General features: G+C 37.0%; 3 protein-coding genes, 1 long non-coding RNA gene and 1 pseudogene across 7 annotated transcripts; 1 reads left to right on the plus strand and 4 right to left on the minus strand.

Moving 5' to 3' along the window:
* Positions 1 to 13,677: 13,677 nt before the first annotated feature.
* On the minus strand, positions 13,678 to 14,565 carry LOC105032227 (uncharacterized). The gene has a single exon (XM_010906611.3). The coding sequence runs from the start codon at positions 14,563 to 14,565 to the stop codon at positions 13,678 to 13,680; it is 888 nt and encodes a 295-aa protein (XP_010904913.1).
* A 10,263-nt stretch (positions 14,566 to 24,828) lies between these two features.
* Positions 24,829 to 35,567, minus strand: LOC105032182 (protein MEI2-like 2). 3 transcript variants are annotated; one of them, XM_010906556.4, is made up of 13 exons: positions 35,333 to 35,567; positions 34,326 to 34,472; positions 34,091 to 34,234; positions 33,543 to 33,979; positions 29,879 to 30,037; positions 29,684 to 29,800; positions 29,424 to 29,575; positions 27,786 to 27,877; positions 26,701 to 27,670; positions 26,525 to 26,609; positions 26,364 to 26,432; positions 25,932 to 26,111; positions 24,829 to 25,455 (listed from the first exon to the last, which is right to left on the minus strand). In XM_010906556.4, exons 2-13 carry the CDS (start codon positions 34,357 to 34,359, stop codon positions 25,303 to 25,305), a joined length of 2,592 nt encoding a protein of 863 aa, XP_010904858.1. In that variant the 5' UTR covers positions 34,360 to 34,472; positions 35,333 to 35,567; the 3' UTR covers positions 24,829 to 25,302. The 3 variants fall into 3 exon arrangements, with proteins under 3 accessions (XP_010904858.1, XP_073116326.1, XP_073116327.1); XM_073260225.1 differs by having other exon boundaries at positions 25,255 to 25,455; positions 34,326 to 34,369; positions 35,333 to 35,500; XM_073260226.1 differs by lacking the exon at positions 25,932 to 26,111 and having other exon boundaries at positions 25,255 to 25,455.
* Positions 35,568 to 59,227: 23,660 nt separating this feature from the next.
* LOC140859366 (uncharacterized) lies at positions 59,228 to 60,677 on the plus strand (annotated as a pseudogene).
* A 3,131-nt stretch (positions 60,678 to 63,808) lies between these two features.
* LOC105032183 (glycerol-3-phosphate acyltransferase 1-like) lies at positions 63,809 to 66,423 on the minus strand. Its single transcript, XM_010906560.4, has 2 exons — positions 65,675 to 66,423; positions 63,809 to 64,889 (listed from the first exon to the last, which is right to left on the minus strand). The coding sequence occupies exons 1-2, from the start codon at positions 66,407 to 66,409 to the stop codon at positions 64,011 to 64,013; spliced, it is 1,614 nt and encodes a 537-aa protein (XP_010904862.2). The 5' UTR covers positions 66,410 to 66,423; the 3' UTR covers positions 63,809 to 64,010.
* A 2,417-nt stretch (positions 66,424 to 68,840) lies between these two features.
* On the minus strand, positions 68,841 to 70,829 carry LOC105032184 (uncharacterized). 2 transcript variants are annotated; one of them, XR_012142647.1, is made up of 5 exons: positions 70,519 to 70,829; positions 70,121 to 70,275; positions 69,369 to 69,774; positions 69,212 to 69,280; positions 68,841 to 69,111 (listed from the first exon to the last, which is right to left on the minus strand). It is a non-coding gene; the product is annotated as an uncharacterized lncRNA (long non-coding RNA). The 2 variants fall into 2 exon arrangements; XR_829757.4 differs by having other exon boundaries at positions 70,121 to 70,826.
* Between the last annotated feature and the right edge of the window lie 1,260 nt (positions 70,830 to 72,089).

The raw sequence follows: 72,089 nt of genomic DNA on the forward strand, positions 1-72,089 counted from the left end.
TCACCACATTTTGGGCAACAATCTAAGTATTGATGCTCTTTATAAAATAATGCACGATCATTTTTGCATGCATGTATTAGTGTATAACCCAGTCCAAGTTCATGCATATACTTTTTTACCTCTGAATATGATTTTGAAAGTTTTTCACCATTCAGTAATACTTCTTTGATTAAGTTCAATATATATTTAAAGGACTTTTGACTCCAACCAAACATGATTTTACCATGGAAAAGCTTTATTAAGTACTCAAGCTTCGAGAACTTCTTACAATTTGGATACAATGGCTCTTTGGCATCACTCATGAGTTTTTCAAAATATCCATCATTTGTATTATCCGTACTGTCAGGAGAATTATCATGAGTGTTTTCATTGGGTATAAAATTATTCCCATGTTGGATAGCATATGTCCCTTCATATAAATCATCTAACATATCATTGATGCCAATTAATCCAGACAATTAATCCACATGTTGGTCTCTTATGTTAGTAGGTCTACATTCCCTATGCAAATTCTAAATACTATATTTTGGATCCATATCTCAATTCAACAAGTGTTCCAATGCTGCATCTGTAGACTGAAAGTAGTTGTTATGGTATCTCCGACAAGGTATTTTATTCTATTGGGATCATCAACTCTCTCTCATGCAAATCTTATAAAATTTCTAACACCTTGTCGGTATTCAGGTAAGATGATAAAGCGAACATTCATCCAACTCTTATCGATATTTTTTATCTATCCATGAAAAATGTTCATCATTAAAGTACGTATTATAAAAAAGATTTTAAAAATGCATGATCCTATCCATTTCAACTCATTACTAATGGGTGTGGCCCTATCCCTTTCAAAAAAGTAATAATTTTATTATTGTTATTACTCGATATTTTATCTTATTATTGTAGAAATTTCGACAGCATCTCCTCATGATTCTCCAAGTATACAATATAAATACGGTGCCTATGCACCCAATCCAATATATATTCAGGGAATAAAAGAGAGAGAACTATTGAATACCACATAACGAAATAAAACATCAACTATTAACAATAATAAGATTAAAACTTTTCTAAACTGTCCAAAATTGGGGCATCCAAGAGTCGTTCAATATATGAATGACTCTTGAATGAAAATCTAAGGTTCAATGCAATTTAATTACCATCTCTGAATATACATATAGGGATGGATTCCTAATTTATCAAAAATGGATAACTCTACATTGAAATTTTTCTACAAAAATTTCGATAGAGTTTCTTCTAAAAATTAGATATTTTTTATATTAAATTATAACAAACAAAAGCATGCAAAACAGCACACAAAATATTTAAATTATAATAAGCAAAAGTAATATACATTGTGCCAGTGGAACAATTAAATTAAATATTTTGAAAGATTATAATCAAATTATAAACTTAAACAGGGACTAAACAGTAACATAAAAAATTTTATGTAATAAATTTCACAATAGAGGCTAAACTGTAAATAATTGAGGATTGAGATCAAATATTATAATCTACAGGACCTAAAATATAAAAGTACCACGTAACCTAAAATCTGAACCCAAAACTGGCATCCTCCTTTCCAAAATCAGGTTTGACGGTCGGTGGGAGACCGACCGCCATCCTCCCTACGGCCATTTGGTTCGGCTGCCATCCCCGATCCGCCACCCATAGAAGAGGGCACACAGGCATGGAGGAGCCCGCTGCCTCTTTTTTTTTTGTTGGTTCTTGTTCGGAGAAAAGGGAAGATAAGGGGGGAAGCCGTGGATCGCCGCCTCTTGTCCGGATCACCGTTGCCTTTTGGATGGTGGCCGAAAAAAATTTGCAAGGGAGGAGGAGGGGGGAGGAGAATATGGTGGTGGGAAGGACCGTCAATCCCAGGTCAACGTCTTCCATCTATGGAGCCAAAAAAAAAAGAGAGAGAAGACTCTCTCATCCACCACCGCCCCCCCTCCCGGCATCCACCATCCATGATCGTGTTCCCCACGATTGCCCCCACTAGTTCAATCTATGTGGAAAAAGATCTTACCTTTGAAGCAGAGCAGAGCGGGGAGTCGGTGGCGGCGAGCGTGCGGTGTGGAGGTGGAGCAGAGCAAAGGAGTCAGCGATGGGGGCGGTGATGGCAGCGACGACGGCGGTGATGATTGACGGCAAGAGAGGGAGAGAGGGAGTGAGAGAGCTAAGGGAGAGGGAGAGAGAGAGAGAGAAATCGATCGGTGGGAGATGGGTTCGATGGGGAAAGGAGGAAGTAATAGGAGGGAAGGATTTGACGGGAGTGCATTCGACGGGAGAAAAAAATGGAGGGAAAGGATTTTGATGGGGAAAAGGGTTTTGATGATGCTGATATAGCATTGCTTTTTTTTTCAAACTATTTATCGATACAAAATTTGCATAGGTAAAGAGGATAATTATCTGTGCAAACGCTGTGCATCGGCAAATGACCTCTTTACCTATGCAACATTTGCGTAGGTAAATAATTTTTTTTTTATTTTTTTGTAAATGATTTGCCAACACTAAATTTGTGTAGATAAATGATCTCTTTACCTATGCAAATTTAGCATCGGCAAATATTAAACTATTTACCGATGCTAACATGCGTAAGTAAATATGACATTTACATATCTAAGTATAGAGCATCGGTACTTCGGCTCTTTACCTATGCAAAATATTTGATTTCTCCAACCCAACACAGTAGTTGGGGGATACAGAGACTATCTCAAGCAAGCTGAATGGGAGAGAGGTGGCACGTGGTGTAGAGCTAGGTCGAGCAAAGTAGAGAGAGAGCAACGATGGCAGCAGTGGGGATGCAAAGATTGTCTAAAGCGGACTAAATTTTTTTTCTTATTTTTTTAAATATGATATAATTTTAAAATTTAAAGTCTATCTTCATCATTCATTATCTAAATAATTATCGTTAGAATATCATCACAAAAGATCACCTCGATTTGATAGCCCTAACTATGTCGATCAATAAAATTTAATTTCGACGGTCACAAACGACTGCATAATGATCTAATAGACAGAGACCATCGATGGATACAAAAACTTACAATGATGATCTCGGTGATATTTGTAGTATACTATCAAAATTTTACTTCAATCAAACATCATTATCATGATCAATTTAGTACTAGATAATTTTGACTGTTAAATAAAAAATGAGTGATCAAAAGATCAAACATTGTCTAATTAAGATGAATTTTTAGATAAATAATCTTTGCTACTACTTTAATCATTTATATGGTGATAATCATAAAATTCAAATCGCACATATGAAATATTTATGTTAAGTAGATCTTATAAAAGTACAAGTATAATTATTAAGGATTTTAAGAATGAGTATCAAGAGACATATAGTCTTAGATCATTCATATATGTATGGTTTAAATTTTATGATCACCACCGTACAGATGATCAAAATAGTAGTAAAGATTATTATCTAAAAAATCATCTTAATTGGATACCGTTTAGCTTTTTGATCACTCATTTTTTATTTAAGTATCGAAATTATTTCATGCTAAATTAACCATGATTTTGATGTCTGATTAAAGCAAAATTTTGATAGTGAGCTACAAATATCATCGAGATCATTGTTGTAAGTTTTTAGATCCATCGATGATCTCTATCTATTAGATCTTCACATGATCATTTATGATCATCGAAATTAAATTTTATTGATCAACATAGCTAGGGCTACTGAATCGAGATGGTCTTTCGTGATGATATCCTAACGATAATTATTTAGATAATAAATACTAAAAATAAATTTTAAATTTTAAAATTATATCGATAAATTATTTAGACAATGATAAATTATTTGTAAAAAATAAAAAATTAATTTAAAAAAATATTTATCGATGCTAAATTAGTATAGACAATGAGGTTAATTACCTACGCAAGATGGAAGTGTAGATATTTTGGCTTATTGCCTATGCAAACTTAGCATCGATAATTTATCAAAATAAAAAAAATAATAAAAAAAACTATTTATTGACGCTAAATTTGCATAGGCAATAAGCCTAATTGCCTACGCTTCAATCTTGCTAGATAATTAACCTTATTGCCTATGCTAATTTAATATCGATAAATTATTTATAAAAATAAAAAATTTAATAAAAAAATAAATCATTTATCGATGCTAAATTTGCATAGATAATAAATCTAATTGCCTATGTTTCAATCTTGCATAGATAATTAACCTCATTATCTATGCTAATTTAATGTTGATAAATTATTTATGAAAATAAAAAAATTAATAAAAAAATAAACCATTTGCTGACACTAAATTTGCGTAAGTAATAAATCTAATAAAAAAACTATCTACCGATGCTAAATTAGCATAGGCAATGAATTAATTACCTACACAAGGTTGAAGTGTAAGCAATTAGACTTATTGCCTATGAAATTTTAGCATCAGTAAATGATTTATCAAAATTAAAAAATTAATAAAAAATTATTTGTCGATGTTAAATTTATGTAGGCAATAAGTCTGATTGTCTATATTTCAATCTTCCGTAAATAATTAGCCTCATTGCCTATGCTAATTTAGCATCGGTAAATTATTTACAAAAAAAATTAATAAAAAAATAAACTATTTGTCCATGCTAAGTTAGCGTAGGCAATGAGGCTAATTACCTACACAAAAAAGAAGCATAGGCAATTAGACTTATTGCCTACAAAAGTTTACCATCGACAAATGGTTTACTAAAATAAAAAAATTAATAAAAAAATATTTACTAATGCTAAATTTGCATAGGCAATAACCCTAATTGCCTACGCTTCATTCTTACAGAGATAATTAACCTCGTTACCTATGCTAATTTAACATCGACAAATTATGTACAAAAATAAAAATTTAATAAAAATGCAAACCATTTGTCGATGCTAAATTAGCGTAGGCAATGAGATTAAATTACCTACATAAGATGGAAGCCTAGGCAATTAAGCTTATTGCCTATGCAAATATTTAGCATCAGCAAATAATTTATCAAAATTAAAAAATTAATTAAAAAAATTATTTGCCGATGCTAAATTTGTGTAGGCAATAAGCTTATTTGCTTAGATTTTTATCTTACATAGGTAATTAACCACATTTTCTATACTAATTTAGCATCGGTAAATTATTTACGAAAATAAAAAATTAACAAAAAAAATATTTGAAGATATTAATTTAGCGTAGGCAATGAGGTCAGTTACCTACGTAAGTTAGAAGCGTAGGAAATTTGGCTTATTGCCTACGCAAATTTAACATCGACAAATAGTTTGTTAAAATTAAAAAATTAAGACCACTCATTATCGATGTTTTAGTTTAATTGCTGACATTAATTTTATATCGATAATTATATTTTACAATGGTTTTTGAAAGCGAAACTAATTATGCTTATTTTATCGATGTTTATTTTTTTACTTAGCTAATTATTCTTTTTATCTATGCAAAATTTTGTATAGATAAATATTGTATTGACAAAAACTCTATTTTTTGTTTATGTTTGACAGTTCATCTCTCGGGGGTTGACTTGCTGGGACGAACTAGCTTCTCCTACTGCAATCCCCACCAAAGTTTGAAATATTATATACAGAGTCTGTTATGAGTCTGTACAGAACTCCCTCATTAATAAAATCGGATGGTTAAACTCAACCTCCCGACACTTACCTAAAAAAAAACCATATATATATATATATATATATATATATATATATATATATATATATATATATATATATATATATATATATATATTGTTAGGATTTGATGTCTCAAGATTCAATCCACATTGAGCCCACAGCGAGGTTCGCGGCGAAAAATGAAGTCCAACGAGACCAAGATCACCCGAAACGGAGCTCGGATGGAGGAGATACGAGCTTTTGAAGTCGGCACGAGACTCGAGACAGCGGAGGACCGCCGACGGCCGGCGGCGGGCAGCAGCGGCGCGGCCGCAGGCGGTCGCGCATGGGACGTGCGGCCCAGCCGGGCGCGTGGCCCAGCCCCGCGCGAGCCCACGCGCAGGCGCGGCCCAGGCCCGCGCGCGTGGGCCGGCCCAGGCCCAGGCCTAGGCGACCTGCCTAGCCCTGTTCTCCGGTCCATCGTGGATCGGGCGGTCCATGGCTGGGCCTGTGGACCGCGTGGGCATTTCCCATGCATTTTTTACGGTCCACGATACTATTCTGTGGACCGGAGCACGATTGGAGGGCCCAGGTGACTCCCGATCTTGATCCGACGGTCTGGGACGTGATTTGAGTTGATTAAGGACTTCTAAACCTAATCTAAACCATGTTTGAGCCCTTTAAAAGCCCTGTGAGGCAACAGAGAAGGCGTGGGGTTTGGTTTTGCACTGTGGACGCCGCACGAAACTGAGGAAGAAGCGCGCGTTGCTGTGAGAGAAGGGGTAGGGCTCTTGGATAGCGGTCTCCAGGCACTTCAGGGGTTCAGGGGGTCTTCCAAAAGAGAGAGAGCTTTTATGAGGGAAACTTCTAGTGAGAGAGAATTGAGTGTACAAGGATTGAGGGTGAGGTCTCCTCTTGTAAAATTTCTTTTTCATAGTAAAGTTTGAATGCCCCGTGGAGGCGAGCCCTTTTGTGGCTGATCCACGTATTTTGATTATTTTTTCTTTTTATTTTGTTTCTTCTTTCTTCCTGCTGCATCGCGTGGTACTGAAAGGATCTTGGGAGGTGGTGTCCTGATCAGACATCCACCCAACAAGTGGTATCAGAGCAAGACGGTACAAGGACGCAGATTGCAGCGGTGGTGAGCAAGACTGAAGATAGAGAAGACAAGAACAATCAAGATGGAGATCAACAAGTTCGATGGTAAGAGCAATTTCTCCTTGTGGCAGGCAAGGGTGAAGGACGTGCTCATCCAACATGGGTTGATCGATGCTCTCTTGTGCGATGAGAAGCCGACCACCATGGAGGTGCGGGATTGGAAACAGCTACAGATGCAGGCGGTGAGTACCATCCGTATGTACCTGACGGATGAGGTGGTGATCTATGTGCTGAGCGAGACTTCCCCGATGGTGTTGTGGTCGAAGTTCGAGGAGTTGTACATAGCAAAATCTCTTACCAACACACTTTTCCTCTGGAGGCAGTTTTACCAACTGCGGATGACTGAGGGACAGAGCGTGCAGGAGCATTTGAGCCACTTCCAGAAGATCCTCACCGACCTCCTCAGCATTGGCGAAAATGTTGAGGAGAAGACCAGGGTGCTGATTTTGCTGACGTCGCTTCCCCCTTCGTACGAGTCTTTGGTGACTGCTCTTCTAGTGGGGAAGAGCACTATCAAGATGGACGAGGTCACCATGGCGATACTCCAGAATGAGGTTCTCAGGAGGGAGAATCCAGCTTCGAGCTCAAGTGACGGTAGCTCAGCTTTGGTGGCTTCTGGAGGAGCAGGAGGCGGTAGATGGAGCGACAGGAGATCACAACGAGGGCGGTCCAAGTCTAGGAGGGACTTGACCAAAATCAGGTGTTACCGGTGTGAGGAGTTGAGGCATCTAGCCAGAGATTGCTCTCAACTTAAAAATCAGACGGTGGCTGCTGTAGCGACGGCCAGCAGTGATTCAGATGGAGATGTCCTGGAGATATCTGACGAGGTATCTACTTCTTTCCAGCAGTAGATATTAGATTTTGCATTGTCCTATCATGTATGTTGCAGAGAGGAGCAGTTTGACTCCCTTGAGAACAGTGAGGGCACTGTATATCTGTCGGATGGATCGAGCTGTGCGATCAGAGGCATTGGGACGGTCAGCTGGAGGACACATGACGGTGCAGTGAGGAGATTGGGGGAGATCCGATACATATCCGATTTCAGACAGAATCTTATCTCACTTAGCAGACTGGATTCGAGAGGCTACAGGACGGTAGCTGGTGGAGGAATCCTGAGGGTGCTACGCAGCAATAGGATTTTGCTGGAGGGGAAGAAGGAGAGCAGAGGACATTATTACCTGGCGGGGAGCCCAGTGCGAGGTGGAGCTTCGGGAGTCAGGTGGAGCCCAGAGCGAGATGGAGCTCTGGGAGGCGGATCGGGTATGAGACAGGAGACTCGGAAGGATGAGAGGTGACGTCGTAAGGTGAGATTCCTATTGCCGCAGGATGATGCCCCGAGCAGGTCTCAGGTCAGGAGGAGCACAGCATACGACAGAGATGGGATCGAGCAGCCTGGCTTGACTCCCATGTTTGTCCATCCATGATCAGCAGGCGATTGTCCCAGGACATGGGGGCGAGGAGATCCAGAAGCTCTTGGAGTTTGGAGGAGGCCGAATATCGAGTCGAGATGGAGATTATGAGGATTTGACATCTCAAGATTCAACCCACATTGAGCCCACAGTGAGGTTCGCGGTGAAAAATGGAGTCCAACGAGACCAAGATCACCTGAAACGGAGCTCGGATGGAGGAGATATGAGCTTTTAAAGTCGGCACGAGACAAGAAGCGGTGGAGGACCGCCGGCGACCGGCGGCGGGTAGCAGCGACGCGGCTGCAGGCAGCGGTGCACGGGACGCATGATCCAGGCGGGCGGACGGCCCAGCCGGGCGCACAGCCCAGCCCCGCGCGGGCTCGCACGCAGGTGTGGCCCAGGCCTGCGCACGCGGGCCGGCCCAGGCCCAAGCGGCCTGCCTGGCCCTGTTCTCCGGTCCATCGTGGATCGGGCGGTCCACGGGTGGGCCTGTGGATCGCGTGGGCATTTTCCATGCGTTTCTCATAGTTCACGGTACTATTCCGTAGACCAGAGTGCGATCGGAGGGCCTAAGTGACTCCCGATCTTGATCTGACGGTTTGGAACGTGATTTGGGTTGATTAAGGACTTCTAAACCTAATCTAAACCATGTTTAAGCCCTTTAAAAGCCCTGTGAGGCAACAGAGAAGGCGTGGGGTTTGGTTTTGCACTGTGGATGCCGCACGGAACCGAGGAAGAAGCACGCGTTGCTGTGAGAGAAGGAGCAGGGCTTTTGGACAGCGGTCGCCAGGCACTTCAGGGGTTCAGGGGGTCTTCCAAGAGAGAGAGAGCTTTTGTGAGGGAAACTTCTAGTGAGAGAGAATTGGGTGTACAATGATTGAGGGTAAGATCTCCTCTTGTAAAATTTTCTTTTCATAGTGAAGTTTGCATGCCCGTGGAGGCGAGCCCTTTTGTGGCTGATCCACGTATTTTGATTGTTTTTTCTTTTTGTTTTGTTTCTTCTTTCTTCTTGCTGCATCGCGTGGTACTGAAAGGATTTTGGAAGATGGTGTCCTGACCAGACATCCATCCAACATATATATATATATATATATATATATATATATATATATATATATATATATATATATATATATATAAAGAATCATGCGATTAAGAAATATTTGAAAGTGGTTTGAAATCCCCCGCAACCATGAAGAGCTAGCAAGACACAGGTCTACGTACTTCTTTGACCAAGTAGAACAGTGAGATTTCGTTAGCCATGAATGCCACCTATCTCGCCTCCAAATGCATTAGATGCATGCTAAATGCATTAATTTAGGATGTGTGTATATGTTGAACTCAGTTTTGCGCAATCTCGGGACAGCATTGAGTCATTGACGATATCTGTATGCAGTAAAAACTGTGAAAATTTTAATATTCTACTTAAGCAATGAAACGAATAAATTTTGAAGTAATCCACTATCGACTTGTCAAGGCACATCTGAGGCACACCTACATGGCTACATGTGTCACTCTCCATGATCTAACTTGATACTATAAGTTGCTGCTAATAGATTTTGAATTATTTATCGAATTCAACCGGCAAACCCTAATAAGAAGGCGCACAATTTATGTAGTGAGAATTCTTTAAACATGGTATCTTTGTTCACATAAGAAAATAAATGCATTTCAAAAAAAATAATGAAAAATGAAATACATTTGCAAGTTTAATAGATCATATAAGAGTATATATTTACATTTTCATACATTTATATAAGATGACACTTTTTAGACATGCATAAATTTCTCAAAATGCACCCTTAATCCCATGAAAATGATCTAGATAATTGGACACAATTAGATTTCTTTTATTTATTTATTTTTCAGGACTATAATAAATAGGGCAATATCATAATTTTTGTTTATGAACAAAGTCTCCGTAGAATTATTATTTTCATATATGTGATTACTCTATTTAACTCTATTACCTACTAAGAATTTTGAGGAAACCGGAAACATTACCAGCATAAAGACTTTAAATGCCAAATTTAGTGAACATTCCTATAATATTAGATATTAAAATTTTAGTGCAATGCTCTCCTCATTAGCAATATTTCTAGCTAGTGTTGTTTCATGAGATTATCAACCAAGTATATATCACCTAAATATAATATATATATAATACTTAATTTTCCACGTCAGTTTTATTTTTTAATATTAATGATATTGGGATAGATCCTCATCGCTTAGCCGACTACCTTTCTTTCTCTGAGGATCTCGTCATAAGGCCGACCTCATCGAAAAGTTGATCTTATCAGAAAGTCGAGATCATCAGAAGGCTGATCTCATCAAGAAATCGAACTCATCAAAAGACCGACCTCATCATAAGGCCGACCTCATCAGAAGTCCGATCTCAACGTCACTTGGATACATGACAGCAGATTATTGTTATCTGAATCAAATGTTACATCGGTCAACGACCGACCTACCTCTCTAGTTATATCAACCTATAACCAACCCTTTTCTCCAGTGTTATCTACTAATCAACTATCCAAAACTGCTAGTAAGCAGAATACTTACCTCGGTTTACTTCCGATCTCCTTCATCTCACCTTGATTTGTAGCCGATCTGAATCGACGATGGTTGTTCGACATGAGCATTAACTATATGCGAACATGGAGCACAATAGTCATCCACGAGCGGCTCATTACTTGGCTTTAATGTCAGTTAATGAGGCAACTTTCTACTAAATGTCATAACTTTCATGTTTCGAGTATTTAGGGATGGAGGTTGCATAGTAACGACTTTTCTATTCCTATAAATATCGATAAATAATGGAGGATTAGGTACACACGAAATCAAGCTAGACTATACTGCTATTTTGAGCTCTCATTTTGGCTCTTTGGCTATGCTCTTTTCTCCGATTAACTTAAGCATCAAAGGATCTTCCATCGGACAACTTCTGGTAAGTAGACTTTTTTTTCAAGTTTCTTGCCGTTCATCACTCGGGAGTACAACTTGGTAGCTCCCAGCTAACCTCCTCACTGGAGACAGGCGGCAACAAATAGCACCCATGCTAAAAACACATATCAAATGCCAGTCCCCTATAGAACATCATTAGGTGCATAGTTCATCATAAACATAGCCGATTTCCTAATATCAGGGATTAGCATTCTTTTAATTTATTTTAGTTTTCCTTTCATTATATATTGGTGGTTTTTATCCGATATCCTTGAGAGTGAAGTTTTTTTTTAATTCTTTTTTCAGTAAAAAGTGCTTGAACCTTTTTTATCTTTTGATTTAATCTTCATGCATGTCCCTAATTCTATTTGCATGTTTTCTCTTTATTATATATTTATGTGTATAATAAGGGAGTCCAAACCAAGCCCCACCTTCTGAAAAGATGAAAAGAACAAAGAAAGATATAAGACAGGTGTTGGTTTACTTTAGAGGTGTAAATGAATTGGATTGGATTAGATTATACCTAAATCCAACTTCAATCCAAAATATTTTGAACTTGAAAATTTGGCTCCAAAACTGAACCAAATACTCTACTAATCCAATCCAATCCAGTCCAAAAAGTTTCGATTAGATTGGACTGGATTTTTGGACTTTTATATACATTAGACTGTAATTTGGATCATAATTCAAAAAAAAAGTTATATGAATTCAAAACATATATTATTTATAGGTACTCTACAATATCGCCCTACATCTAACAACCAATATTATAATAGCGATAGATAAGAAATAAAAAATATAAATTTTAATATCAAGTATCTCAACAAGTCACGTTATAATAGTATCATGTCAAAAACATAACGTTCTAAATTTTAAAAAAAAACTACATTGTCAAATATAATAAGTCCTATAACATTTAAAAGAAACCAAATTTGAAACACACACGCATATATGTGTGTGTAAAATCCAAACTAGAAAAATGGATTGGATTTGATTTGGATCCATAGTTTGAATTTTGGATTGTTATAAAATTCAAATCTAAAATCTAAAATTTTTAAAAATTGACTCTAAATTCAAAATTAAAATCTAAAATTTCGATCCAACTCTTTAGTTCGATTTCGATCGATTTGAATTTTAGATTTTTTTCACCCCACTTATACCCCTAGTTTACTTCACCATAAATGAAGCAAAAGAAAACAAAATTAAAGCATTGATGAGGTCCCTAAGCAAGTTTGGTTACATAAAGCATCTCTCATGAATCTCATGTCCGTCCGTAAAAGGAAATAAATATAGTACATTACTTTTAATTTATGATGCGGTGTAATCATGCCCATTCAGTTAAGATGGGTTAGCTGAAGTAACTCATTGTGCAGATAAATCACCAGATTTGATATTTGATATGAATCATTATCAATATAGATATTCAAAAAAATCAATTGACTTAAAATGGATCATCATCATTATAAATATTTAAAAAAAATTATTAAATTCGATATGAATTACTTAATTTGATCACTATAAATATTTAAGAGAATCCTCTAACTCGATGCGGACTATTTTAATCACTATGAATAGAACTGAACAAGATGCAAAAGTAAAATCTATTATACTAGGATGTCGAATCACATGTCAAATTTCAGAAGATTATAATTTGGTTATATGATATCCGTTTGAAGTGATTATTTTTTTTTAAATTTAGATATTTTTTTGAGATTTACAACTTTGAGCCAATCTCTAAGGGGGCCAAATCGGACTAAATTTTCATTATTTGGATTTCAAAATAGATAGATCAAATTGAAATGTTTATTTTCAAAAGAGATTTTGATGGAAAGTTATCTTGTAATCTATAAAGAATTGGATAAAGTGAAGAAGAAAAAATTATTGGAGAAATCGAGACCTATCTTTTTAAAAATTTTATTTTTTATAAATTTTTATATTAATTAATTTTTTTAAAAATTTAATTTTATTTAAATTAGAAAGAAAAATTTGATCCGAACTGTTCAAGAGAAGATGCTCTTATAAGAATTAGAGAATTTTTTTAGAAATTAGAAAGAAAAATTCCACTCAAATTATATAAAAAAATATTTTATTATTATAAATAAAAATTATATACCTCAATTTTTTTGAATGAATCAATGAAAAAAATTAAATTTTATTTTTATAATTTTTTTTTTATGAGATCTAAATTGAGTGGGTTGAAAAAAAAAAAATTCAGATCAATTGAATCATCCATCCCCCAGGTTGCAAGCATGGGGACCGTCGAAGAGAAAATAAACAGATGCAGGGTTTAATAGTCACGTCGTTTTGTTAGTACTGTACAAACAATCTATACAAGCGACGAGACGTACGCAAAGCGCGTGCAAACGGGGATACAAGCTATTAATGTAGCAATAAAATGTAACTCATAAGTTTAGGTCCCACTTCTCGTCTCATGTCGGCAGGCTCCATCTCTTTTTTTTTTTGGTTGGTGCACAAAGGCTCCATCTGTTTCAGCGTCAACATTATTGCAAGTCTGTAACTCTCGAATGGTGGAATTTGCCTGCCACTCTGGCCAAGTCCAGCTCACGCCTCACATGTCCTGGGTCAAGTCCAACGCTGATGCTGGACCAGATGGGTCTCCTTCATGGCGTAACAACAAGAGATAAGCCAAGCACAGCTCTCGAGATGGCGAGCCCAGTGCAGAGTCCACCATGTGCTCGTCCCATTGCCCCTGCATGGCCCGGTTCAAGCGTGCCATGAATCCGTGCCTCCGCTCCTCACAGTACTGCAAGAACCGCGCGACGTCGATGTAGCTGCCGTCATCCCAACATGACGCATTGGTTGTGATGGAGAGATCATTGTGTTTCAAATGCTGCCTTAGACGGGCCGCCATGGTAAGGTAGTCGGCCATGGAATCCAGGAGCGATCGAGGGGCCCCGCCCTGCCCGTTCCAGAGCCACACTTGGGCCATGCCCCGTTGCACCGCCGAGGCCACCGAGATGTGTACATTGGCCTCCGCCATGACACTGGGGCTTACAAGAATAACGAAGTCACCGGGGTGGCGACCGGGTCTCACCATGACGGATTCGGTGAAGTTTTGGACGGCCAACTGAAGGGTGACGCAGCTGACGGGCTTCCTGGGGTACAGCTCGCTGGGGTAGAGCACGCGCTCGATGAAGTCACTGGAGTTGAGGATGAGCCGAGCGGCCCGGCCGTTGGAGACGAACATGAGGTTGAAACGCCGGCCGGCAGCGGTGTGGCTGTCGGCGCTGAGGATGGTGATCTCGAAGCCTTTGGCTGCTTCGTAGTTTGCCCACATGGAGACGGCAGCGAGGCTGACAAAGGCCACAAGACGGATGAGGAGGGCGAGGGTGGAGGGTGAAGCGGCTGAGTTGTTAGTAGTGGAGTTGGTGACCGTGGGGGAAGGTTGGTTGGTGGGGGTATGGATGGCCATTGGGAGGAGGGCCTGATCATCCATTTGGAGAAAGAAAAGAACTTGGACGACTCCTAGTTGCAAGTGGGCTAGTATTTTACATAGACAGGATATATAGAAAGTGCAACCTAATCATCCCAATTAATTGCCATCATTCACTTTCCCTTCTTACCAAATGCTGCCACCATTTTTTTAATTTTTTCTTCTATTTTCTTTGAAGAAGTAGGTAGCTTAATCTGGGGCTTATCCTTTCACACCTGTGGCTGGCAATGAACTTTGAGATGGTTGCGGCTGTATCTGTCGTCACATTGTGAGAGAAAGAGAAAGTAAGCTAGCTTGTTACGTATCTTAGGACAAGGCAACAGTGAATGTGTAATAGATTGTGTAATGGATGGAAGAAGCCTGTTAGAGAAACGAATTAATTTCGAGTGAGGCCCATCCGACCGGTAAGCGAGCAGTGTCTCGTCCGCCTCTGGACGGACGGGAGGTCGACCCCGATAAAGAGTCCTTGTCCGAACCTAAAACTGGGGATGAGCTCGCGACATTGGGCCCTACAAAAGTAAAGAAATCTTCTGACGGTGAGAAGAGCCAGAAGCCACCCCGGACCTGAGTAATTTTTGATGGGGAGTCAAGCGGATGTTGGCAGGACAATCAGAACATCCAATGGGCGGTAGGAGGACGTACATCCTGCTTTGCAATGCATGTGATTTGGGGGGCCCACGTACGACACCTTGTTGGATAATCGAATAGTTCAGTTGGTGTCACATCTGCTTTATATAACTGTTTTTTCTTTTTTTTGGTAATAGCTTTATATAACTGTTTTTTCTTTTTTGTGGTAATAGCTTTATATAACTGTTTTTTGGGTATTGATCAAGCTAAAAGGACAGTGCCAAAGATTGTGCATGCATGCGGCATGTGTGTGAGTTTGTGTGGATTCATGCGTTCGCAAAGAAAATCTAAACAAATGTTAGCTTAGTTAGCGGGTGATCTAATATTCCATAATAAATTTTTTCTTTTAGTTGTGAATTATATTTGAAAGTTGTCTTTTGAGGAAAAAAATCAAACATCGGAAGATTTTATGATCTTCTAATTGTATTTTTATGATATCTGAGTTCCACTGATATCAATATATAATTATATAAGCTCTTGAACCCATATCCGCTAGCGCTTAAAGGCATGCAGGGCTGGCCCTGGGGCAGGTCGAATTGGGCGACCGCCCCAGGCCCAGGCCCAGGCCCAAGTCCTGTATTGATATTCCAATGGGATGCAAGAATGATTTTTTATAATATTATAATAAAAAAATAATTACATAGGTTAATGATGGATTTTATATGCGACTTAACGAATATATCTATAAAAAATTATTGCACGTAAATTAATTTTTTTAATTGTAATTAATGTTTAAAATATGTTAATTTTTAATAAAGAAAGTCTCATTTTTTTATTTAGCCCCAGGTCTAAAAAATATCAGGACCGGCCCTGAAGGCATGCCATGCATGGCTTCCAATACATTCCATTATTTTTGGAGTTCTTTTCGTTGAAAAATTATTAGTTGGATTAGGTCTACTAGCTTAGCACCGGACTAATCCAACCAAAAACCAGCATAGAAAAATATGGATAGCAGAGAGTGGAAGGACAGCCTCTTTGTCTTTGTATTGGTGGCAAACAATGCGTATGATTGTGTGTTAGAGCTCAGAAAGAAAGCATCTAATTAAGATAATTTTATCTAAATAATATTATTTTTTTTAAAAAATTATCAAAATAATATTCTTTCCAAAATACTATCCAAGTCAAGTTCATCCTACGACAGAGTGACTTTCTTTACTGGCTCATCTGAATTCACGCCATGTGAAAGGCTGACTCAATAACATATAGTCGCCTTATGATAAGGTGGCTTAGTAAGTCGTCCTATGGTAGAGCGACTATATGAGTCGTCCTACCATAAGATGACTCACTAAGTCACTTCCTCCTCTCACTTCGTGCTCTGTCACCATGACAGACCTAGGATTCCAGCCTCTTCCTCCTCTCGCTTCTTCCTCGTCTCACCTCATTCATGCTCTTTAGGGTTCCAGCCGCCTCCATCTCTCTCAACTCCTCTCTTTTGTGCCCCTTCCATCTCCCATCTGCGGGTGGACTCCCTCAACTCCTCTTGATTGGAGGAAGACCAGGGAAGACAATCGATTAAACAATGGAGAGGAAATAGGTAAGTCCTTGCTTTTCTTTACAAAAGATACTTGCAATTTTAATTTCCAAAACTTTATCTTTGCTTTTCTAATGATCAGGAAAGCGAGCTCCCGTAAGTTGATATATCATTTTAGCCATCATTATTTATTAAATTCCATACTTCTCTTACCCTTTCATCTATTCAAGAGCTTGTCTATTCACAATAAGGGATTGGTCTGCAGTAAAATTTACATAAGTGTTTATGATAACTGTGGCAAGATAATTCGAAACATTCTTTGCAAACCCTCTATAAAAACCATATCTATGATTTCCTACACAAAGATAAGATGCATGATTAGCCCTCATTTTCTTTTAAAGATATCAGGCTTTTTAGATGAAATTACCTTGAAACCCGTAAAATCTATAAAAGGAAACCTACAGGTGATAACCTAGATCTCAATCACCGAGAGATTTGAGGCCCTTCTGTAGAGTAAAAAGTATAAATTTGTAAAACTATGAAAGAGCTGTAGACCACAAAGTTGCAAAAGAAGATACTGCAAAACGTGTACCTAGAAGCTGTTGCTATCCCTCTAGCTATAGGATCATGCATGATTAGCTCATCTTTTTATTTTGTCTCAGACATAGCTAGTTCAAACTCTGACGTGTATCCAGAGTCGACTGATCCTACCGTACTGTATCTCCAGACCCAACACCATAATGACCATATATATTCTGGAGAGGACATGGGGCCCTTACGCTGCAGACATGGAGGCTCGACTGCAATGTGTGTCTGGCGGCCACATGAAAGGATCGTAGAGTATCTTTATGTGACTGATTTTTATTGAGTTTTTAGAATTTGTGACATACAGCTTGATTGGACACTCATCACGGTCATGACAGAGCAATGGCGTCAAGAGACTCACACTTTTCATCTCCGCATTGGGGAGACGACGATCACGTTATAAGATGTTATTGTTCTCCTTGAATTATAGGTGCATGGGCCTGCCATCATCGATACTGCGCAAATCATCTGGTCGGATATCTGTGAGGAGTTATTTGGAATTAGACCGCCAGAGACGATATTATTGGGATCTTCACTGAGAGTTCACTAGCTTCACGACCCATTCCACCACTTATCAGATGATATAGATGATGAGATCATGCAGAGACATGCTCGAGCATTCATTCTATGCCTTATCGATGGCCATCTATTTATCGATAAGTTCGATTTTCACATGCAGTTGTTGTACTTACCCCTCCTACGTGATCTTCTTGTATGTAGACAGATGAGTTGGGATAGCGCTACTTTGATCTTTTTGTATCACAAGCTCTATAGGGCCACCAGACCAGATGCATGTGAGATAGCTAGGCCATTAGTGTTGCTGCAGCTTTGGATATGGGAGCATTTACACATCGAACGATCAGATATGGTACTCCCCAGGATAGAAGTCCACCAGCCAGTGCCGGGAGATGATGCAGTAGGCCATGGCCCATTAGATGAGGATGATGCTGGTACTGAGGGCCCATTTGACGGGATACAGCACGATCAGATTGATCCACTTGAATGCAGGTATATAACCAATAACATTAATTTTTTATGATAAATGGTCAAACACTTTCACAGAATAACATATTGACTTTATTTTGGACAAGTAGAGGACTCGACTAACTAGTGCATGCAATCTGATGTTGCATACAATCATATACTATACGGATCAGTTTGACCAGCAATGCGATAATCAGATGGTGTGGATGCCTTACATATCGAAGATACTGGCCATATTGTTTGAGGTATATCGATCAGATCAGCATGTATGGAGGATACGCGCAACTCTCATTTGCTTCAGCATCATGGAGATCTACTGTTCGGAGCATGTGATGCGACAGTTTGACATACATCAGGATATCTTCCCATCTTGCGACACTTGAGATAGCCTCCACAGTATAGATCGATAAGGGCGGCATCATCATGATTGGGTTCGAAAGCACCAAAAATATATTGATGCATGGGAGCGGCAGGAGGATTTGATTGTGGCTGGTCCACCTATGTTCCCCACGATGGATTATTATGATCTATATCTACAGTGGTATTGGAGCATCACTAGGTGATTCATCTCGCCATTAATGAGGGACCAATCCAAGATGAGGTTCCGTCCATTGGACAGTATGATGGACATTATGGTAAGTACATTTTGCTTTTTGTCTTATTTTGTTATGTCGTTATTGTTATACCTATGAATAATATATGTTTTCTCTTTGATACTGACAGTTTCAGAGGATCACGTTACTATACCATCGGATAAGGAGCGGCTTCCATTCGGTCACCATTGGATGCAAGAACCAAGCATTTGTCGATGTCATGGACGGCCTTATCGACACTATGTGAGTCATCTCTGAGGAGAGACGACTTCATACTATACTGTTGATGGATAATCCAAGTACCTCATCATAGCCCAGCACACCTCATATCCTGGCTTCTTGGACTTGGACCTCCCCTTAGATGATGCATCTATATCACAAAGGATTAGTGAGCATGGAGACATGTCGCACCAATCCGATGAGCAGTACGTCGATCATGTGACGGGAGGGCCAAAGGTAGGGATAGACTGAGGGTTTCCTAAGGTAAAAGTCAAGCACCTTTCTCTCCATCGATCGATGCCATACCTGAGCTATTATCTGTACGGCTAGAAGTAACACGCATCTACGAAAGGCGAACATGGAGGAGACCTCAGTACCTTAGTATATACGTCTCTCGATAGTTATATTAGTTGTACATTTTTTTTTGCTAATAAATTTTATAATAATCAACCATTGGTTTACATTAATTTGAAATTAATGTTACAATTTTTTTCAATCTAAATGCACATGCTACAATTTTTGTTGGTTGCACAAAAAATCATTGTCGATCTTGATACAGGTTATTATGGTTGAAGTTTGGGATTGTCCCATAATTTTTGTCGTTAGCATGATTTTTGTTCTATTTGTTATCTTTCAAGTACTCAAATTCTAATACAATCTTATATGGGAAGAATGGGTCAAGGAAAGATCCAAAGCTAGAAATCTTCATGGAGAAATTTGTGCACTTAGCCTAACGAGATATAAATACTCCGATGTGAAGAAGATAATCTCTTCCTTCAGTTACAAAATAGGTCAAGGTATGTTGCAATGTATAAAAAGAAGCTTGATAATGGCCATTTAGTGGCAGTAAAGATCTCGAATAGTTCTGAAGAAAATGATAGGGAATTCTTCATCAAGGTTATCAACATTTATTGCACTTACCATGTCAACATTGTGAGCTTACTAGGCTTTTGTTTGAAAATATTTACAAAAATTCTCATATATGAGATCATGGTCCATGGATTATTTGAAAATTTCATTTACATAGAGCAAAAAACAATATCAAATCTTAAATGAGAGAAGCTATTGAAGATTGCAATTAGTAATGCACGGGGTTTAGAGTATCTCCACCATGACTGGAGTATCAAAGTCGTTCTATCATAAGACAACTCTATAAGTTACCTATCATAGGGTGACTTATAGAGTCACTCTACTATAGGGTGACTTATTAAACCGTCCTACAATGGGATGACTCTATATACGTTGCTGACTCCACCATCTACATGATATGAATTGTGGTGAGTCAGCACATAAAGTCGCTTTATAATAAGGTGACTTTGTTTTGATCAGTATTTTGATAAATATTTTGAAAAAAATATTATTTTGATAATTTTTTAAATTAATATTATTTAGATAAAATATTTAATTAAAAGATTACTTACTGGCTCACCTTGACCTGATCTCAGATGCCGGTCCCCCAATATTTCTGCAACTCAAATGTCTCTGGGCAACGTGGAAGGAGATAACCTATCGATGGCCCAAACACTTAGAAAATGTATGAAATGAACCCAGTTGAATACGAAATCTACAAACTACAAGGTGACAAGACCATACCTAGCTACTCGTGGGATCCATGGCTCCTGGAGTGGTCCAAGTTGTTTCTGCATCAAAACCTATTGCACTTTTTTTGTCAACCAGCCATCTGCTTGCAACCTTGGGTACCACGCTCTCGTCAACACAAGCTCAACTTTACCTAAGCACGGGGTGACGCATGGGACTGTTGTACTTCTCAGATTTGAATATCTCTGGTTACTGGAACAACATTTGCGCAGACGCAAGGTTATTGGAACTATCAGACTGCGACACTAATGTAGGTCCGAGTTGTTTTGCGTGAAAAAAAAATACATGTGGTTCCAGTTGGATCGTGTAATGCCTGCTTCAAGATCTGTGTAGATGGACGGAAGATAGAATTTTAAGGGCTTTGAAATCTAAGCAATATGCAATCCAACAATTGATGCCGTGTCAAAAAAAAAAAAAAAAAAAATCTATCATTCTTTCGCAGCAAAGATACAATAGGAACCCCATTTTGTGGTTTCTAGGTACGAAGCAAGGCGTTAAATAATTCATTATTCCATTATAAAGGACTCCCTCAGAACTGTTATTGACTGTTATAACGGTTATAACGATCGTTACTTATTTAATATTAAAATAATTATAGTAAAATAATGGCTATTATAACAGTGTTATAATGGATAACCAGGGCTAATAACGTGTTGTCTTTTTCTTTACTTTTATATTAGATAAAATAATATTATTTTTTGAACCATAAAATTATTATTGGAAAGGATTTAAACATTAAGTTCGGATTTTAAAAATATTGTTTTATTTAAGACAACATATAAATAGAAATAACAATCATTATTTATATTATAGTGCTATAATAGGAAAGAATGGAAAACAATGGCTGTTATAGTTTTCGTGTTATTTATCTTAATAACGTAATGGAGGTGGCCGAAGCAATTATGATGGCAGTTCTTGTGGTTATGACGCCACTATTTCAAACCATAGTATGAACTATGGAGGCATTGCAGCTTTTCCAGCTAGAAGTACATTGCTAGAAATATACACGTGGTTTTCTTATATATCTATTCCAGCAAGCTGATTTTAAATCACTAATTTTATGACCATTTTAATAGGCATTATAATGGTTATTATTTTCCATTATTTCTCATTATAACATATCATTATAATGCAAATGACTGCCTCTTTTTACTTGTACCTTCTTTTTTATTTAAAAAAATAAGTTTTTGTCACAAAGTTTGCTCCACAATGTAAGATCCAAAAAATAATATAATTTAATATAATAAATTAAATAAAAAATACAATGCCATTATTTTTCCATTGTTAGCTTTTCTTTCCTCGTTAAAGCAATTATTATTTCAGTAATTATTTGAACATTAAAAAATGAAATTAAATTTGCTTTTTGAGATAAATAATAGAGGGTATAGCCATTAAAATGGTTAGCAACATTTTGATAGCTAGGGTTCATTATATTATTTAAAACCTTGCAATCCAGAGAGAGAATGCAAGCAAAAGAGATTAGAGATGAGTCGCTAAAGTTGCTCATGGACAATTCTCCCCGAGCTAGATTTTCTCTAACTCATTTGCATCAAAAAAAAAAAAATGTTGCTCATGAAAAATTCATGCATTGCCTAGCAAGATGGTCTTTGGTAGGGATATCTTTTTTTTTCTTTTTTTAGCACAGTAAGATTAGATATTTTTATATCTTGAGCCCGCTTAGAAGCTACAGAGAATGACTTCGAAATATGATCCTCCGGATTCTTCGTTTCAAGCTTCGGAGTGCGTACACCCACGGAGCAAAGAGGCTTGTTGATATTTTCCAGTTGACAAGCCGAAAGCTCGAGTCCTAAACTACTCCATAGGTATCCTCCTTATCACTGTCCCTACTTTACCTGGCAGTTGGCACTTATCCGGCCTTCTGAAGAAATATAGCAGAAAACGAACAGTATAGATCTGATCAAAGACTTGAAAAAAGAAAAAAAAAGGAAAAAAAAACATGCCTAACCAATCTTAAAATAAAGATTTTTGTCCTTTGACGACTACTTGTTCATTGTTTTTAAAGAGAGCAAAGAATTCGATGCCAATATTTTCACTTGGGGCTCCAAGATTTTTCTCATAGATTCATTCAATTAAAGGTGTAGTTTGGCATCACTTTTACTTCCTATGATTTTTTCATAAATAAAAAATAAAAATTTATTTTTATGTTTAAATTAAAAATATAAATATATTTAGTATAGTCAATTATTTTAAGAAGTAAACGTAGTGATGGACACGATGATAGATGTAATAGAGGTAGTGAAGATGGTGATCGTATTGGATGCTAGTATGACAGCAATAAAAAATGATGTCATAAAGACAACAATTACAGTAGTCATGGTATGGTAAAAGGCTTGATAATAGTGATAATGATGATGAGTAGTAGTGATACAGGTATTAGAGATGAATGGAGATGGTGATGATGGTAGTTATGATATAGTAGCAGCGGTAATGACGACGATGACGGAAATGATATTAACGGTATAGTAAAAATATATTTTTTTATTTTTAAAAATTTTAAAAATAAGAATTTTTTAATTTTATTTTTTAAAAATATGAAAATAATTTAAATAATGTTATAAAACATTTTTACCTTGATTTCTATAATTTTTATTTTTTGAAAAAAAATATGAAATAAGAAAAGAAATGCCAAACAGCTATGCTGATTTGCTTTAGTATATGGAAAATATGATATATCACAAGATCAAGCACAAAATAGATTCATCACCTTAAGGAATCTGATAGGATGAAAGGTAAAGAGCAAGACAGAATTTGTTATTTTTCTATCAATTTTTTTTTTAAAAAAAAAAAAGCAAAGAATTTTCTGGTGAAGGAAAGGAACTCTTTCCATATAATTTAGCATTTTTGATATTACAAAGCATAACGTGTGGAACATGTTTCTTGCTATCCATGAACATGTCTAGAAAGGAAACAACTGCACGCATATAATAATTGAAGAAGAAATCCACCCCGTCTCAAGTGCCAATGGTCACAAACTACAACATTGCCGTCACGAAAAGTAGACCCGGTTTTGTCAAACATCTTCGCATCGAGGAAGATGGCCATCGGGCATCGTTTTCATTGTATGGGCATTTGGAGATGGATTTGTGGGCTGCCGTCATATTGAAGCTTAGCCCATGTTCCTCATGGGCCTATACGAGCATTTCGTTCGGTCCAATCCAGTAATGCCTACACGAGTACATGCGCGTGGTGACTCTCTTCCTCATGTAACTCTCACACTGCTGGATCAGCTCCTGTAGTTGGAGAATGATGGACAAATATCAGCAAGAAAGTTGATGCTGGGAATCCAAGCTAAGATCAAAGTTTTCCGGTTCTCTGAGCATACGAGTGGCTTGCACGCTTGATAAGATTAGATACAAGATCAGGGCATCAAGGAATTTTGAGATCAGTGTTGAATCTCGCTTCCTCATTCTGGTAAAAAGACTTCTCACATCAGCCTCCTGCACCATGATATAGAGGCACCCTAATCGCCCATTTCACATCATCGAACCTCATATAAAAATTATCTTTAAATTCTTAAACGTCAAATTTATATTAAACTTTCAAACACACATCAAACCTGACATCAAATTTTGAGAGGACAAAATAATAATTTATTAATAATTTTAAATAAAAATTTTATAATAAATAATAAAATAAAAATATATATCTCTAAAAATATTATAAAAATATCAAAAAATATTTAATTTTATATATAAATAAAAATAAATAAATAATATTATCTTATACTAACTGTAAAATAATTTTAATTGCGTAAAAAACTTAATAATCTGTTCCACATTAAAAATTAAAAAATAAATAAAAATTAAAAAATAAATAAAAAAATATTTTAAAAAAATATTATTTTAACAAAATTAATATATAAATTAATTATATATTTTTTTTTAAATTAATAGATTCGTATAAAATTAAAATATTGAAAGGACCATCACATGTCATGTCTGATTTAGCTACAAACAATCAGGAATTTGATATAGAACGAGAACAAGAGAGGATTATCAATTTATGCCACTATAATTTTTGTACCCTTGAACAACCACCAAGCACAGAAAACCTGTTAACAAGGACAGCAGAGGAGGATTACATTCTCATGCGATAGATATTCTTTATCACCAATGTTTATCATACGGCGACAACAAATATCAGCAAGAGCTCAGATGCTCAAGTGAGTCCTCACAAGTAGACAATTTCATTACTGCAACATAGTAAATAACTATATATAAGTTTGTAACAAAGCAAGTTATGTTTCTTTGTACAACTCAAGACCGACCAGAAGACTTTGAAACACCTTGCACTCCCCATATATTACCAAATAAACATGAGTTCAACCAAAAGAAAACAAGTTCAACCATGCTCAGCTATGAGCAACATGGTTGCCAAAAGACCAATCTAAAATGTCACCTGTACAATTTGACCTTATTTTCTTTACATGACCCTTAGATACCAATTTCTATCTATACAAAACATGGAGCGCCATTAAACCCCTCCATTCACAATGTAATATATGCATTGGCACATCCATCGCTTCAAAAGTGGACGCACCCTATCATACAATTGCACCTCCAATTTCCCCTCACGTTTTTATACACTTGAATACCTATAGAACAGTCAGCATTCACAACCACCTGTTTGCTGCGGCATTTACTACATTTCCAAGCCATTTTCCAGTTCGGTGCTCTTCTCTGGCTTCTCACTTGGGTTGTTCTTTGTTGGACTTTCCGCCAGGACCTCCGCTGAAACAGTCCCATCTTGTTGCCACACGTGAATGTTCATCATGCCATTTAATGGAAATGGTTCCTGAAAACCAATTTGCAGTTTAATGCAATCATCTCACTAACACCAGAAAGAAAAGCAAAACGTCTGCAAGACTTGTCATACTAAATACACTGGAAATGAGGTTGTATCTTAAATGTTGTATCTTTATGTAAAAAAAGTCCAATCATTATATATATACAACAAATGTTACTTAGTCTTAAGAAAATTATGAGCAAAAATAATATATTTCATTTCGTACCATTCCACATATGGTAAACTCTCACATCAAATGACCTAGAAGACTTCATAATTTATATACATAATGTTCAATGGAACATGCCAGGTCTTGGTGGATGGCATGAGAAAAACATCATAATAGTCATATCAGTTACAACATGGTCATATTAGACCTTGACATTGAAGGAAATCAACATGTACAATCGGCATTCTTGTGGAATTTTATATACCCTGAACATGATACTATGTCATAAATTTAGACAATGTTCTATTTGCTTTACCTGATCACCAGCTTCGGGCCCCTCAGAATGGAAAAGAATAGGGCGGCATCGCTTGTCTTCATTCATCAAGCTTGAGTTCTGGAAGTGGGCAACGAGTGCCGCTTTGCCCTGAATTCTGGCATATGCCAATGAGGCAACTTTTTCACTATTAAACTTCTCCCATTTTTTCCCATTGAATGCCTATACATGTATCAAAACACTTAGAAAAGTTTTTTTTTTAAATTTACAAGTTTCTATGAGTTAATTCTAGTTTATACTTCCAAATTAAGATGATAAATTCAGTTTAAAAGAAAATCCTATGCCTTGTTTTAGGTCTAGGTTGGTTAAACATTCTTGTTCGTCAAATATGCAATTCAATCATCTACTATCATCATTTCAAAAAGTGTAAAAATAAAAAAGCATTCTTATAAATGCAAGGACCGGAGGTATCACCTGATAAAAGGAGATGATATGAGAAGGAGATACCATGTTTATAAATGCATAACCAACATTGCACTTGTTCTGCACATTTGGAAGGACATTTGTAATGTCATCCAATTCAGCTCTAGAAGAAATGGTCAAGGCAATTTTTTTTTCAAATTCACTAAATTTACCTTAAAATCAATTGGCAAGTAGAGAAAATCATAGGTACCCTTATGATTTTCATCAATGGCTGCTAACAACATCTTGGAGGTGTACCTGGAAAGCAATTATCACGGATCAGTGTCTCCAACTAAAAGGAGAAGAAAATCTCACATATAAGTTCACCATAATATAAATGTGAGCTTACTTATTTGGAATGTTCTTTATCATTAATGTTGTCCGGATATCTTCCCCACTGACTATTTTTTCCAAGTCAAGCTGATACTGCTTCTTGCTATCTACTTGACTCCCACTGTTGTCAGCTCGTCGACTGCGACCTCGCTCAAGTAGACCCTCACTGTTGGAAGAAACTGGTCCAGTATATGGAGCATTCCCGAAAAATGTATGGCCCAGTCTCTGTGAGGAAATCATTCTGAAATTGGGTGAACTATTATCAGATGTGTTTCCAGCCAAAGCACTTCCAAGATTCATGGAGGCCCGAGCACTCATATTCATCATTAAACTTCCATCATTTCGACTAATACCCATATTTCCAAATGTGACCTGGTTCATGAAAGATGTATCTGGTGACTCAGGAAAAAAACCAAAGTGCCTTTCGAAAGGAAGACCAGAGGGAGCTGACCCCACATGATGGTGAGGAAGTGATGACCCAAGGACAGAACCATTGCGATTTGAATAAAGAAATCCATGCCCTTGCGCATGGCCATTGGATGTGAATGAATGTCCCATAGATGGTGACTGCCAAGCAGATGATTGGGAATGCTCTGAATAAGTAGTTGGACTGCCCCAAAGAAACTGGGGTCCACTCAGTGTTCCAATTCCAGATGCATTGGAGGCCGAAAGACCAAAAGAATTTAGAGTTCCCGGACTTGAGCTCACCACTCCATTATTATGCTCTGGAAAGGAATGAGAATGCTGAAACGCAACTCCATGTGATGAATTGCTATTAAAGAAAACCTGTTCTGCATGGTTACCCCGATTTTGGTCTTTCCCAATTGGAGGAATTTTCACAGAGTTTGATATCACAGGTGAAAGTACAGAAGCTAATCCAGGCAAATGGTTGCCCCCCATGGGGCTCATTGCTCCCCCGGTTGGGGACCTGCTGAGAGCTTGAAGTGGATTGTTATCACCTGGACTGCCATAGTGTGCCCATGTACCTGTCATCCAACTCAGCTTATGCAAATTAGCAAAATTACAGCAACGTATTGGTCATGAGCTCACACCAATTAATAGCCATCAGCTGACTGAGATAAGACACAGTAGCTAATTTACCTGGAGGAGAGTTGGTTATAGGTGATCCCACATAATGTCTATAAATTCTGCTTTCATCTTGTTCCAATTCATGAGTCAACTGCTGCATCAAGCTGAATTCGGAACGTAAACATTTTTAGGACGTTGACCACAAATTACTTGAGGGATTGTTAATTGAAATGTTGGTAATGGCATGGGCAGTAAACAAATCTTCCATATATCACAGCCAAAATCAATAAGGCATTTACACCATTTATATAGTGCAACACATATTTCAGCTACTACATATTTAGCTAAATTATTTGCAGTCATAGGACCTGCAAGACATGCTACAACATTCACAGACATGCGGTCACACTTACACTGTAATATGTGTGTGTGTGAGTGAGTGTGTGTGTGTGTGAGAGAGAGAGAGAGGACTTAAGACATTTCCACAATATTTTCAAGGAATAGGAAAAAGGGGTGTGATCAAAAACCACAAATCAGCATGATAAAATCCTCATGAAGAAACAAATCTAGGTTAAATGATGCCAGCAAGTGCAATCAGCTCAGAAAATTTTATTTAGAAAATTAAAAAAAGGGTGTAATCTTCAAAGTGTAATAATTGAACAACGCCTATAATCAATGAAAATTTTAAAACTCATAACCCTTTCCAGTCTGATCTTATGAAAGGCATATAATATCCAATTGGTTAAGCATATCAGATCGGTAGGCCCATGAGAGGCTTTCAATGTCTTCAGGCAGAGATTCCCTTCAAAGGCATTTTTTACATACTTGACTCTTGTAAACCTAAACATGCCCCCTATCCAGACCATTCTGTAAAGTCTTAAATTTCTTTTAGCATAATTAAGATTTCAAATCACCATGTATCATCATTTTCAAAGTGGGATTGTGTTAATAATTTACTCAAAAATGTAGGATTAAAAATGAAAAAATTTGATTAAAAATTGAAATGTCAAATAAAAGGCATGATTTTACAATGCCAAGATACAACAGTAAAAACATTGTATACTCTTAATCTGGCTATAAATCTCAGATGACAGACAGGAAATCAGAGAATCAACTTCAACTAAAACAAAGTGCAAGGCTAAGATCTCATACAGGTTCCAAAATTTTATCAAAAGTGAAAAGAATAGATACACTTTGATTTCACTTCTAGCAACAATCCCTTCATGCAACAAGCAACCATAATATCATCAAGGACATTCTGCCATCTCAGAAAGCATAACAGAAGTAAAACCCAGAATTATTGGCCACAGTTTTTGAATAACAGGAACTGGAACGCAATAATGTAATTATCCAGGAAGCTACAACTTCTGTCAGACTCAAAATAGAATAAGTATACATTTTGGAAGAAACAATATTTCAGAATTACAAAAAGTTTCTTCCCCTTGTTAAGAATAGAAAAGAGAACAGGAGTAAAAAACAAACATAGCCTGATTAGATCACCTTTTGATGAAAAAATAATCATAAAAGACCAGAGTTCTAAAGTAAATAATGCAAACCCAGATTAAGCCAAAAAACAGTAAACTTTACTAAGAATAGAACAATGTGATGGAACTAGCAAAGGAAAAATCAGAACCATGTAATACAAACCAAGAACACAATCGGAAAGAAAACAGGTAAGTGCAGATGCAGAAACTAAATTCATAGACATACCTTCTACGAGCTCCACCAGGACGGCTAGGTTCCAGCTTTATCCGTTTGCCAGCTATGTCACTCTTGTTCAATGCCCGTAGTGCAGCTTCTGCCGCTCTGACATCATAGAACTCAATAAATTTATGGTGCCGCTTGTGTGGAGTCTCCCTTATCTGTTTTATGCAACAAGGAGATGTGCAACACTTCACATAAACTAGTATGAAGCCAGAGAGAGAGAGAGAGAGAGATTGTGGGCAGGGTTGGAAAAACAAACTTCCCACCTCCTTTACTTCCCCATAAGCCCCAAATATTTGTCGAAGGTCATCATTTGAAACTGATGGATCCAAATTAAAAATTACAAGAGTTCCTTGGTTCATATCTTTGTCAGATGGATTGTCCTGGCAGGAAAAATATCTATCAGAAGTGACATAGGTTAAAGCAGATTGATGATAAATTGAGAACATCTTGTATCAGACCTTGGGAATTGAAAAATGAATATCGAGTTTTCTCCGTCGTAAGGGCTTATTTTGTAATGCACGCATAGCAGTTCGAGCAGCTCTGATATCATAGTAAGATATCATCACAAATCCCCTGTGCTTGCAAGCAGTGTAAAGAGTCCGGATGTCCCCATATTGCTAACAAAAGGCAAAATATCATGGTAGATGTCAAACAGAATAAATAATGTCTAGAAAAGTTATTCCATAATAATTTTACACAAAAAAAAAAAAAAGGAAGGGGCAAAATAAAGTTCGTAATTCAGAAGAACGTTCCACAAGAAGTCAAACTAACAGGATCAAAAGAACATAGCTTTCTGATTGGCATAATAAATGAATGCAGACACTAACTCCACATTCAAGATCACAGTTTTCTACTATTGATCACCCAGGGAAAACAACTATAAGTGCATAGCTGAATCCTTTTGAGCAAAATTGAACCCCCCCCAAAAAAAAAAAAGATAATTAGAGAGCAGTAGTTCTCCACTTGATTGATAAAACTAATATTCTATCTTCAATATAACACTTATCAGTGGTTGTCGGATTCTTATTTGCACTGACAGAGGGCCTAAATATCCAATATCATTACCAAGCAGACTTTACTATGGCTGGCACATACCAGAAGAAAAGGATACATGGTAATAGAAATAGATAGACCAAGGACACACCAAAATATACTAGGAGATACAGGTGTAAAGGGTTTCTAGTTGAAAATAGACATGTTTTAACAATCAAACAAGATTATTGACTAGAAATTTTGCAACCAAGACACAATAGAGTATACATGATGTTACATAATCAAGAAACACTTTATATAGGTAAACAATCATGAAATGAAATCAAGGAAAAGCAACAACAGTAACATGGCAAAGTACAGCTATATTGGTAGACTACTCACTGGAGAAAATAAATATGCCGTGTGACCCACATTGCATTGTGTACCCTATCAATGGTTTTGATCCATATATGGTAAAACTATCTTATAAGTGAAACGCACAAATAGTAACCAGTACAGAATATAAACTCCCATGTTGTGCCAGTGACTTAGCAGGATGAAACATATTGTACAGCAGAATACCATATGATTTAATACTTCAACAGTTGCATATAACTGCATAAGTTGGCATGCCATCCAGCATTAGCAAAGCAGGAAAAACAGGATCATCTCCAAGATTTTCTCTCTCCTGAATGAGATGTGTGATTAAGACTTTTATAAAGTGGCATATCAAGAAGCAATATGATGATTAAAAAGAATTTATCTATTATTTGAAAAAAAAAAAAAGGAACAAAAACCTTTTTAATGTTGCATGAATGGTTACCTTACTAGTAGCTTATGAAAAGTTGGCTGAAAACGAACTATAGCAACAAGCCCACAACAATCTTGCAATGTAAAATTTAACATTTCATCCTATCCAACCATCAAAACCTAAGATAGAACAGACATTCCTAACCTTGTCTTATATAGCACATGCTATAGAGAAGCAAGCAGAAAGTTATTGATAGTTTTATACATACCTCCACACAAACCCACATGCATACACATATATACATACATATATACTATATGTGAATACATGGATATAGTCATAGCAAATTCAGTGACAAAAAGGAATTTTTATATCAGCTAATGCCAGTGTTGTTAAAGGCCCTAGGTGCACCTATGCACTAGGGGTCCCTGGAGCCTAAGAGCAAAGTGCAAGGGGCATGCCTGAGAGAAAATAGACACCAAAAACAGAAAAACAGAGAATTAGCTAAGCAAGAATTCCAGTAAGTAAAAACTAGCATCCTATTATTAAAAAGTAAAAACAGAAAAAGATCTAGCTATAGACAAAGAAGTCCAGCATGTAAAAACTAACTCTAACCCAAAAATAATCAAATAAGTGCTTTCTAAATTCCTAATTGGCTAATCCTCCTCATCATCATCATCAAGCAAACTAGTTTTATCATTTTCTTCTTGTTCCTGCGATGAGATGAGATGGAGGTACTTCTTAGGCGATGAGATGAGATGGAGGTACTTCTTAGACGATGAGATGGGACAGAGAGGTACTTCTTAAGCGATGAGATGAGATGGAAGTACTTCTTAGACGATGAGATGAGATGGAGTCTGGTGGAGACGCTTCATCTTCTATCTTCTAATTCTTTTAGGTGATTACAAGAGCCTCATGTAGGTTTTTAAAGCCCATTTGACTTTCAATGATGACTTTTCCAATCCCTATTTACTATAATCAATCTTTCCTACATACTCTAACTGTCCTTTCCTATTTTTTAGAAACCAAATATTAATACTTCCTCAAATCTTGCGCCTCTTGGGCGCCTCATTGAACCTTTGAACAATGCAGAGGCGTGTGCTTGAGGCATCTATGCTGCGCCTAAGGGCTATCGCCTTGTCTAGGGGGTACAAAGACGACGGCCCTTGCCTAGCACCTTTTGCGCATGAGGCGCGCCTTTAATAACACTGGCCAATGCTATTGAGTAATGGCAGCATATAAGCTGGTACCTTCTGATTCTTCAATCAAGGAACACTGTAGCAACAACATGAATATCAATTGTTTTATTATATTTATAATCAAAACAATGTCAATGTAATATTAAGGATCACGTCAGCAATATTAGTTAATGCAGCCACTGACTTAAAAGCCTGGATGCTCCAATGATACAACAATTCTCATGACAAACAACATATCACATTCCAATACAAGCATATGTCCACAAGAAAATTAAAATCAAAACAAAAAATTGTTTGGTTCATCTATGTCAGTTCAGCCAAGCTTGGCAATCTTTAGAAGCTAAGGGGAAAGCGATCCTCCAACCAATGCCTAACTCAGCAGACAATCTATCAGCTAATTTATATTTTTTTTAAAAAAAAGGAGCAATTATCAAGTACTACAGTTTATCGTGTAAGTATCCTTTATATATTCCAAACTATACTTATACAATGGCCAGACTGCAAGAACTAAGGCATCTTTTTCTAGTAAAAGAAGGCATCATGACGGAAACAAGACAGATAGAAGAAAATATTTTTGATATCATATTGGTTAAGTGGAGACCTTATCCTCGACAATAATATAGCAGCAGAAACTTGGATGGCCGCTTATCATATTGCCGAGCATTATTTTTTGATGGATGGTTTATTGCCCCAAGGACAGATGCTGCAAGGCAATATGACCTGCATATGCTAATACAGAGCAAAACTTTATTCTCCTCCAACATGTACTTATAAAAACTGCAATGCTAAAACAGTTTTCATTGTGGGGAAAGTGAGTAATCAATACAAAGACCAGATAGCAGATTTCTAATATAAAAATATTCTTTCTTCAAATGCAAAATATTAAACAAATTTCGAACATTACTCTGTATCTTTACATTGAGATCTGTATCACCAAACACAAACAGGGGGCATTGGGGTTCTGACTAATATTTTCTCTCATAGAAGATTGACTCACAAGGAGCAACAGATATCCACAAGTTCCGAAAAACCAATCTAACCAATAAAAGGACTAAAATTATCAAAAAATAATATAAAGACAACAAATGAGATCGATGAGGCAGAGCCATGGAATACAAAATATCAAACAAAAATGAAATACTGCATGAAGCAACAGGTAAACTGAAGCAATGTAAAAGAACCATGTCATAAATAATTTACCTCAAACAGAGACCGCAATTCTGAATCTTCAACATTACTATTAATGTTCCTCACAAATAAAGTTCTAGATGGATGCTCTCCATATGGATGTTCACCAGCAATGGTGCCAACACCATTTGGAAGGCTGTACTGGCTAATCCCATTGCCAATATAGCCATCAGCAATACTTGCTTTTGCCATCCCAATGGTGAGGCTCTCTGTAGGATCAGAATCCAATTCTATGCCCCCTCCACTGCCGAAAAGATCATACTCTTCCAACTCCTCCACATGACTAGGCAACCCACTAAGGTCAAAATCATCCATTATTCCAGATAAAAGCTCCTCTTCGTCATCAGGTAACAGGCTCCCAATTCCTTGGAGGTCAAGATCATCCACAGAATCCCTACCCTCAATCTTTTTACTCAGATTAGTTATTTCAGAAGAAGCATCATCTACCACTGAATAGCAACAGAAACCGAGGATGAAATCAATTCAATGCAAAGTAGGATGAAATCAATTCAATGCAAAGTAGTTGATAGTTAACAATGGTGCAACAAACAGCTGCATACATTTCTCATGTGGAAGGACCGGTAAGGAGCTCGAGAAAAGGCTCGCATCACTGGATCCATGATATGCATTGGATCCAGATGGAATCCCCCATGCACTGCTTCTGATCTTCTGTGCAGTCTTCCCTGGAGAGATATGTGAAGGACCTGGAGGATATCATCAATATAACTTTTCAATTCAAATTAAATAAATTTCTCTTCAATTACTGAGAAGCAGGATAGATTTGCACTCATCTACCTGTTGGCTTCAAACCACCCAATGACTGCTCCATTGCATCTGCTCTGTAAGTTGACAAAGAAGGCAGATTGTGAAAGAGGTAGAGGTAGAAAGAGATGTGAGTTTCAAGCCGCCACCGTCACCAAGATTAACATGGATTTCCACCAACTTAGCATTCCAAGTATAGCAAAATACACATGTCACAACATAATTCAGATCATGGATGTACCTTTTGTTCTTTCATATAATAAGTTTACAGGATCCTTTCTCAAGAACTAAAACAGAGAAAGAACTAAAACAGTATACATCAATATATCTATATATATCTATATATATATATATCTATATATATATATATATAAAAGAGTAGACAATCGAATATTCTGACTGAAAAACAACTTGACGATGGAAACATCCCAGATCCCACATCAAAACATCGGAGATGTCGCATGTTAAACGCACAGAATAACTTTTCCCTAATTGCAGAAGGTAAGATGACCCAAGTCAAACACTCATATTACGAAAACCGATAGCAAGAAACAAAGGCAAAAACATTAATTTTATTATTAACAACATGAGAGTGCCGGCTCATAATACTTTCAATCCGTCAAAAAAAACCCCAGTTTATCATACACCAGAGAGAGAGAGGGGATCTCCGTCAAAGCCTCCATTTTTTTTTTCCGATCAAATACAAAAAATCACGGAAAAGCAATGTACGTCACAAATCTCTCCCAGAACTGGTGAATTTATCAATTACGAGTCCCCATAAAACCACTAAAGACGGAGTAAGTTTGAACAACTAACATCGAATATTCCTTCTCAGCAGGACAATGATCAGGAAAATTGAAGCGCACCGAGATGAAATTTAAAGCAAAAAAAAAAAACCTCCAAATCCAAAAGTTTTTGATAAATCACACCAAAAGCACATGATCATCCCCCACCCCGCCCCGCCCCCCAACCCAAAAAAAAAAAAACAAAAGAAAATCTTTTTTGCTGTAGATATCTACCAAGAAGCAATTGTCCCTTACCAAGCACAAGAACTCAGCGCTGAGACGAAGAACCCTCGAACGCCGCGAAACCAAAGCCCCAGACTGCGCTCCTAATACAAACCCTAAATTCGCCGAGATCACGGTTCTACGCCGCCGGCATCGGAGCCGCCGCACGAACTTCAATTCCCAGATATCATTTCATATTCCCCAGAATCTTTCTTTCTCTCTTTTCTCCTCTATTATTCTACTCGAATCCCTCGTCCCACACAGAAAAGAAAAGAAAGCGACGACTGGAGAAAAACCGAGCAAATAAAAAAAAAAAAGCGACAGCGAGAGAGGGAGGAATAGAGAGAGAGGGGGACGAGAGGAGAATGGAGAGATGATTCCTGGGTGCGCCGGGATTTTGTTATATTTGAATCGGTTTTGGCGTCCGTTGACGCAGCGTTTCTTGGCTGCTATGCGCTCCTCTCCCTATTCGCTATTCGCTATTCGCTATTCGCTATTCGCTATTCGCTATTCGCTATTCGCTATTCGCTATTCGCTATTCGCTATTCGCTATTCGCTATTCGCTATTCGCTATTCGCCTCCGGAAGGAAGAATAAAATAATAACACAGCAGAATTGGAAAGTTGGAATAACACAGCAGTGGCAGGGTTGTAGGTGGAATTTCCGGATTACCACTGACTATTCCGATGCTTTGGGGGACTGCGTCATCTTTCCTTTTGTTACCAAGTTTTTGTTTAATTGTTGGATTGTTAATTGCGATGATTAGTATGTACCCTCCAATTATAGAACAGAATAAAGATGATAAAATCGATCTGATCAGATAAATATACATTTTATCTAAATTTGATCAAATTTGAAAAATAAAATTTGATTAGATTTAGATTCAGATTTGAGTAAAATCTGAAAACTGTAGTACGGATATGGATAGAATATGAGTAGTGTTGTTTTCTATCCAAATCCGAATCCAAATCCGATCTGAATTCGAATATATATATTTATAGTTCTATTTTGACAATTCTGTTTTGGTTGATAATATGCATAATTACGTTGAATTGTAATTTTATTTTTATATTTAATTTTTATAAATCTGAATTTATAAATTATATTCTATATTGAATTGATAATTTTATTTTGATTGATAATATGTATAAAATAATTATTTTAATTATTTATTTTTTTTTATATGAGATAGGTGTGGGATGAATATGGATTGGATATGGAGAAATGGGTTATTTATGGATATCTTCGAATTTGTTGGATATGGGAATAGATATCTTTTTTTTTATCTGATCGAATATCGGATAGGATTTGGATATAAGATATTAAGTTCGGAATCGAAGATGGATAGTATAATATCTGATTCAAATTCTATCTATTATCATCTTTAGAACAAAGGAAGGTGGTCATCTGGTTGGGATAAAGTATGCATTTGCCTTTTATTAATGTTTATTGTGATGATGATGATGTGGCTCCAGGGAGTAGTGGGGCATGGGGATGTCAGAGTGCAAGGGGGCAGATTGGCCGAGTTGTGTCAATCAGTGGGCCGTGTTACATGAAATTGGTTTTTGGTTGGTCAAAATCTCTAGCGTGTCAGGTCGGATTTGAACTGAAAGCTGAGGTTGCATAGAGATTACTTTGTACTTCCGCGTGGCCGTTGTGTTAAAAAAAAATTGTGGCTTGAATTTAGTTTAACGATGATAAAGATTACCTCGATGTTAGCTTGGCTAGGTGGTAAAGAAGAAATTCATAAGTTTCTCATTTCATTGATCAAATACATACATGCATTGGATTAAGCTACACTTTAGTGCGGCTAAGTCCGGATTCGATCGTCTCTGGTCAAGTACATATATACAGGGGATGTTTGATTAAAAAGAGTGAAGATTCGAAATTAAAATCGGTGTCTCTCATTCCAATCATTTGATTAGGAGGAGTCCCATTCCGATTTCGATTTTGAGATAGAACGAGAATGACTTATTTTATATAGAACTCAATCCCTACTCTCTTTTATGGATTAAATTTTTCATTCTAGTTCTAATTTCGATTCTGATTTTATTCATGAACCAAATATTTCAGAAAATTTAATCATTTCAATTTTAATTTTAAATCATTTAGATTCATATTTTTATTTTTGATTTCGATTACAAATCAAATATTTTTACAGCGGATTAAGCCGCACTTGGGTATGGCTAAGCCCGGATTCAATCATCTCTGTCGGCGTTCAAGAGGCACGCATCTTAAAATTTGACAACCAGCCGTTAAGTCCTCTTCCTCACTATTACATCTAAACCTTCAAAATAAAAACAAAAGGCAAAACGTTAATAGGAGGGGATAACATTCATGCATTTTTTTCCTTTCTCTCTCTTGAGGACAACACTTATCCTCATAATAAGATTAGATATGATGCACTGTCCATTGCTGTGCCCATCCCTTGGGACATGTCCCTCTCCCTCATTCCAGGTTGGATCTTTTTCTATTTATTTCCACATACCATATGATCATCATCTAAGGATTAATATTTGTTGTGAACATCTTAATATTTATTTTTATAAAATTAGTATTTAATAGGTTATAGTTAAAAAAAAAATAATAAAACATCGATAGGATAGGACAGCACTCACGCCTTTTTCTCTTTTCTTTTTTCATCCTTAAGTACAATACTCATCTTTAATAGGATAGCACATAATGCACCATCAATGCTTATGATCAGCTCTTATGACAAGTTTCTCACCTCTCTCGCTCCCATCCCAAGCAAGATCTTTTTCTATTTATTTTTGGTAAGATTTGTGTTTCTGTCCGCAAACCATGTGCTTATCATCTGAGATTTAGCGTTTACTATGGACATCTAAGTGTTTATTGGCATTTACCTTCAACAATATTTATTTTTATGTTTATTCCCTCAAGTATCCTCATTTGTTGTTGTCTCTTACGAAACATTGTATCACATGATTAAGGATAGCCAATTTTTTTTCTATTTATTTTTAGAATATTTTTATTTATTCTTGGAGGCTTGGTATTTATTTTTTTTAGAGCTAGTCTTCATCCTTGGTACTTATTTTTGTAGGATAAAGACTAAGAAGGGGAGAGAGAGAAATGAGTGATACACATTGAATTGATCTATTAACAGTTGTTTAGATACCTCAAGGTATATATTAAAGATGAATCCTAATTTAGGTACTATTGTGGATCTATGCTTCAGCCTCGACTGTCACATCCTCAACATCGATCGAACTATAAAATATTAATATTTATTAGATGATTTAACAGCAATACCTACTTCTCAACTCAATTCTAGTTCTCTTCGTCATTAGACAATCTACTATAGCTGATACATAACCACCAATCTCAAACAACCTAAGGTCAATATGTGCTCTATAGTCTTTAGAATTTCAGCTTCCGACGATCTATTATAGATCATCCATAGCCAAGATGTGGTTCTTGTCATCAGATTCGTCTATCTTTTAAATTAAAAAAATCCAAATGAAATAAAATTCTTCTACGACTAAGTCTTTCATAAAAAGAAAATATCTCATCTGAATCAATCTATGCGACAAATCCGAAAAGCTATGCGACTTTGAGACGAATACAACACCAACTCCTTCTCTATAAATAAAGGAATTTTGAGACTTTCAAAGTAAGTTCTCCGCTCTTCGCTTTCTCTTTTTTTATTATTCTCTATTTTTTGACATGAGCATCAGAAGATTTTTATTGGAGAATATTCTGATGAGAACTTTTTGCAGATATTCAGACGGTACTCCAGCAGCAGTCACATCTTAGTCATCTCCATTTCGACATCCGATCTCAAATGAAGAGATCAAGAGCAACAGATACAATCGAATGTAGCCTAATCTATCCATCTATAATATAATAAAATAACTTTTAAAACTAGGGTGCCTTACATTTGCTCTCGGATTTGTGAGGTGAGTTAGCCTTTGCAAAGTTTGTTTGGATTGTTATGTCCCTCGCTTGTATCCTCGATTAAGTGGGAAATGGTGTACATAGAAGAAGATGGAGAAGCTGATGTGGAGTCACCAATCATCGCCATGTCATGATTTGACAGTTCCGTCGTGAGGCATATTATCGTGAACCACACCAATTCCCTCACGGCATGTCGGCACGAGATATTAATATGTGGATGGTTGTTTGGTGATTATATTTTTTTTCTGAAATAGTTACAAAACGTACTTTTCAAATTTATGACTCACCAGTTCGGCACAGACTTCATCGAGGACAACCAATAATATTTTTGTAAGACTCGCCTGTTTAGAATCGTATTTAAACTTCTTTTAATAGAAATTATCAGCATCCTTATGCAACAATTAATTACCATGAATGACAAAAATTGTGGTGCCAAAAGAAGAAAAAAAAAGAGTCGAAATAAGGATAAGAATATAATAGAAATAGAAGGCAAAGAATTTGAATCACGGTTTCCATTTCCGCATTTAGACATGAAAAGAAGGAATTCATGAAAAAGAAACAATAGTAGAATACAAATATCTGATCTAACTAGTTGTCTATTAGATTATAATCAATTTTATACTAACTTTTGATATATCATTAATATAATTTTCTTTATTTATATATTTACTAAATTTTTATTTTATATATTTTATATATTTTATATCTTGAAACAAAAATTTTGCTTTCGAGACAACGTCTTAATTATTTATTTTTTGGTTTTTTTTATTTTGCAGCCATACTATAGGTTTTTTTATTCATTTTCTATTATTTTTTGATATTTACTACTTTCTATTTTATTTATTATTTTGTTTAGATTTTAATATTTATCTAATATATTTTTTCTCTTTTTCATTCAATATTGTTTAGGAATTTAATTTTTTATTTTTTTAAATTTATATTTGTATTATTTTTTTATATATTGAATCAAATACTTTATTTATTGTTTTAATCTTAATTTTCATATTTTACATCTTAATTTATATTTATTCATAAATCTATAATTTTATGGTGCATTTTATTCTTGTTATTTGTTATTTTTATATTAATTATTTATTTTGATTTCTTTTTAATGTTTATTTGAGATATTTCATCATTCTTATTGAATATTATTCTTTTTATTTTATTTTCTTTAACAAGCGTTACATAATACCCATCTGCTACTATACCATGCGTAGTTTACCTTTAGATAACACTTGATATGATATTACCATTCATATTACTCAATATGTGATTATTTTTTTCTAAAATTATATTAGATATTTTTAATAAATTTTATGTATTTTATTTATCATGATTATCATTATTGGTTCATATAAAATATATTATTCATTACTATTTTATATCATAAATATTATTAATTAGCTCATCTCTTTTTCTAAAAATATTATTCATCTAATATAATTGGAATGACTATTCCTACCACGTATGAGTGTAATCATCGTTCCTTTAAATGAAGGAATCTTGGTTTCAAAGAAATTTTTATTCCATCCCACAACGAGAAAAACTCATATATTAAGATCTAGATTTCAATTTTGTATTTTTTTATTTTATTCGAACACAATCAAATAGGATTATGAGTGATTGGGGATTTAAATCCAAAACTATGAGAGAATTGTAATTTTCACATTGAAAAAGCTATATACCACCCCTTTACGAGATCTATATGAATGTTGATTAGTGGCTATACAGTATCTTAACTACCTCATACCACATGCTTCAATAATCCATTGCTACGAAGCATTAGGGTCCGGATGGGGAAATGAAGCAGCGGGAGTAGCAATACTCCTTTGTGTATAATTAATAAGCTTTAAATCCAAAATGTCAAACACTGAGTCAAGAATTATCATTATTATTATTTGTTGGTGGAGATCTTAGCAGCCATATCGATCTGTATTGGTATTGGGAAATTGGCAATAAGATATTTATAAAATAAATTGGTTATGTATTTTATAACATGGTATCACATATGCTTTTAATTTCCATATATTGCCAACTGAGCATATGGCATCTCAAAACATCGTTCATGTAAACTAAAACCTAGAATTAATTAGCGGTTGGTAGCTTAGAATTTATTAATTTATAGAACACATGTATCTCACCCTAACCATCTTATCATGCCGATTAATATCAACTTAGATATGTTAAATTTTTGTTTAGCCTGGCTTGGATGAGATATTCTTAATATTTCTTTCAATACATTAAGGGTGTGTTTGATTCGCTGTTGAATTGGAATCATGATGTATTGGAATAGGAATCAAAATGGCTATATTTTTCAATGTATTTGGTTTGTTATTGGATCTTGAATCAGAATTTAAATATTTTTAAGTAAATTTTTAAAAATTAATTAAATAAAATGGTATTTTTAAAAAATATTTTTAAAAATAAATTAGTGGAATGATATTTGAATATTTGGACGAAAGTCAAGATTGAGTTTAAGGGATTATGGCATTCTGGTTCTCTCTCCAAAATGGGAATGTGAATGGGACTCTATCGAGTCAAATGATTGAAGAAGAAGTCACTCATTTTTATTCCCATTTCAAAGTCAATTTCTTCTCAAAAATATGTCCTCAATAAATTTTAAAATTAGAATATATGAGTCCTAATAATAAAAATAGTTTTCAATATAGTTTTTATGCATGCCAAAATAAATTATCCAGGCTTACTAATGCTAGTCTAGCTACTTCACTCTCAATCATCTTTCCTGATTTGCACTAATCCCATATTAGGTTGTTTGTAAAAGCATCCAAAGAAAAGGATAAAATTTTGGATAAATTACAAAATTTCTCTAAAATTTATGTTTATTACAGTTACACCGACTATATTTCAAAATCTATATTTATACCCCTAAAATGTAACCGCATTGCTCAAATCATCTTAGAAATGTAAAACGATCAAATTACCATCTGCCTCAAATACTACAGCCTGTTCAACGTCCAAATTGTTTGATGTCTAGATCGATGCCATGTTTGTGGCAATGTCAACCCTCAAGTATGACGATCTTAAAGTCATGATCTTAGAGACAGACTGACCGTCGAAGGGGGACGCAAACGATTTAGGGGTGGAGGTGGCAAAGGACTGCCCCCATCAAAGGATCCGCATCACTCCAGCTTCAGCAACCTTGAGATCCGACCCATCACCAGCGAGCATGTCGGTGGTAGCTCATACAATCTGGTAGACCGCATCCCATACCTCTTCATCTATGTCCTCAAAGCGAAGCACGGGGGATCCATGGACACCTGGCGGCCCTGTTACGCTAAGGTGGTCATCGGGAGTCATGGCATCCAAATGCGGACCATCAAGTCCACAGACTGGGACCAGGTGTTTGCCTTCCACAAGGAAAGCCTAAATTCCATCCCTTTGGAGGTTTCCGTTTGGGAGGAGGAGGAGATGGCGGCGGTGACGATAATAATATAAAGAGGTTGTCAACACAAGCCTCAGGTTGGTGTCATTCGACCTCCAGGAGATCTCCAAGCGGTCCTCGCAGGATAGTCCCCTCACCCCCTAGTGGTACACTTTGGAAGGACCATCGGAGGCCTCACTGGGGAACAATGTCATGCTCGTGGTCTGGATTGAGACCCAGGCCGACGAGGCATTCCAGGAGGCATGGCAGTAGGACTCCAGCAGCTTGATCGTGCGCACAATGTCCAAGGTCTACCTATCTCCTATTGAAAAACAAAAAAAATAGAAGAGAACGTGAAGACGAGGAATTCAGAGGAAGAAAGAATACTTTCTCTAGGACCAAAAGGACCCTTTTTATTAATTTTCAGGGACTCAATTTAGGAATTATACAAACATATTTTTCTATAATTAGAAGATTGCATTCCTAATCAGAAGGATCTATAATTTAGGAATTATACAAACATATTTTCCTCTAACTAGAATATTGTATTCCTAATCAAAGGGATCTACAATTTAGAAATTATGCAAACATATTTTTCTCTAATTAGAAGATTGCATTCCTAATCAGAGAGATCTACAGCTTATTTCAACACTCCCTCTCAAGATGAGTTATAGATATCATAAAGACCCATCTTGTCACGAATAAATGAAAAAGAATGCACACTAAGATCTTTGGTCAAAATGTCTGCTAGCTAACTAGCAGATCGCACATAAAGCATACAAATGATTCTGGCATCAAGCTTTTCCTTGATAAAATATCAATCGATCTCGATGTGCTTCATCCGATCATGCTGTACTGGATTATTAGCAATATTGATTACTGCCTTGTTGTCACAATATAGCATAAGGACGATGACTGATAAAGACCTAAATTCAATAATAAGATCCGCAACCATAAAATTTCACACACTCCATGTGCCATAGCTCGATACTCTGCTTCAACAGTAGATCGAGCAACTACATTCTGTTTCTTGCTTCATCAAGTGACTAGATTACCTCCAACAAAAGTACAGTAACCTGAGGTAGAGCGACGATCATCAAATGATCCAGCCCAATCAGCATCTGTATAACACTCCACCCGTAGGTTGCCATGACAAGAATAAAGCAAACCACGATCAGGACAGCTTTTGAGATAACGAAGTATCCGTGTCACAGCATCCATATGAACTGAATGTGGATTCTTGTACTAATCGAAGATATCATCTAGCAATGATTTTCGATATCTGGATAGGTTGAATAATTGTAAGAGAATATTCTAGAACCTATGCATATGGTTACCACATAATTTATCTTTTTGATCCTGAATGCTCTAGGATGATCTAGGGTTAACTGTCAATCATGAGTGTTCCATCTACATTGTATTTCAACCTTTCAAATCCATCTCATGGATTATCCTGATCAAGATTTTACTAAATTGAAATACAGTGATACATCAGCTCCTATAATCTGGAGGGGTCAATCCTATCTTGATCCACATACAAACTTCACAAGTACTTGACTGTACCCAGTAGTCTTCCGTCACTGTATTAAAAATTCAAATAGCCTGACACCAAAGCACAGTGAGTTACTTGCAAATTACTATGGTGATTTCAGATCTGAGAGATACTTATGCCCATATACTTCACAAGCAACTCTTGACAGCAGAACGCTCAGCAGGTGAATCTACCTATATGCCATACCAATGTTACCACACTCCTTGGTTAAAAGGATAACTAATCTATATGGCACACAACGATCTCCACTCGATAAATATTATCATCCTATAATAACGTATCATTTGATCGCGAACATGTTTAATAACTATATGATAAATCTTCTCTTTATCAATTACTAACATAGTTCTAAGAACTTCATCACAACACAAGAGTTCTACAAAAAAGATACAACTTTGTGATGAATAATACCAAAATAACTTTTACTCAATCATCACATGATTAATTTTAAGATACAATTTTCAACATCTCCCATTTAGATTAAAGCCAATCGGGATGATATCTTATATCCATCTTCCATTTGAAGTCATCGAACTCTTTGATCTCAAGAGCTTTAGTGAAGGAGTCAGTTAGGTTCTCCTTTCTATCGATTTTCTGAAGCTCGATATCATCTCGATCCATGATCTCTCGTACCAGATGATAGCGACGCAGAATATGCTTGGTGCGTTGGTGTGACTTTGTTTCTTTCGCATGAGCTATGGCACCAGAGCTGTCACAGTACAACAGGATAGGACCATCAATAGAAGGTATAACTTCCAGCTCGATGATGAATTTTTTCAACCACACCGCCTTCTTTGCAGTATCATATGCAGTAATGTATTTCACTTCGCATACAGAATCGGTCATGATATGTTACTTGAAACTCTTCCAGCAAAATGCTCCTCCATTGAAGATAAATACGTAATCCGATATGCTTCTACTATCATCATAATCTGACTGAAAATAAGAATCAGTATATCTCATAAGTTTCAGGTCAGTGTCTCTACAGATAAGCCACTGGTCTTTAGTATTTCTCAAATACTTAAGGATTGTCTTTACAACCTTCCAGTAATTTTTCTTTGGATCAGATTGGTAGCTACTCACTACCCCTAGTGAATAGACGACTTCTGACCTCGTACACGTCATGACGTATATGATAGATCCCATACCGAAGTATATGGTATTCTACTCATGCACTCTCTCTCTTGAGGGATTATCAGACAATCCTTCTTGGAGAGAGTAATTCCATGATTTATCGAAAGATAGTCTTTTTTGAAATTCTTTATATTGAACCACTTCAACATGGTATCAATGTACGTGGATTAGATCAGTCCAAGCAATCTTCTAGATCTATCCCTATAAATCTTCATCCCTAGGATGTAGGATATTTTTTTCAAGTCCTTCATGGATAATTGTGATGATAACCATAGCTTCACACTCTGTAAAGCTGGGATGTTATTTTCTATTAATAGTATATCATCTACATACAGTATAAAGAAGATGACTATAGAATTGGTAGCTCACTTATAGATGCAAAGTTCTTCTCCGTTCCTAACAAAGCCATACGTTTTGATTACCTTATCAAAATGTATGTTCCAACTCCTAGACGCCTGCTTAAGTCCATAAATGGATCTATTCAGCTTGCATACCTTAGACTCATCTGTGGATGTGAATCTTTCAGGCTGTATCATATACACTTCTTCTTCCAGCTCTCCATTAAGAAAAGTGGTTTTGACATCCATTTGTCATATCTCATAATCCAAGTATCATTTGGTCGCGAACATGTTTGAAAACTATACGATAAATCCTCCCTTTATTGATTACTAATATAGTTCTAAGGACTTCATCACAACACAAGAGTTTTACAGGAAAGATGCAACTTTTTGATGAATAATATCAAAATAACTTTTATTTATCAATAAATAATTTATATACAAAAAGAACTCAATCATCATACGATTGATTTTAGGACATAATTCCCAACAGCCTGTGCACGTGCTGCTGGCCATCGTGGCGCTCTGGCCCCACCTTATCCTGCCCACCGCATTCTTGTACCTATGCTTGATACTGATATGGAGGTACTATCGAGCGTGGCCAAGGCAGTCGAGTGGGATGGACCCACAGCTATCACAGGTGGACATGATGGGGCCAGAAGAGCTGGACGAGGAGCTGGATAGTTTCCCGACAGTACGAGTGGCGAAGGTGGTATGGGTGTGATACAAACGTTTGAAAGTGGTGGCCGGGAGAGCCCAGATATTGCTGGGGACGTGGTGGTGCAGGGAGAACGGGTGGAGGCATTGCTTGCCTGGTGGGATCCATGGGCTATTGCTATCTTTGTGGTTCTCTACCTTCTGGCCTCCATGGTCTCCTATGTGGTGCCCTTCCGAATGCTGGCGAATGGGATGATCGGGAGAGAGAGGCTGCAGATGGTGCTGGACTACTAGGTAGGAAAAATTAGAGAGGAGAAGTGTTTTATTTTTCTCATCTTTTACTGTAGATCATTTTGGTCATTTCAGAAAAAAATTATTATGTAACACTTGAGTCCTATAGTAAATTAACGGAGTGCTTAACGGTATGGGTTAAATTGTGAAGTTTAAATAAATTAAAAAAAATAAATATAAATTTTTAAAATTATTAAATTTAAATATAATTTCAATTTAATTTCAAAAAAAATTATAATTTATTTAAAAAAATAAATTCCTGATGCCCCAGTTATCTTGCAACACGTGTCCTTTCCGAACTCCCATCCTTCCATCTCGGCTGAGATCAACATCTCAGCTGCCGATTTCTTGACGCAGAACAATCTTGATCCGAGTCGACAACCTACCTGTCAAAAGACCAAAATTCAAACAATGACAAGGATTCCATCTGATCCCCTGGAATCTGCATCCAGCCTGCTCTCCGTTTTCTTTTTTTTTTTCATTTTTACTTGTCCGTACACGTAGCCCAAGAAATCAAGGTCTTGTCGACGTGACATCAGTATGCTAACATACAAATATAGAGACGGGAGAAGAGTTGAAGGCCTTGAGAAAGCCAAACCGTGACAGGATGCATGTCTCGCTTTATTTAGAAAAAAAAAAAAGAAACTGTTAAACAATGGGTCCTAGCGTCACGCTTGTGAACTCTCCCAGTGCGCCTCTTGGGTTTTTTAATATACGTTTCATCCGTTTCTTCAATGTCACAAAGTCAAGGCTACCCTGGGAGCCGGGATAAACGGAACCGGACAAAGCGATCCGGACCGATACTTTGGTTTGTTTTGATAGGTATCTGACTCGGAGGGGGTTGGATACGGAATCACCAAACCGTCCTGAGGCTACGTAGGGCTTCAGTCTACGGCATGGGCAAAACGACAATCCAATCATCAGAAATTGGCTCTTAAACTGAGCAAGATTTAGAATAGAAGCACCAATCCACGTGTTTGATGCCTAAATTTTCATCAGTTGTGGTTGGACTTTTTGGTCGAACCCATTTGAAAATATTAAATTTATTGAGATCAAAATAAATCTATTTTAAATCAAAAAAAATTAAATATATTCAAACACTTGAAATTTATTTGGATGATCGAACTCAAAATTTTATAGAATTCATGATTCAAACATAAAAAATAATAAATTATAAGCAGATCAGATTATTTGTTTACAAGTATTTAAAACTACTTTTTGAATGGACTCGTCCGGATCTTATAAAGAGAAAAAATGACCTGCAGAGATCATTTTTTCTCCCTATGGGATCCAGACTAACCCGCTCAAAAATGATTCTAAATACTTATAAATATAGGGTTTGGTCTACTTACATCCAATATTTTTTATGGTTGGACCACGAATGCAATAGGATTTTGAGCCCAACCAACCAAACAAACGAGTTTTTTAGTTGAGGAGAGTCGGGGTCTGGAATTAAAATAGAAATGTGTGACTTTCATTCCAACCGTTTAGCTAGAAGGAGTCCGATTTGGATTCTAAGTTGGAATGGGAATGATCCAATTTATATAGAACTCAATCCCTATTATCCTCTATGGATTCAAATTTTCATTCCGATTTCGATTTCGATTCCGATTCTGATCACAAACTAAGCGTTTCGAAAAATTTAGCTATTCCAATTCTGATTTCAAGTTATTTCAATTTTCATTTCTATTTCGATTTTGATCATTAACCAAGCACCCCATTAAAAAAAATAGTTTTGACATCCATTTGCCATATCTCATAATCCAAGTATGCAGCTATAATCCGGATGGACTTGAGCACTGTCACAGGAGAGAACATCTCGTCATAATCAATACCATAATATTGACGGTAATCCTTGGCAATTAGACGAATTTTATAGGTCTCCACCGTCCCGTCCGCTCCTCTTTTTCTTTTGAAAATTCACTTACATCCTATAGGTTTTATTCCTTCTTGCAGATCAACTAGTGTCTATACATCATTGATCTCCATGAACTCCATCTCGGACTTCATGGCCTCAAGCCATTTCTGGAAGTCAGGCCTTTGCATGACTTCCATATAGGTGATCGGATCCTCATCGTTCTCATCAAGTTCGATGGAGTCACCGTCCCAGATCAAGAAATCATAGTATCTATCCGGCTGATGCGGTACTCTATTGGATCTCCTCAATGGTGCCTCTACTGGCTCTGGATTTGATTCTCCAATCAAATTTAATTCTGTGTGTGTCGGTCCTTCCACCTCTTAAAATTCATCAAGTTTAATTTTACAGATATTAGCTTCTTCTCTAAAAAACTTTTTTTTTAAAAGATTATCCTGCTACTGACAAACACCTTTTGCTCTGCAGCGAGATAGAAGTAGTATCTTTTAGTTTTCTTTAGGTACCCTACAAATAAGTATTTTTCAAACTTAGGTCCAAGCTTATTTGTCTTTAAACATTTGACATAAGCTGGACACCTCCAGACCCTAAGGTATGAGAGTACCGACTTACGTCCAGTCCATATCTCATACGAAATTTTATTGACAGACTTGCTCGGCATCTTATTCAAAATATAGTAGGCAGTTTCTAAAGTATGTCCTCAAAAGGAGATTGGCAGACTCGCAAAGCCCATCATCGATTGGACTACGTCTAATAAGGTTCGATTCTTCCTTTCAAAAACTCTATTATATTATGGTATTCCAGGAGGGATCCATTATGCAAAAATCATATTCTCTTCTAGATATGTCAGAAAGTCACCGGTGAAGTATTCACGTCCTCAGTCTGATCGAAGGGTCTTAATATTCTTTCGAATCTATTCTTTACTTTAGTACGAAATTGTTTAAACATTTCAAATGATTCAGATTTATGCTTCATAAGATAGACATACTAATACCTCGATAGATCGTCTGTAAACATAAGAAAGTAGTAGTATCCTCCTCTAATGCTTATGTTCATAGGTCCGCATACATCAGTATGTATTAGACCTAGGACATCGTTGGCTCTTTTATCTTTTTTCTTAAAAGGTGATTTAGTCATCTTACCAAGCAGGCAGGATTTGTAGGTTGGTAATGATTTACAATTATTTATTTCAAGGGCACGCTCTTTGATTAATCTATCAATCTTTTTCTTGTTCACATTACCAAGCCTACAATGCTAAAGATATGATTCGTTGATATTATCTATTTTAGGATATTTACTAGATGTGTACATTACACCAACAGACTGTGATATTATGTATATGCCATATCTTAATTGTCCATGCATAATTACAGTATCATTCATAATGATATCACAAAAATCATCCTTTATTATAAACTTAAAATCAAGTTTGGCCAAAAGACCTATAGAAATGATATTTATCAGAAAAGAACAATAATGATAATCATCTAATATGATACTACTGGACTCCAAGACAAGCTGCAAAGTTTCCAAGATGAGAACTGGAACAAGACTTCCATCTCCAATGTTCAGGAACCGCTCGCCCTCTCAAAACTTCTTACTTACCTACAGTCCTTGCAATAAATTGAATATATTAATTGGACTTTCGGTATCTAATACCTAGGTAGTAGTATCACAAACAGAGAAATTACAAGGAGTTATCATATAAGTATCTTGTGAAGCAATCATTTGCTTTTTTCTCTTATTTTTAAGCCTGTTTGGGTCAAGGGTGGCTATATAAGCAGGACAATTCTTTTTCAATGATCCAACTTCTTGCAGAAGAAGCATTTCACTTGGCTCTTGTTGACTTTCAATATTTTGCTCTGCTTAGGATCGGCAGCATGAGTTTTCTATACCTTCTTCTTCTTTCCTCTCCTAGAAGATCGACAACCTGCAGATGAACCTCCTACTACATGCACCAGCTCCTTCTGGAGTCGGTGATCCTTTTCAAAAGTCTGTAGTAACCATAGCAAACTATGATAGTTCACTACAGGCTTCGTCATTCTGTAATGACTGAGAAAGGGTAGATAGGATTTCAGTAGTGAGTTGAGGATAGCATCCTTACCTAATTATTCATACAACAGAAAGACAAATTTGCTCAAGCATTCAATCTGCTCAATCATGTACAGTACATGATTGGTGACTGAAGCTCCTTCTCATATATGAGCATTGAACACTGCGTAGAAAGTTTTGTGTCTCTTCGTATCCTCAGAGATACTGAAAGACTCATTCAATATTTAAATAATCTGCTCTTGCTGCGCATCCTCAAACTTATAACTAAGTTCGACGTTCATAGCTGCTCTCATCATATAACGCACAGTCATGCGATCATTGAACCACTTCGCATAAGTATCTCTAGTAGCACGAGGAGTATTGACAGTAGGTTCTTCAGGTGTCTCATCTATAAAGACATATAGAATCCTCTCATGCTCCAAGATGATCTTCAATTTTCGATACCAGCTATCAAAATTGGATCCGATGAGCTTATAGCTGTCCAACAGTGAACGGAGAGATAGTGTGTTGGCCATAGCTGAAAGAAAAAAATAAAAGCTTATTAGTATATGAATTACTTTTAATCCCAAAGATATGGACTTTAGTCTAAAAGTTCTCCCACTATTTTATACGAATTCATAGCCTCTATCTCCAACTCGAGGAATTACATTAATTTTTTAGTGGGTACTAGAATCCATACAGACTGCATTCGGATCCGAGTTTGACTCGACCAATCCTAGTACATCCATAGATAGGTTCATAATCAATTATTTCTTCAAACAATTTCTAGTAATTAGATTTTATCCTAGACATCTCTTCAGCAGGCGTGTGGCACCTCACTAAAAATTTTAGTTAGGTCCAACCATTAACATGACAACATTAAATGCATCCAACAAATGGATGGCCAGGTCTGAGTGTGGTTCGGCCAACCTGAACATTGATCTGAAGGTACAATGAGATGGTTATATGATGAATGGTAATTTCAATATGTAATAGATACCAAGCGTGTGGTGCCTTCAATGCTTATTTAGAATATTAGACTCATTATCATGCATCTTAATGAGAGGCTATGAACAAGTTATCTCCATAATTGTATCATTTTATGGACCTAATAATTTAGAAGATTTGATTTCACTGACTTGAGAATAAGAGAAGAAGTTGACCAGCAAGTTATAAATCCTCCCACTGACTTCATCAAGTCATGTAGAGGATTAGATATAAGCTGTTCTAAAGATATCTGAATCAGTCATACTGATTAACCTTGATGGCATAGGTCAGCTCGAATCGATCAGTGATCTAATCAAAATATAATCTACCATGTAGGTGAGGTAAGTGAGATCAGTAGAAGGAATATGCCATTAACTCACCATAGATGCATCTAGGTGAGTAGTTCTCAATTAATAACTACTTGATCGAATCTGCAAACATACTTTAGATACCAACTGATTAATTAGTTTCGATTTGGTCCACTAAAAGATTCGGGCTCAACCACAGAGCCATGATCATCGTCCATTTATTAAGATAAAAAATATGGACTTAATCAAATTTCAACTATTGAGGTTGATCTAGAAAAATTCTGACCTAATCTAATTCAACTCTTGATTAGATTTAACCAATTTCTCTACTAAGTCCATATGTGTTTCTAACCCTAAGTCTAATCTAAAAAAAGATCTGATTCATGCTAACCCATAGTCCATCTATTTATATGGTATCTTAATGATTTTCAATTCTTAAATCTAGATCATTCAAACTTAATTTAAAATTAATTGTGTGAAATGTGTGTTTCAGTTTGTAGAACTATTCTATCAGGATTTTAGGCGAAGCATACCATATATTTTAACTCATGAAAATAAATTTTCATAATGTATTTGAAAATTAAACAAGTATAGATATGATCTAAATTTCATACATACATCATATGCATTATGACAATTTTTAGATCAATACTGATTATATCTAATATAACATATTATTCAAATTCTAAAATAATTTTATATCTGAATTTATCTGATTGTAATGAATCATAAATCACTTTAGATATAATCTAAACATATTTATGATCAAAATAATTCATAAGAATCTATTCATTTTTTTTCTTCATGAAATTAGATCACAATGACACCTCTATACATCATAAGAGAACCCTTCAAATAGACAAGAAAGAGAGATTAATCCCTTCGATCTTTTATGATCGGATAGTCTGATGATTTCATCAATCTGAGTACTGGACTACTGAGATCTGAAATCTAATTTTATATATAATCACATCAACATACAATTTTGATAAAATAATTTATGTCATGAATATGTCCTTGATCTCATCAATAATGTTCTTCATCTAATCTAATTAAATTTGATGCATCATATACATCATATTAGATCTGAAACACATCTTATACTGATTATAAAATATTAATTTCAGATCTGATATTATATAAAAAATTAATTAGATACAAATATGAATACAGAAGCATTAAATTTTTAGTTAAATCTGTTTTGGTGTAGTACAGAATTTTGTTAGAAATTAGATTTGAAAATCTATCAAAACAGATTCAATTTAGATCTAAAATAAGTCCCACTTTATAATCAAAATAATAATATTAAAATTTTATTAAAATAAATTTAAAATAAATTTTAAATTAAATTATTATTTTAATAAAATTTAGCAACAATAAAATTCTGTTATAACAAACTTATAACAAGCTTAATCAACCATTGATTAGGTTCATATAATCCAATCAAAATCAGATCATAAATTTTATTTAAATAGATTAAAATTAAAATTAATATTTAATATAAAATTTTAATTATATATAATATATAAATAATTCAGAAAAATCAGTTATGCATCCATGTATCAAAGCCTAACTCTGATACCAATTGAAGGGAAAGAAAGCCTATTTTTCGTGAATAATCAGAGTTATATCTAAATTTTTTTTATATATTTAAGTAAATAAAGATTAAATCTTTATCTGGATTATAACATAATAACGATCAAATCTTCAAAATTTGGATTCAACCTTCACGTAAGCCAAGATCTACAGGCCTTCTACTTGGCGCGCACGCCAAACTCTGTAGAAAAGTGGGATAAAGCTTCGGATCGAAGTGCCTTCGCAAGACCACCAAGGAAAGAAAGAGAGATGCCAGTGTGATGCCTCACACCAGAAAGGGGACACCCAAGAGAAGGGCCATGGCAAAGAGAAGAAGGGGGCGGCAAGGAAGAGCAACTGTCAAGGATGGGACACCCACAATGCCTCTCTCACGCCTCTCTCTCTTTCTCTTTTTTTCACACTTTGATTGCTACGCATCCCTAGGTAGAGACCCTTTCTATTTATAGATGATTCCCATGATCCAATAAGAATAGGACTTCTAATTCAAACAAGCTTTGAATCAGTCTATAACTTTTAAAGAAAGATTCCTATATGAGAAAGGATTGGCGCCTTATATGATGCCTACTTTGCACCCATGCCCACACTCATGTGAGACGGCCCACAACCAGCACCATACCAGGTGCTGATCGGCCATGAAGGTGAGAGAGTCTCAGTGAAAATAGACTCTAAAGATCTCATTCAAATTTGGTTTAATTTGAAGCTGATTCGAAATAATTTCGAAAGACTATCAATCCTGAACTGATTAGGACTTTAAGACCAAGTCTAACATAGAATTTTGAACCCAATTAACTCTAATTAAATCAGATCTAATCTAAAATTAATTAGCACTTTAATTTAATCTCTCATAGGCTTCTTGGATCATATATCAAAAACTGTTCATCTCCGACTGAATCTGAATCTCATGTGTAGTGCTCGCTAGACATAGTCAACTCTTCAATCCCATTTGACCTATAATTTAATTCTCAATCAAGTTAGTCTATATGTTCAATCAAGTCAAGTACTTCCAAATTGGATATATAAACATATGTCAATACTTTCCTACATCGCCTGACTTATGTGCATGACTTTATAGATTCGAATACTAAGCCGGTAGCACAAAAATCGATTCCTGTACTAATTGAAGATACCATCTAGCAATGATTCCCGACATTCGGATAGATCGAATAATCGTAAGAGAATATTTCAGAACCTATGCATATGGTTATCACATAATTCATCCCTTTGACCCTTGAATGCTCTAGGATGATCTAAGGTTAACTGTCAATCCTGAATGTTCATCCATATTGTATTTCAATCTTTCAAATCCATCTCATGGATTACTCTGACCAAAGCTTTACTAAATTGAAATACAATGATACATTAATTCCTATAATTCAAAAGGGTCAATCCCATCTTGATCCACACACAAACTTCGCAAATACTTGACTGTACCCAGTAGCCTTACGTCACTGCATTGAAAATTCAGATAATCCGACATCAAAGCATAGTGAGTTGCTTGCAAGTCACTATGATGATCTCAGATCTGAGGGATACTTATGTCCATACGCTTCACGAATAACTCTTGACAGCAGAATGTTCAGCAGGTGAGTCACCTGTTCAGTGATGATATACTTCTATATCTCATATGTATGCCATATCAGTGTCACCATACTCCTTGGTTAAGAGGATAACCGACCCATATGGCACACAACGACCTCCACTCGATAAACGTCATCGTCCTGTAATGACGTATCATTTGATCGCGAACATGTTTGAGAACTATACGATAAATCCTCTCTTTATCGATTACTAATATAGTTCTAAGGACTTCATCACAACACAAGAGTTTTACAGGAAAGATGCAACTTTGTGATGAATAATATCAAAATAATTTTTATTTATCAATAAATAATTTATATATAAAAAGAACTCAATCATCATACGATTGATTTTAGGACATAATTCCCAACAGCCTGTGCACGTGCTACGGGCCATCGTGGTGCTCTGGCCCCACCTCATCCTGCCCACCGCATTCTTTTATCTGTGCTTGATACTGATATAGAGGTACTACCGAGCGTGGCCAAGGCAGTCGAGTGGGATGGACCCACAGCTATCACAGGTGGATATGATGGGGCCGGATGAGCTGGACGAGGAGCTGGATAGTTTCCCGATAGTACGAGTGGCGAAGGTGGTATGGGTGTGCTACAAACGTTTGAGAGTGGTGGCCGAGAGAGCCCAGGCATTGCTGGGGGACGTGGTGGTGCAGGGAGAACGGGTGGAGGCATTGCTTGCCTGGTGGGATCCATGGGCTATTGCCATCTTTGTGGTTCTCTACTTTCTGGCCTCCATGGTCTCCTATGTGGTGCCCTTCCGATTGCTGGCGGATGGGATGGTCGGGAGAGAGAGGCTGCAGGTGGCGCTGGACTACTGGGTAGGAAAAATTAGAGGGGAGAAGTGTTTTATTTTTCTCATCTTTTACTGAAGATCATTTTGATCATTTCAGAAAAAAATTATTATGTAACACTTGAGTCCTATAGTAAATTAACGGAGTGCTTAACGGTATGCGTTAAATTGTAGAATTTAAATAAATTTAAAAAAAATAAATATAGATTTTTAAAATTATTAAATTTAAATATAATTTCGATCTAATCTTAAAAAAAATTATAATTTATTTAAGAAAATAAATCTCTGATGTCTCAGTTATCTTGCAACATGTGTCCTTTCCGGACTCCCATCCTTCTATCTCGGCTGAGATCAACATCTCAGCTGCCGATTTCTTGACGCAGAACAATCTTGATCCGAGTCGACAACCTACCTGTCAAAAGACCAAAATTCAAACAATGACAAGGATTCAATCTGATCCCCTGGAATCTGCATCCAGCCTGCTCTCCGTTTTCTTTTTTTTTTTCATTTTTATTTGTCCGTACACGTAGCCCAAGAAATCAAGGTCTTGTCGACGTGACATCAGTATGCTATCATACAAATATAGAGACGGGAGAAGAGTTGAAGGCCTTGAGAAAGCCAAACCGTGACAGGATGCATGTCTCGCTTTATTTAGAAAAAAAAAAAAAACTGTTAAACAATGGGTCCTAGCGTCACGCCTGTGAACTCTCCCAGTGCGCCTCTTGGGTTTTTTAATATACGTTTCATCCGTTCTTCAATGTCACGAAGTCAAGGCTACCCTGGGAGCCGGGCTAAACGGAACCGGACAAAGCGATCCGGACCGATACATTGGTTTGTTTTGATAGGTATCTGACTCGGAGGGGGTTGGATACGGAATCAGTGTTATTAAATCCCACCCGACCCAGCCGGTCGGACCGAAAATCCGGTGACCCGATTAAAAGATCGGACCAGCTATCTAATTAAACCGTTTATGCTTAAAATCTGGTTAAAACCGCATGAACCAGCCGGTTGAACCGTGAACCGTCTGACCCGATCTAACCCGATTGAACCGTAAAATTAAAAATTAAAATTTTTTGATTTTCGAGATCGACAGTTCGACTTCCCTTTCCGTCGTCCCTTCGTCTGTCTTTGTTCCCGAGCTCAAACCCGAGCCTTAGCCAGTCAGCCCATCTTCCCTCGACGACGAAATCAGCAGCGGCAGCGAAGGAGGAGAACCGAGTCTTCTCCGTCTCCGGTGAGTAATCTAACTCTTTTTTTTTTTTCCAAATCTCTGGAGTCCGGCAGCGAATAGGACCCTCTGCTCCGTCCGCTTCCTCCAACGCTCCAACCGCTTCCTCCGTCCGCTTCCTCCAAGGCTCCAACCGCGAGTCCGCGACCGCCCTCCTCTGCTCGCCCCCTCCCCTTCGGACCTCCCTCTGCCTCTTTCTTCTTCGCTCGGCCGCCTTCGCCCTCCGCCTCTTCCTCCTCCGCCGTCCGCCTCCTCTTCCTCCGCTCGACCCCCTCCCCCCTCTGCCTCCTCCTCCGTCGGCTCCTTCCCCCCTCCGCCATCTCCTCCTCCTCCGTACGCTCGACTCCCTCCCCCCTCTGCCCCCTTCCCCCTCTGCCTCCTTCTCCCTCGGCTCCCTCCCCCCTCCGCCGTCTCCTTCTCCTCCTCCGTACGCTCGACCCCCTCCCCCCTTGGCCTCCTCCTCTGCTCCGTTCCCTCCCCCCTCCGCCTCCTCCTCCTCCTCCTCCTCCGTACGCTCCCCCCTCTGCCTCCTCCGCTCGGCTCCCTCCCCCCTTCGCATCCTCCTCCTCTCCTCCATATGGCCGTCCGCCTTCCTCCCCCTTCCGCCGCCTCCTTCGTATACAGCCGCAGACACGGCGAAAAAAAATTTTTTTTTTTTAAATGCTGTGAGCCTGTGATACAGTGATAGTGTGAGTGTGTGACTGTCCGCGGACATGGCAAAAAAATTTTTTTTTTTTAAATACTGTGTGACTGATTGGCTGACTGTAGTGTCACAGTAACACTAGACACCATAGTACAGTAAACACCCGTGAATATGAAATTTTTTTTTTTTAATGATGCTATGCTGATTGATACAGTAAATATTAAATATTATTTTTTTAATTTCTGTAATCTGTGATCACCGTGAGTTTGACTCTATAGGATCATGGGAAAAAAAAATTTTGGATAGAAATGAAAGAAGATGTCGATGACTTGATCTTGTTATTTATTTATTTTTTCTTCTACTTATAAATTATAGCTTAATTTAATTTTCTTTGTAGATTATCAAAATGGCCTCTGTTGAGGGAAGTATGCCATCAATGGATGATTCAAGTAATACTTCATCCACTCAAATAACTGAGGTTAGAGGTAAAAGTGATCCTGCATGGAATCATTGTAGAGAAGCTCCTGAACTTAGTGGTAATACCAAAAGGATGAAGTTGGCATGCTTGTATTGTGGAAAGTCATTTGCTGGTGGTGGGATCAATTGCTTCAAACAACATCTTGCAAGAGTAAAAGGAGAAGTAAAACCATGTCGCAAGGTGCCGGCGGATATTCGCCATCAAATGATACAAAATATTCAAGCTATTAGTGAGAAGAAGAAAAGAACAAAGAAAATGGGTGAAGATTACAATCCCTTTAGTGCAAGGCATAAGGAACATGAGGAACAAGTATATTATAGGTAATTAGGTGAAGATGATGACATACAAGAAATTCCTCCCTCATCAAACAAGTCTACGGATAATACAAGAGGTAAAAATATAGAAGGTGGAAAAGAAAAATAACTAGGAACAATTGAAAATTATTTCATGCCAAGAACAACTCCTGATGCTCAACCAACTATAAAAAGCTTATTGCAAAACAAAGAAGCAGTTGAAAGGTGTGATCTTGCAGTGGCAAAATGGATGATAGATGCATGTATGCCATTTAATGCTGTCAACTCTAAGTATTATCAGTGCATGATAGATGCAATAGCTAGTATGAGGCCTGGTTACAAAGCTCCAAATTTTCATTCTGTTCGTGGTTATTTGTTAACCAAAAATGTTGATGAGGTGAAAAAGTATGTTGAAAGCTTTCGTGCTACATGGAAGAAAACAGGATGCACAATCATGGCTGATGGATGGATAGATCAGTGTAGGAGAATTTTGATTAATTTTTTAGTTTATTATCCTAGAGGGATCGTATTTTTGAAAAGCGTGGATGCTTCAGATATCTCAAAGACAGCTGATATGTTGTACAAGTTGTTCAAAGAAATTGTCATGTCCATTGGTTTTGAAAATATGGTTCATGTAGTGACTGATAATGCTGCAAACTATGTTGCTGCCGGTAAAAAGTTGGAGCAAGATTTTTCTACACTTTTTTGGTCACCTTGTGCTGCTCATTGTCTTAATCTCATCATGCAAGACATTGGCAAGTTAGTTTCAGTGAAGAACACCGTAGCCCATGCTGCAGGTATCACAAAATATATTTATAATCATTGTTATCCTTTATATTTGATGAGAAAATTTACTGATGGAAAAGAGATAATTCGTCCGGCACCTACACGTTTTGCTACCAATTTTATTGCTTTACAAAGCATATTGGACCACAAAGATGCATTAAAAGCAATGGTGACTTCTAGAGAGTGGACAACTTCAGCTTATGCTAAGGATAGTAAAGGAAAAAAGCTCGTCGATGACATGCTTAATTCTCTTTTTTGGAATGAATGTGCAACCATTGTTAAACTAACAGAGCCTTTAATTTGAGTTTTGAGGATTGTTGACAGTGATGATAGACCTTCAATGGGTTACTTGTATCATGCTATGCATCAAGCTAGAGATGAAATGATCAAGAGATTTAGAAGGAGAAAGATTGTAGTTGAACCTTATTTGAGAATAGTTGATTCTCGGTGGGATTTGCAATTACACCAAAATCTTCATGCAGCTAGGTTTTGGTTGAATCCCTGTTTTCAATATGACTCAGAACTTATGGATAAACATCCTCGTAGTGTTTCTGGAATCTTAGATGTCATAGAGAGATATTCATTTGGTAATCCAACCTTGCAAGGGAACTTAACTAATGAGATGAGGTTATTTAGAAATGCAGAAAATGACTTTGGACGCTCATCGGCTATAAATGATCGAAGTCGCTTGGCTCCAGGTAAGCTTGTTCCTTAGTTATGTTCTTATGCTTTCATTAGTTTCATTGATATAAAGTTTTTTCAATTATATTCTATTTTAACAAATACAATATTTTGTATCTAGATGAATGGTGGGTCACCTATGGAAGTTGTGCACCTAATTTGCAAAAGTTAACTATTCGTGTTTTAAGCCAAACTTGTAGTGCGTTCGGGTGCGAGAGAAATTGGAGCATCTTCGAACATATTCATTCTAAAAAGAAAAATAGGTTAGAGCATCAAAGGTTTAATGATCTAGTATTTGTGCACTATAATTTGAGACTACAACAAAGGTAATTTTATTATGAATGATATCCAATTGCTTGTATTTATTTCTTGTTATTTAATTTTCAAACTAACAAATATTAAATACAGATTTTATTTCAAGGGTCGCAACTATGATCCTATTGACTTTGAATTATTTGGTGATAATGATGCGTGGATATTAGTCGATGAGCCATCGGAGTTAACTAGTGAGGAATTAGAAACTTTTCACCGTGAATTGGCATCATGTTCTATTCAAGAAAATAATAATAATGGTGAGTGAATTATTTTATTATATAGTTTATGAATAAAATATTATTATAATTTTATTACATATGATTTTTTTTTAAATTTTTTGTTAAATTTATGATTTTGTAGATATATTGAACTTGAAAGATTTGGATGGTGATGATGGTGAAAATGATGAAAATGATGCGAATAGGAGAGAAGATGGAGGAGATGAGAACATTGTAACTCAAGAAGATATTTTTGCAAATATTGACATAAATTTCAGTCCATTAGCTTGAATTTTTATGTTGTGTACTTGTTTATCACTTTTAACTTTTTTTTTAAAAAGATATTGAAGTGAAATATCGTACATTATTATGTACTTGTTTGTTAAAACTTTTCATTTTGCTAGCAGATGTGGATGGTTATGTTTTAAACTACTAGTTATTATGCATTTATAACTTTATGCCATTAAATCTTTATATTCATCAATATTTTAGTCTAATTATTTGTATTTATAGGATTACAGTTTTGTTTCATTTGTATTTTGATACTTGTAGCATTGGAATATATATTATCAGGACTATTATTGTATTTCTGGATATAAACAGATTATTAAATTTTAGATTTTATGATTTGTGCATTGACCCGCCGGTTCAACTGTTGACCCGCCGGTTGGACCCGGTGCCTTATCCGGGTCAAGGCCCGGGCCGAGTTTAATAACTTTGTACGGAATCACCAAACTGTCCTGAGGCTACGTAGGGCTTCATTCTACGGCATGGGCAAAACAACAATCCAATCATCAGAAATTGGCTCTTAAACTGAGCAAGATTTAGAATAGAAGCACCAATCCACGTGTTTGATGCCTAAATTTTCATCTGTTGTGGTTGGACTTTTTGGTCGAACCCATTTGAAAATATTAAATTTATTGAGATCAAAATAAATCTATTTTAAATCAAAAAAATTTAAATATATTCAAACACTTGAAATTTGTTTGGATGGTTGGACTCAAAATTTTATAGAATTCATGATCCAAACATAAAAAATAATAAATTATAAGCAGATCAGACTATTTGTTTACAAGTATTTAAAATTACTTTTTGAATGGACTAGTTCGGATCTTATAGAGAGAAAAAATGACCTGCAGAGATCATTTTTTCTCCTTATGGGATCCAGACTAGCCTGCTCAAAAATGATTCTATATACTTATAAATATAGGGTCTGGTCTACTTATATCCAATATTTTTTATGGTTGGACTACGAATGCAATAGGATTTTGAGCCTAACCATCCAAACAAATGAGTTTTTTGGTTGAGGAGAGTCGGAGTCTGGAATTAAAATAGAAATGGGTGACTTTCATTCCAACCGTTTAGCTAGAAGGAGTCCGATTTGGATTCTAAGATGGAATAGGAATGATCCAATTTATATAGAACTTAATCTCTATTATCCTCTATGGATTCAAATTTTCATTCCGATTTCGATTCCGATTCCGATTCTGATCACAAACTAAGCGTTTCGAAAAATTTAGCCATTTCAATTCTGATTTCAAGTCATTTCAATTTCCATTTCTATTTCGATTCTGATCACGAACCAAGCACCCCATTGAAATCTTTTAGTTAGGGTATATTAGATGGTCTTCATATGTGAAAATAATTGTGAGAGTATAAATTTTATTATATTTAACTGGTGAAAAAATTACTTGAAAGAGCAATATTGAAAAAGAATTGCTATATTTGATTAGAGTTGATTTTATATAGAAATATTATAAAAATTCTAACAATATCTTTGAATAAATAATTAAAATAATTACTATTTTACTTTTAGTTAATTGTTCGCCATTTATAGTCCATTTATATGAAGTGTATCAATATGGAACATTTTTAGATAAATTTTAGTATATTTTGATACACACACGTGTGTGTGTCTATATATATATATATATATATATATATATATATATATATAAAATTAATAAATCATGTATTAGCTTTATTAATTACCAATATATATTTGTTAATTATTCATTAAAATTATTTGTTGATAAATATATTAAATAAATATTATGAATTAATATTTTGATATATCAATATAATATTAATATTAATATAATATATTAATTATATAAATATAATTAATATAATATGAATATAATATAAATAAAAGAATTTTTTTAAAATAAAAATTTTAGATTTTCTTCATTTGGTAATCCAGCATAAGAAACCAAGTACCACCTCCCTAATAGTATTTGCCTTACTTTCTCTCTAAAAAAAATAGATATAAGATACACTATTTATTTTTGCTATTTTTTTCATCCACATTTTGTACAAATATGATAATTAGATATGAGTTTATTTTTTTAAACCAGATTACCCCTAATAGAAGGAGCTGTAATAGATGGTATGATGTTTTGATATATAAATAAAAAGAAAATTCTTTATGCATCGTGGGTGGTGTAGAAAATCCAACATGGAGTGCATCGCCTTGCTCGATTGGTCCACGTAGCTATCACTTTTCAATACATATTTAATGTCTATAATTTTACTTTTTCGTTTAAAATTTTGAATGATGAAAATATTCTTTTTTTTTGAAAAAAAATTATGACGTCCTGTGACGTATTAACATATCTTCTATCAAATTATGATTTCTTATACGTAGGATATCATAATATGGTTCAGAAAATTATGATATTTTGATATATTATGACATCTTATACGCAGGATGTCATAATATAACTCAGAAAATTATGATATCCTGCATCAAATTGTGATTTTATGTTTGTAAGATGTCATAATATGGCACAGGATATCATAAAATGGGAGAGACATTTTTTTTCAATCACTTTTCAATGTGTATTTAATGCCTGCAGTTCTATTTTTTTATTTAAAAATTTTAAATAATAAAAATATCTCTATTCTTTAGAAAAAATTATGACATCTTGTACGTAGGATGATATAAGATATCATAATTTTTTTCAAAGAGTAGAAGTATTTTTGTCATTCAAAATTTTAAACGAAAAAGTAAAACTATAGACATTAAATGCGTATTGAAAAATAGGGGCTATGTGGACTAATGAGATAAAATGGTGCGCTCCACGTCGAATTTTCTACGCCGCCCGCGGTGCACAAAAAATTTCTCTAAATAAAATCAGACTTCTCATAGCCCGGCCCATTATCCCATAACGAAACCCATACCCAAGCTGGGTTTCCACCTAGCTGGCCTTTTTGGGTTGCTCGCTGAAATTTTCGGACTAGTCACTCAGTGACTAGGATACACACCCAATGGATAAGTCGGATTCCATGTGCCCATATCCACCCACATCGTCCAACTACCAGCGAGTCGGGAGGGCAGTTCGATGCTGTTACCGATCACACCAAACCCTTCTCGCAAACAATCAATTCTGCAAAACATCATCAAACTCAGTAAACAATATCCCACTGTGTCCACCTTATAAGACCACAAACATTGTGCAAATAAAGTAAACTCTCAACAATAAAATACATGAACACAAATAAATATACATGTTTTTTTTGATTTAAAAATAAGTATACATGTTATACTACTGATTGTATGATCTATATAGGGGGAGCTTAGAGCTAGCAGAGAGTAGAGCAACAATGTGCCACTTTAGAAAGTCACTGCTTTACCACCCCTTCATTCCCGGCCAGCATCAGATACTTGTCCTTCCGGGTGAGCGTCGTGCACCCGAACCCCAGTGCGTCGGCCAGCCGCCTCTGGATCCGGTTTGCCACATCCCACCCACTGCAACCCCCGGTGCATGTCAGCTCCGACGGCATCCTCTCCAGGAACTCCACCCTGTACTCCGCCCAGGGGTTCATCAAGAAGAACACCGGGTCCAGCCACTTGAGCCCCGTCGCCGTGGTCCCGTGGAACATGCTCACCTTGGTATCCACCGCCACCGGCACGATGTCGTCGGCCACCTCCGCAAAAAGCGAGCTAAACCTTAGTAGGTACGGCTCCCGGCAGGTGGTGCCCTCGGGGCACACAATAAGATCTCCGTCATCGAGTAGCCGCCGCATGGTGTCAGCGTCTCGCTCCCGGTTTCTCGTCATCCTCACCGTCTTCACCGGCGCGATTAGCTCCGACATTTTGCTCAGGCTGTACGTGACTGCCGTGACCGGCTTGCCGAGTGCGGTGCTCACCATGATTGGGTCCAGAAGGGTCCTGTGGTTGCACGCGTATAGGACTCCCTTGTTACCTTCAGTGCTGCGAGTGTTTTTATTGTTGGTGGTGGTTTCGATGGTGCTCAGGCCTTGGAATCTCAGGTGGAGACCGGTGAGGGCCGCGGCAATAATTGCGGCGTTGTAAGGAAGGAGGATGCCGATAAGGGCCCGGATGATTGCTAGGGTTAGTCCTAATGGGAGCCATAAGAAGAGGGACAGAGTGGCCAGAGGAGTGGGCAGGAAGGCCAGTCTGCCATCATGGAATACCAAGGGCTTTGGGTATTTTTCTCTTGGCATCACTGCGCCTGTACCGCTGCTCACATATATTTCCTGAGACAATCAATGGCAAATCAACATGTAATCGGTGCACTTGTAAAGTAAAAGAAACTATGGATAAAGTCGGGAGAAGATGTAAGATTGTTGGTCAATGGGCTAATTGGGCTATGATTATTAGACTAAAGTCGACATGGGCCAGAAATTAATTTTGCATTTAGAGGTGTCTGTTTGTATTGATATTATGGTGACTCACCTATGCAATATGTCGATGTTCAAGTGGGTTGGCTCAGCAGCTTGCCTTCTGGAATGGATTCGGGATGGTTCAGATTGGCTATTCTCTCACAGGGATTTGATCCAATTTGAAGTGGGCTGGCAACTTTCAAATCCCATCCTGATCCTTCTACCCAAACAAAAAAACAAAAGGAAGGCCACCCACCCTGATCCTAGTTAGTGTGTTTGACCGTTGTCCCCCAATACATGGTTTACTGGGGGATGGAGTAAAGCGTTGCACTTCTGTTTGTCATGTCATCTGACATTTATGCTAACATCTGGCAGCGAATCCTCTGTGGGCCCGGTTATAGGCAATTTTTATATAGCAGATTTTGATAGGTCAAAAAGGAAAAAACACTCGTTACAGGCAACTTTTATATATGTTGTCTACGTACGGCATATTTGTTAAACTCTATAGTTTATCAAAAAAAGAAAAAATATATATTTTTTTCCATTTAAAGCAAACTTTTTAGTGTATTCGAGATTGTTCATAGAGGTATTGCACCTGTAGTCTGTAATGATCCATAATTGATGGCTAAATGAGTGACTAAAGTAATAAGAGAACAAACCTTGCAGTGGGAGATCAAGAGGTGGTCATGTGGGTTGCATGAACTCACGAGTCCAACATCAGGCTTTGAATTACCAAAGAGTTCGTTAATTGCAGTATGCTTCACAGCCATGGAAACTCCCCGAGAAACGAAACCAGTATAGTAGCCCCCAACCACCTGCAGCTCAGCCCCCACAACATCATTCACCCCAAGACACTCCCTTAGAAACCCTTCCACCATGACCCTGGGCAAGCTGGTGATGACCACCCTCTTCCCGGTGGAGGCCAGCACCTCATAAGAATGAAGGTTGAGGTTCTCCAGGTAGAACTTGGGCAAAACTGCCCTGGCCACAGTGTCCATGTCCCTTGTCCTCAGGCCACAGAAGGTGATGAGCACCATGATCCTTAAACTGAGCTCATGCTGGTCGCCCAAGAACCATATGAAGGGAAAGGAAAGGAGTAGGAGCAGAGCCCTCAGGGGATTGCCTCCTTCAAAAGCTACTAACATGAAGAAAGGAAAGAATGAGGATGACCTGAGGAGGGTCCCCTGGATGTCACACACCAGGGTTTGAGCCCCTCCCTTCGAAGGGCACTTGGTTACGCTAGGGTGCAGGCTGGATATTTGTTGTGGTCCGCATGAGTTCCCACGTAAGAAAGCATAACCTCTCGTCTTCCTGGCTGCCCTGTAACAACACACCAACCAATGTGCTGCTATACTAAACAGCACCATGGGAAACACCTTCTCTCTTCTCCCCATCTCTCTCTCTCAAGTTTTTTCCTCGGTGATATGGAGTTAGCATGGAGGGTTATCTATATATATAGTGGGAAAAGAGGAGGGATGAGTGTGGGGTTTGACCATGAGCTGGCGCCGGCGGGTTTTGTGCACCGCTAGGTAGGTAGCTCGCATTAACATTGAGTGCACCGTCCACGCAACACCATTATCGATACAGCGGGTGTGCCGTTGGTAGGTTGTATTGTTGGTGACCTGTCTCGGCCCTTCAACGCCCGGGCAGGGGACGTGCGAGGACGTTGTTGCTTCGTAGAAGGGGCTTCCCTAGGCTATAGTCTACCATAATTAGTATTTCGCTTACCATGTCGTGGCATGTGGGAATGGCGGCCATGCAAGCCTTCCTCCCTTCCCTGCTAAGAAGCTTCTGCACGCTTAGCCAACTTTTCAACGACCTCCGTTGGAAATGGGCTACGCTCAGAGCGATTATCCTCTGCCAAGCCGTGCTTCACCTCCAACTATATCAAATCGTGCTTCAGAAGATATTCATCTTCTGTCAAAACTTTTCAAGCAATCTTTTATATTCTTTGTGAAGAGTATAATTATCTTTAAAAAAAATATTTGCTTTTAATATCATATATATGAGTCAACGTTTTCTATTTCTGATATCTTGAAAATGTAATGAATGTTATTTGCTAGTCCACATTTCTGATGTTTTGAATAAAGATTTTGTCGGTTTTCAAGAAACATTAAATATTCTTTAATCAGAACCAGTTCCCTTAACCCTTATTTTATATAAAGATGTATGTGGTTCTCTAAAGGAGAGAGGAACGAACGTCCGTGTGTCAATGCGAGGGATGGCAAATTGGTCAGTTGTGGCTCAAGGTTGACGTGGGTTGGCCATGCATCTATCAATCTAAACCTGACCCATTTTTTAGAAGGAATGGAAACCAATTCTGGTCTTTTTATTACATATATAATCTAATCCGACCTACATATCCAATTTAGTAAATAGATCAAATAAAGTTAAATAGATTTTAAATACGTTAACGAGTTTTGGATAGGTTACTTGGTTTAAAAGGATCTTAAATACATTGGGTCATGATAATCTAACTGTTAAACAGATCCCAACAGGTTAATACATAAGGACACTAATCATGAATCTGACTTGTTTAATAAATGAGTTAGATCATATCAACCAGCCTATTACTCAAATTCATTTGTGCCAAATATGACTTGCTTAAAATGGGTCATTTGAGGGTTGCCAGCTTAGTGGTCCTAAATAGCCATCTACAGTTAACAATGTTAAACTATAACCATTTTCCTACAGATATCAACTTCACTATATATATATATATATATATATATATATATATATATATATATATATTAATTATTGCCTAGGCCAATGATCAATATGTACCACGAATCTCATGAAGAACAAAGTAAATTAGATTTCTCCTCTCAGGATGCGTACCAACTTAAAATAACGTGGTAATCAAATTAATAGTCTCATTGAGGTACTTTTGTTATCGAACCTTGAATGTTGTCCTCCAGGTCACTGCTTGGATGCAATGAAACTAGAGGAAACAAACTGAAAAAATTAAGAAAATAAGGGTCTGATCATATATAGATTATGCAACTACTAATGCCAAAATGGACTAGATTCAAATCTGCTTTTCGGTTTCCTTTCCTTTTTTTTTCCACAATCCACAATCCAAGTCGAGCTTAAATTATGAAATTGTTAACAAAGAAAACAAAGAATAAGATATTTACTTGCTCACATATTTCTTAGTTTGCTCATGATCATTCGCATGATAATGATGCAAGACAGACCAAATTCCTGTCCCTATTCTCATAGAATAACTTGCAAGAGTTCACAATCTGCTTGCAGTGGGCATACAGTCCAATAAATCAATCGGGGCACGGCAATTTCTCAAGTACGAAACGAGCAATTCTACCATTGCTGCAGTACCATGATATCATAGAGGCCCATGCAGCGGTGTCCTTCTGAGACATTCCCCAGAACAATTCCTCCGCAGCATCAATTCGACCAACCTTTGCCAGCCCATTCATGATAATTTTCCAAGAGATCACGTTTCGCTCGGGCATTTCGTCGAATATCTTTTGAGCATGGAATTCCAGGAGGCCACGTCGCAGGCCGCAATCTCATTGAAAAGTCGAAAAGCCTCGTGCGATCGATTCGGGAGTAGCTAGGGATCATCATGGTGTAGAGACGGACGTCGGGAGAAGGGATTTTCGGAAAACCCGATGGGCTTCATCGATCTCATCGTTCCCATGCAGATTGGGGGAAGTATGGAGGACTTGCGATATGAAATTGGCGTGGGAAGCCACTGCATGGTTTTTTTTTTTTTTTTTTTCTGACAACCGTATAACTTCACTCAGCAAGTAAGATCCATCTTAGAGTACAAAATAATAAACAACCAAAAACAGAGCCCCGGATATCTAATAGACTCAGATCAATAATAAAAACACATGAAGTGGAAGAGACACAGCTATGATATAATACACAACAGAACCTGTCAAAAATGCTATAGCTACAGTCTAATTGCTGACAAAAGAGATGAGCATGCTCTCCAGGAGAGTCAAAAAGTCCACTGCACAAAGGTTCGAAGTACGCCGCATCAATTGTTGCTGTTGCTAGACAATAGAGATGTCCTGTTGTGACCGATCTGGGATTGAATATAACATTAAATCTGGAAGCAGCATATCTGTACAATAGAGGGAAAGACCGCATGTGATGTACGTGTTGTGTATACCAAAACCCATAATGAATGGATTGTAAACAGGATAATGTGAACTATATTTTACAGTTTCAGAAAGATTATTCATCATCAGCCAATTCAGATTCCAACGCCAAGGAAAATATCCACCAAGCGGCTGCACATATGAAACTTTTTGTATTGGGTACCAGCAATGATCACGTGAAAGATGATTCACAGCTTCAGAATGAACATGCTCAACCAACCTGGATCCCAACAGAGGCGTCCATACAAATCCTGCACACACGGTCCTTTCTGCATGGAAATATAGAAATGATATCCAACCACAGGCTTAAATGTACATGGGTCAAGAACTGACATTAGAAGAGAATATTTGGCCAATGTCGGCCATTGCATATCCATCAAAGCATAATGGGGCATGGGAGTTAATCAGTATGATAGTAAAGGGTGCGTGCCATGAAACCATGGGCCACATACCCTACCACAACAACAGGACAAAGTGGGTTGGCATGCCTCAATAATTCACTGACTAACCAACCTGTAAGGGCTCGAATAATTATATAGAAAGATCTAAACATAGCACTTCCCATGTCTAGAATAGGCCACAGAGTAGGCATCAGCTGCCAGAATGCGCACCAAGTCTGGATGTCCCTGCAAGTCATTGATAAATAAAGTCAAGTCTCCCGTAAAAACAAATTTAGAGGCCCAATCAGCAGCCTGATTTCCCTCTCTACAAATATGTGAAACATCGAACCTTCTAAGTGAATAAGTGAATGAGCCCAATATCGGATGTCAGACATCCAAGGTGAGAAAGTAAACCGATTAAGGGTCATTTTCCTCAGCCAAGATATTACAATCATAGAATCCCCCTGAATTTCCAGTGAAGTAGGATGGAAAGAATGTATAGTTTGTAACATACCCAACCATACTCCAACAAGCTCTGCATAGGGAACAGATGACTTAGGCAATAATTTGCCACTTGCAAGAAGAAATTTACCTAAATGATCTCGGACAACAAAGCCTGCTGCAGCATTATGCTCTCGGACAGCTCCATCAAAGTTTACCATGAGTCCTCCATGGGGAGGGGGCTTCCATGAGACGAGTAGAGAATTTAGGCTGTGTGGACAGCAAAGTGAAGCTCCAGTACCTAAACTGAATACTCCAAGTAGACCAAATGAGAGCAGCAATAGGAAATTGATCAAAGAAAAAACATACACATTGCCTTAATAAATCCATAGGATATGGCAGCTTATGTTGAAAAATGCGGTGATTACGAGCTGTCCAAATGAGCGATGCCATATAAGCAATCGCAGCCCTCACCTCTTGTCCAACCCATTCATTTGCTAACAAAGATATCAGCATCATCAAGGAAGTAGGTTACGGGCAATGAAATACCTGGCTAAATAATGTCCAACATCGAGTAGCAAAGGGGCACATAACACATAGATGCTGACAATACTCGGGCACCTGGGGGCATAGGTCAGAAGCAGAAGCAGAAGCAGATGGAGGAATAATACCTCGATATACAAGCATCTCCTCCACTGGCAATCTTTGCCATAGCAATTTCCAGCAAAAACACTGAACCGTTTTGGGAGAGGCAAGTGCCAAACCCAAAAAAAAGCCATGAGGCAAAAAGTAAGTATCTCCGTTGTGAAAGACATGCCCAAGGTCTTTCAAGGCAACTGATAGGGTTCGAAAAGAGGCCCATCCAAGCTGATCAGACCGGTTACCATGCGCCAAGGGCAAAACAGTAATATTGGTTAATATATCAGCACTAGATATGCATGATAAAAGCAAAACATTCCATGTGTAATCGGGCAAAATAAGATCCGCAACACAATAGTCAGATAAATCATAATCAACATTAGTATAAAAAGGACCAAAGACATAACGGTATATTGAAAATCCAAAGGTCAGTCCAAACATTAATGGCAGCCCCATTACCTATAAGCCACATAAACTGAAGTTGGATTTTTTTTCCCACCGCACATATTTTCTTTCAAATAGCTGAGCAATGGGCTGGCTTATGGTAGCAAATCTAAGTCCTTCTAAACCGATATTCAGATGAAACCAACTAAGCCCTTAAGGAGTTAGGTTGCAACACCAAATTTGCAGCCAACTTAGCCAACAAAATATTTTGCATATTTCGAAAGTATTGAAGACCCAAACCTCCAACCTTTTTGGGGGAACAAATGGTGGCCCAAGAGATAGGATGTAATTTTTTTATATTTGAGGCATGGCCCCATAAAAAAAGACCGAAACTCAAGCTCAACTTGTTTAAGCACACCAAGAGGGATAGAGATTGAAGATAACATATATATCGGAATATAGGACAAGATTGATTGTAGAAGGGTTGCTCTCCCCGCAAAGGAGAGAGCCTTCCACTTCCACATCATAATCTTGCCCATAATCTTATCCAAAAGGATATTTAGATCAGCAGCAGCAAGCTTGTTCCTTGAAATAGGCACCCCAAGATACTTCCAAGTTCCACATTTGCGAGGCATACCAAAAATGAAAGAAATAAGGTGCTTTACAGCAGGAGGGGTTGAGGGACTAATAATAAGGTAAGATTTAGAAGAATTAACCTGCTGGCCCGAAATTGAGCAATAGATTTCTAGAATGATCTTCAGAGATTAAGCATCACGAACTATTGTCCTAGTAATAAGAAGACAATCATTAGCAAAAAATAAATGTGAAATACAAGGGCCATGCGGATGGAGAATATAATGACGAAGAAGCTTGGCTTGCACTGTGGTCTGCAAAGTAGTAGAAAAGATTTCAGAGCAAAGAATAAATAATAGAGGTGACATAGGGAAACCTTGACGTAAACCACGGGAGGCTCCAAACCAGTCTTTGGGATATTCATTAACCAGAAGAGCATATTACAGGTAGCAAATACATGCCAAGACCCAGTGAATAAATTGATTTGGAAAATTGAAGAGCTGCAATACATGAGTCCAGATTTG

The sequence above is a fragment of the Elaeis guineensis genome, chromosome 7, assembly GCF_000442705.2.
Source record: "Elaeis guineensis isolate ETL-2024a chromosome 7, EG11, whole genome shotgun sequence".
Classification (NCBI taxonomy): domain Eukaryota; kingdom Viridiplantae; phylum Streptophyta; class Magnoliopsida; order Arecales; family Arecaceae; genus Elaeis; species Elaeis guineensis.

Excerpts from the sequence above, each read along its gene's own strand:
- LOC105032182 (XM_010906556.4), bottom strand. The coding sequence starts at position 34,359 with ATGGAGCAGTCATTGGGTGGTTTGAAGCCAACAG. Across the intron at positions 30,038-33,542 it reads AATTGCGGTCTCTGTTTGAG|CAATATGGGGACATCCGGAC; the intron begins GTAAATTATTTA and ends GCCTTTTGTTAG. Across the intron at positions 29,801-29,878 it reads TTCATTTTTCAATTCCCAAG|GACAATCCATCTGACAAAGA; the intron begins GTCTGATACAAG and ends TTTTCCTGCCAG.
- LOC105032227 (XM_010906611.3), bottom strand. The coding sequence starts at position 14,565 with ATGGATGATCAGGCCCTCCTCCCAATGGCCATCCATACCCCCACCAAC.
- LOC105032183 (XM_010906560.4), bottom strand. The coding sequence starts at position 66,409 with ATGGGGAGAAGAGAGAAGGTGTTTCCCATGGTGCTGTTTAGTATAGCA. Across the intron at positions 64,890-65,674 it reads TCTTGATCTCCCACTGCAAG|GAAATATATGTGAGCAGCGG; the intron begins GTTTGTTCTCTT and ends TGATTGTCTCAG.